General features: G+C 42.1%; 1 protein-coding gene across 2 annotated transcripts; it reads left to right on the top strand.

Annotated features, from left to right (window-relative positions):
- The first annotated feature begins 27,111 nt into the window (after positions 1-27,111).
- On the top strand, positions 27,112-56,984 carry LOC311528654 (uncharacterized protein). 2 transcript variants are annotated; one of them, XM_084643930.1, is made up of 3 exons: positions 27,112-27,304; positions 47,754-48,048; positions 56,753-56,984. In XM_084643930.1, exons 1-3 carry the CDS (start codon positions 27,292-27,294, stop codon positions 56,838-56,840), a joined length of 396 nt encoding a protein of 131 aa, XP_084500056.1. In that variant the 5' UTR covers positions 27,112-27,291; the 3' UTR covers positions 56,841-56,984. The 2 variants fall into 2 exon arrangements, 1 of the variants encoding a protein (XP_084500056.1); XR_014713658.1 differs by lacking the exon at positions 47,754-48,048.
- The last annotated feature ends 15,105 nt before the right edge of the window (positions 56,985-72,089 follow it).

Raw genomic sequence — 72,089 nt, 5'->3', positions numbered from 1 at the left:
GCAAGTCCACGATCACACCAATGGAAAAAGAGGCATTGAGAGAATGCTAACAAATGGCACAAATCTGCACTGTTTTAGAGTTCACATAATATTAATGCCTTACCTTGTACAGCATCATTCACCTTGTGAGATCCCAAATTTCTTTGTCAATGTAACAAACTAAGATCCAGATTCTGATTGCTTCATACAGGGGAGCAGAAGGAAAGAGAAAGCATCGTCCCGCCCCCATCAAAGAGCCAGTCACAAATGTAGTCCTCTTGCTCACTGGTGCAAAAGGTATGTTCAGGGTTTAAGTATACTACAGAGGGGTCTGTGAGGATGAGGAGTATTTGCCTACCAGCTGCCAACCAGGAAGCAAAGTGTATGCTATAAAATAACATAGCATCTGAGCTTCCCCCAGGAATTATGTGAAACACAGAGGACCTCCATACTGCCCTGAACATGGATCAGTGCTTCAGAAGCATGATCGTCTCATGCAATAATCACTTTGTCTTCCTTTGAAAAATGTGTCAGCACACGCTAACGAATAGCCCATGGAGTAAAAAGGGTATCCCATTGAAATGAAGCGAAGCAGAATATAATTCTCTCACTGGGCATTGGGTCAGTGAACTAGGGTGAATTCAGTACCATGATGAAATGTACAGGGGAATCTTTAAACATACCGAGTTCTTGGAATTTACATCTCATCCAAACCATGAGTCTCCACCAGCACAAAGCTCCCCAACACTCACCTGGAGACACAGGCACAATAATAACCAGCGAGAAGAAGGCCACCAAATTAATTGCCACCTAATGAATTAAGATCTACTCATTACTTCTATTCTGACCAAATTATATGTTTTATCAGCAACAGTAGGATTATTTTGGTATTTTCCCATCTTTATTTTTGCTGGACAATGATATACTCTTAGTTTGAGATGGGCACAAATGGTGGCTGCTGTGACCTACAGTAATGTTCAAATGTGATCACCACTTTGCGGCCTTGTTCAAATTGTAATTATGTTTCCCTTTGGCATGTGAGATGTCTGTCAAAGACTGGCCTAATGACTCTAGTACAAAGACAGAGAGGAGAGGAAGGAAGCATACAGTGTGCCTTTAAAACACCACCCATAGGTTTTGAAAATGTTTAATTTGGTGAATTCAGCATTCATGCACTTCTATAACATTCCTGTCTTAACATCCTAGTGAATTTTACAAATGTTAATGAATTAAGCCTCCTAAAGCCCATGTGTGATATGAAGTATTATTATCCTCATTTTAGATATGTGGAGACAGACATAGAAATATGCACATAGGCCCTGATCATCAAAGGTATTTGGGTGCTGTGTCAAGGCACCTCTTTTTCTCTCGCCAGACTTAGTGTTTCCCACTCCGGTAATGGCGGGCCTGGGGTAATCAGCCCCACTCAGGCAGGATTTGTCTTCCCCCTTCTGTGCTCCATTGGTCGTATTTTCAGGGTAGGCCTGAGGGTCGGCCTAAGGGTTGATCCTCCACCAACAAAAGGAAATAGTCTCAAACAAAAACCTAGGGGGGTACCTTTTGTTTTTTCCCTCACTGGGGCAAGGTGTCGTCCAGTTGATTGTCCTGGGGTGTCAGTTCTCCCCCTAGCAGGCACTCAGGTTTGGCTGTTTCCCCTGTGGGAAGGAGCACAGCCTCTCACCCTGGAACAGCCTATTTCCCTGCTGCCATTAGCCTGGCACCAGCTTGCGTTTGCCCTTGCCCTTGTCTCTCTCTCTTCTCCTTTGCTCTTCCCAGAGGAGGGGTTTTTAAAGGTCTCAGGCAGCCCTTAATTGGATTCAGGTGTCCCTAACTGACCTGAGGCAACCCCTTCTCAGCTTTTAGGAAAACGGGGCTTTAACATTCTAGGGCTAATGTATCCGCCTTCCTGACCCTCTTGAAGCTATCTGGTCTAACTTTGTCACAGTACGTGATCTTTGAGGATCAAGGTGACTTGTCCAATGATACTCAGGAAAGGTTTCCTGGCTACCAGTCCTATGTTTGGAAACCTCTGGCTCTTCTGTAGCTGTGTCTGACTGTCCTTGAAAGAAGGCACAGTGCAGCAAAATATCATTCAACACTTTCCACACCTGCATTGTATCTCAACTCTGACCTGCAACATACTTGCTATCCCAGCCCATAAACATAGACTTCAGCTTATGCTGTATTTTGTAAGGATGGTGCATTTTGGATGGATATCCACCAGGGAATATGATGGCAGCAGCTGTCTTATTTTTGTTACTAAAGCAGGTTTTCAGTCCAACAACTCAGAGCTGGAGAATGCATCATACCACCTTTCTTTCCCTCCCCCCGCCCCTTTTCTTCTTCTTTCTCAAAAAACTTCAGAGACTGAGCTGAGGGGAAATATGACTTCCCCCATACATGTAAGTCTTCCAGTGGAACAGTTGTGCATTGACGGGGTAAGGAATAGATGGCAGGTAAAACTTCAAAAGTGTCAAAGTGACTTGGGAGCCTAAGTTGAATTTTCAAATGTGACTTAAAAGTCTAAGTTCCATTGACTCAGCCTTTGTTTGACCAAATATTTGTAGGTCTTTTCTGTTCCTACTGTCTATAATTCCTAGGAACATAAGTCATAAATAAAATCCTTCAGTAAACTTAATGAATCTTCAGCTGATTCTGAAAATATGAGAGTGAGATTCTGAGAACCTGAGAAATATGATAATATAAAGCAAACTACAAAGGGACAGTGGAGGATTTCAGAAGCTTCTTATAAATCAAAGGTCTGGCTCTTTTGAACGGATGCCGATGACTGCTTTTTCTACAAGACTTTACAATCAATAAGTGAGTGTATTAAGATCAAACAAGGAAAACACTTCGCTCCATGTGTATCATCGCTTTCTCTGCATGCTGTGCTATCAGCTTTGCACTGTAGAGGAAAAAAAGCTGCGGATATGTACCTGAAACAGAGACCAGTTCTTAGATCACATTACTGCCTCACTATGCTACAAACCAAGAATGACATTTCTTTGCTTTGAATTATTCAGCTAATCACTACTTTTAAAGACATTTTTACCATGAAAGAGTGAAACTGGTGAAATCGTAACAAATGCGTGGAGGAAAAAATATGTGCCATGGACATTTATTTGTGGAAAATCACACAAAAGTGTGAGTGTTTCTTTTCCCTGAATGTTTTTCTTTAAACAAAAATCATAAAATTGTAGTAGGTGTGCTAGAGGAGCAACCTCAATGGATTCTAGTCCTCAGTTACAAGAGTTAAACAGCCTCAGTATCATCCAGGTGGGACCATCACCTCTGCTGGTTCTTTTATGCAATCAATCTTCTTTGGAGGGAGATTCCTGCTAGAGGAAGAAAACTCACTAGTCAGTATATTGCTGCCTCTGTTGCAAGAAATGAACGGCTCCTGCATTTCTGGGGTAGATTTACCATTGAATGATAATGCCTTATCTCAGTTCTAGAAAACCTCATCCTGGACATCATCAGTTGTATTGTTCCATAGCAGCCCTGTCTGTGCAGTGTGAAGAGAAAGGCAGTCCTTAGAATTAACAGACAGTAGCCCATCAAGAGCTTTGTGTCCTTCAGTGCTTTTGAAAGTGGTTCCCTAGCTTAATTTGATTAATTTTTGATATATATCCCTGTAATACTGAAATGGAGAAAAGCTTGCCCCGCGTTATATGTTTGCTGAGGGGCAAAGGAGAACCTCTTCTTTCTGTAGTGCACGGATTCAGCAGTGGGCAATATTCCAGCCTAGCTCCCTCTTCAATGCTAGGTTAGAGGAATGGCTAATATACCCACTGGATTAGCACAGATGCAATAAAATGAGGTCAGGCCCCTATTCCCTTCTGGGAGAGAGCTCCCACTGCCAATATTTTAAAGTACCAGTGACATATGCTATAAGCATGATCTTTCCAGAACCAGTGAACTGTGCACTTAGCCAGGACTGCCCTTTGACAATTTCCCATTGGCATGCCTTTGGTGAGCTGGAGCAGGATATTGACCTTGGTTTTACCTCTGGAGTTCCTAATTGATTGAGCTCATAACCACATTGCAAACTTTCTAGAATAATATTGTGTTCTTTTTATATTAGACCATATATCTAAGATATAGGCTATTATGAATGTACTTTATGTATATAATATTGTAAAGTGGATCTGCAATGTTGTAAACCAAAATTATAGCCCATAAAGGGAAAAAAAAAGTGTTTTAAAACCATGTCTGGTTTTGATTTGACTGAATTATCCTCATATCCATTGAAAGCCTCTTTAAAATAACCCAGTGTCTATGTGACTAATGGTGAAGTCAGATGATCAAGAGCAGTCTCCTCTGTTGCTAAACTTAACCAACAAGACATAATATATGTCTAGTCAGGGTTTCTAACTTTTATGCTGGTAGCATCATGAATTAATTTGTGTCCCTTTAGAGGAGCAGATAACATTATAGCTGAGATTTGTAAATCTCTTTCCTGCTCATCCCTCAGGGCAATTTGCTCTCATGTGACTAAGGGTGTCTAGATCCTTCAGAGCACAGAGTGCAGCTGGTTGAACATTAGTCAGCTAATGTCACTCCTGGCTCTGTGCACTGTGTTTTAGCTTGAAATAAGTGTGAAAAAAGTAGACAGTGTGTGCTAACTTATACTTATCAGAGCTGGTAAGAGGAATGTCTGTCGAAGGAGGATATGGACATTTAGTATGCAGATAAGACAAAAGATTTATTAAATTCCCAGGGTTACATAGCCAGTGATGTCTCTCTTTCCCTGACAGTTTCCCATTTGTTGTTCTGCTTGTTGCCCTTTTGATAGTAATTTTTTGCTTTATATCAGTCATTCTCAGGGCCTCTGCTGACAGCCTCTGCTGACAGCTGTGCAGAATATTTTGGTGAGCATTTTCAAACTCATAGGCACTTTCTAGTGAGAAAGTATCTTACAATTAGGAGAATGCAGCCTTGGTCTTTATTTTTGCCGAAAGTTGCTCTTGGGGGGGAAAAAAAACAACCGTGATTTTTTATTAATCTCCCTCTGTAAACCCCATCTCTCTCTTTCACACACACACACACACACACGGCCTGCAGGGTTCAGGCTGAGTTGAAGAACAAACAGTTCTAATGACTGTTATTTTGATCAATCTTGCCAAATTGATTTAGAGTGCTGGTGCTGTCTGGGAATTTTTCTCATTAGCACTGAGCTTCATGGGAGAGAACCATAGAGTCGCAAGCTCATTATTATCATCTTGTCTATATCTGAAGGCATCTATGGTGACAGGATGACACAGGTGACAAGAGACAGAGTCTATGGAACCACATTTAAAAATATCCCTCCTAGCACCATTCTAATATATTAATTTTACTAACAGAGTTCTTATAATCAGGTATGTTGAATTAATAGAAGAATGAGGTGATTTCAAGATATTTCCCTCAAAATAAATGTTTTTGCTGCTTTTGTGCTGAGCAGAACAAACACTGCAACATTTCCCGTATATCAATCATGCCTATTTGCTCTGAAAACAAGAACAATGCTGGATGTATTTTAGCAAGGGAAACCTCACAATTCTTTGATTTTATTTAAGAGAAAGGTATCAGATTTCCTGGTGATCATTTCCTGTCATAAATTTGTGTTCTGAATAAAATACTACTACTTAGAATAAAATGAATTGCTGAGAATAGGGAGGTTGGTGGGATGGTTGGATTAAATATAGGAACATAGGAGCTACTATATCACATCAGACAAGTGGCCTGTCTAGTCCAGAATCCTTGTTTCGGAAGTAGCCAGAACTACTTGCAGCAGTAAGGAACCACTTACGGATAATTATGAAATAACTTGCTGATAGGGAAAGTTTCTTCCCATCCCTTATGAGTAAGTGGTTGGCTTATGTCTTGAGGCATGAGGGTGTATATCCCTTCTAAAAATATATTACACTGTCTAATGTAATGGTGGTAGTTCTCATGATCCATATAAATGTCCAATCTTTTAAAATCCTACTAAACTCTTGGCCTCTTGTGGCAATGAGTTCTGTAGGTTAATTATGTGCTGTATAAAAAGTATTGTCTGTAATAGATTTTAAATCCATTATCTCTTTTCCTTGTTCTTGTATTAGGAGCAAATGTAAACAGGAGTGCTAGTCTGTAATATTCAGATGTTTTCATGGAGCTATCTATAATGAAAACCAGGTCTATTTTCTGAGAAGCTGTAGTAAATGTAGAAACTCGTGCTGGGTATAGGCAATTCAAATGATTTCTTCCAATGTAAATTGTCTGTGTTTGTCAAAGTTGAAGTTAAGGTGCCATCTTGCTGCCCATTCACCTAGCTTAGTTTGGTTCCTCTAAAATTCCTCACAGTCTTGTCTAATTTTGACTAAATCTGCATAATTCTGTGTCATCTGCAAGTTCTGTCACCTTAACATTGACCAGCTTTTTCCAGATATTCAGTGTATGAAAAGATGGTCCTAGTGCTCCATGCTGGGCAGTTCACTGTTAACTCTTTCCTGTGCTGAAAATTGACCATTTATTCCTGTTCTCTCTTTTCTCTACCTTTCTGGGTTCTAATTCATGGCAGTTCTTTGGCTCCCACCCATGATTACTTTGTTTCCATACCAGCCTCTTGAAAGAGACCTTGTCAAAGACTTTTTGAATCTCCAAATGATTGGTATGAATTAGCTTTCCTTTACCTACTCTTTCACTGACATGCTGGAGGAGTTCTAATGGATTAGAGAGGCTTGACTTCCCTTTATAGAGCCATGCTGGTTTCTTCTTATCACATTATGTTGATCTAGATGTTTTATCATTCTACTTTTGGTTATCATTTCCATCCATTTTCTGTGCTCGCAGGGCTCTTATTCCAAGGATCACCCTTCAGACTTTTTCTAAAGTTAGGTACAACATTTGCTACCCTCCATACTCACCTCAGCCACATCACAACTTCCTTTAGAACTCTTAGATGAATAATATCTGCTCCAGGTGACTTAGTCCTGTTAGCTTTATTAATTTGTGTTGGCACTTTTTCATTTGACACATCAGTCTCTGACAGTATTTCAACTAAATTACTTAAAAAGCGGAGGTGCATTCTGCATGAGATATCTCCCCGGTTTTGTCTCTGGAGAAGACTGATGCCAAGAAATCTTTTATTTATCCCTTCACTCCCTGGTGAATTTAGCAATTCTCTTGCAGGTTTCCTGTTTCTGATATACCTAAATAGTTTATTATTTGTTCTTCATGCTCCCTCTTAGTCTTCCTAATTCTCACTTTACATTTGATCTGCGGTAGCTTATGTGACTTTCTATTCGTATTACTTAAGTTGGATTTTCTTTCCCAAAGGACACCAGTTTGGCTCAGATATCTTTTCTGTGTCTTGCCATTGAACTACTTTAGTTTTTTTCTCTTCTCTTTTTTATTTGAGGTATGTGCACCTTCTGTGACTCTGTTATGATAGCATACATAGCCTGCATGTTGAGTTTAAAGGCGTTAATATCCTCATTCTGCTCTCAGGTCTTTTTGAAGAATTTCCTACTTTTTTAAAAAATAATCCTCTTGTCTAAAGCTCAGTGTCCCAGTGCTAACATTCAGTATAATTCCTCACCAGAAGATGCTAAATTAATTTCACCCTGAAATTAAATTGATTCAGTGCAGAGGTGGACAATACTGAATCTTCTACCAGCCACAGATTTAAGGTCCAATATCTAATGATGTGTTAGGGCCAAAAGTGGGAGTTTTAAAAAAAGGCAACATTTTCAGAAGTCTAGTGAGAAAATCTTAGAGCTCTCAAGTCATCTGGACTGTCAGAACATCGGTATGAGGTCAGCAAGTATTATTATTCTCATTAAGCAAATGAGCAACAAAGCTATTCATTGACTTACTTAAAGTGCCTCAATGAGACTGTGTCCCGTGCAGGAAAAGGACTGAGGTCTGACTCCCCAATACTCATCTTCCTTACTGAACCTCATGGGGGTAGGTGTATCTAAATGAATATATTAAACAGTAAAAAGAAAAGGAGTACTTGTGGCACCTTAGAGACTAACCAATTTATTTGAGTATAAGCTTTCGTGAGCTACAGCTCACTGCATCTGATGAAGTGAGCTGTAGCTCACAAAAGCTTATGCTCAAATAAATTGGTTAGTCTCTAAGGTGCCACAAGTACTCCTTTTCTTTTTGCGAATACAGACTAACACAGCTGCTACTCTGAAACCTGTCATATTTAATAGTGATATAGAAAAACAATTAATATTTCAAAAGTGCTCAGAGAGTAAATTGAGTACTGGCAAAAAAAGTGAACAGTGATGGACTAATTTCCATAGAAAAGGGCTCAGTACCCCACTAGTTCCTGGAAATGTCTGAGGCCAGTTTTGTGCCAACAGGGCCCTGCAGGTAAATCTTCCGCCTGTCTGCAGTAAAAGGGAAACAAACAATTTCATCTTTACCTTTTATATTCTTTTTTTTAAAGCATAACTTAAAATGAAGAAAAAGACTTTCAAAAACTTGACTTTAACATTTTCTGAATGGTGCTCCTGATCTTGAAGCTTGTTGCACATGGTGCAGAATCCTTCACCCACATTCAGACTTACTGAGTTCAAGCGACTCCCCCCCGTGGACAGCAAGTTGCATGATCAGGCCCATTCAGTCAATAAGAATGATATTTGTGGGTCTGTGGCTATCATAAACACCTGGCAACTAAGCCCTGGTCTACACTAGGACTTTAGGTCGAATTTAGCAGCGTTAAATCAATGTAAACCTGCACCCGTCCACACGATGAAGCCCTTTATTTCGACTTAAAGGGCTGTTAAAATCGATTTCCTTACTCCACCCCTGACAAGTGGATTAGCACTTAAATCGGCCTTGCCGGGTCGAATTTGGGGTACTGTGGACACAATTCAACGGTATTGGCCTCCGGGAGCTATACCAGAGTGCTCCATTGTGACTGCTCTGGACAGCACTCTCAACTCAGATGCACTGGCCAGGTAGACAGGAAAAGAACCGCGAACTTTTGAATCTCATTTCCGGTTTGGCCAGCGTGGCAAGCTGCAGGTGACCATGCAGAGCCCATCAGCAGAGGTGACCATAATGGAGTCCCAGAATCGCAAAAGAGCTCCAGCATGGACCGAACGGGAGGTATGGGATCTGATTGCTGTATGGGGAGAGGAATCCGTGCTATCAGAACTCCGTTCCAGTTTTTGAAATGCCAAAACCTTTGTCAAAATCTCCCAGGGCATGAAGGACAGAGGCCATAATGGACCCGAAGCAGTGCCGCGTGAAACTGAAGGAGCTGAGGCAAGCCTACCAGAAAACCAGAGAGGCGAATGGCCGCTCCGGGTCAGAGCCCCAAACATGCCACTTCTATGATGAGCTGCATGCCATTTTAGGGGGTTCAGCCACCACTACCCCAGCCGTGTTGTTTGACTCCTTCAATGGAGATGGAGGTAACACAGAAGCAGGTTTTGGGGACGAAGAAGTTGATGATGATGATGATGAGGTTGTAGATAGCTCACAGCAAGCAAGCAGAGAAAACGGTTTTCCCGAAAGCCAGGAACTGTTTCTCACCCTGGACCTGGAGCCAGTACCCCCCAAACCCACCCAAGGCTGCTTCCTGGACCCGGCAGGCGAAGAAGGGACCTCCGGTGAGCGTACCTTTTAAAATACTATACATGGTTTAAAAGCAAGCATGTGAAAGTATTAATTTGCCCTGGCATTTGCAGCTCTCCTGGATGTACTCCCAAAGCCTTTGCAAAAGGTTTCTGGGGAGGGCAGCCTTATTGCATCCTCCATGGTAGGACACTTTACCACTCCAGGCCAGTAACACGTACTCGGGAATCATTGTACAACAAAGCATTGCAGTGTATGTTTGCTGGCGTTCAAACAACATCCGTTCTTTATCTCTCTGTGTTATCCTCAGGAGAGTGAGATATCATTCATGGTCACCTGGTTGAAATAGGGTGCTTTTCTTCAGGGGACAGTCAGAGGTGCCCGTTCCTGCTGGGCTGTTTGCCTGTGGCTGAACTGAAATGTTCCCTGCTGTTAGCCACGGGGAGGGGGAAGGGTTGAGGGGGTAGCCACGCAGTGGGCGGAGGCAAAATGCGACCTTGTAACAAAAGCACATGTGCTATATATGTAATGTTAACAGCAAGGTTTACCCTGAAAGAGTGTAGCCACTGTTTTATAAAATGTGTCTTTTTAAATACCGCTGTCCCTTTTTTTTTTCTCCACCAGCTGCATGTGTTTCAATGATCACAGGATCTTCTCCTTCCCAGAGGCTAGTGAAGCTTAGAAAGAAAAAAAAACGCACTCGCGATGAAATGTTCTCCGAGCTTATGCTGTCCTCCCACACTGACAGAGCACAGACGAATGCATGGAGGCAAATAATGTCAGAGTGCAGGAAAGCACAAAATGACCAGGAGGAGAGGTGGCGGGCTGAAGACAGGGCTGAAGCTCAAATGTGGCAGCAGCGTGATGAGAGGAGGCAGGATTCAATGCTGAGGCTGCTGGAGGACCAAACCAGTATGCTCCAGTGTATGGTTGAGCTGCAGCAAAGGCAGCTGGAGCACAGACTGCCACTACAGTCCCTGTGTAACCAACCGCCCTCCTCCCCAAGTTCCATAGCCTCCACACCCAGACGCCCAAGAACGCGGTGGGGGGGCCTCCGGCCAACCAGCCACTCCACCACAGAGGATTGCCCCCCAAAAAAGAAGGCTGGCATTCAATAAATTTTAAAGTTGTAAACTTTTAAAGTGCTGTGTGGCATTTTCCTTCCCTCCTCCACCACCCCTCCTGGGCTACCTTGGTAGTCATCCCCCTATTTGTGTGGTGAATGAATAAAGAATGCATGAATGTGAAGCAACAATGACTTTATTGCCTCTGTAAGCGGTGATTGAAGGGAGGAGGGGAGGGTGGTTAGCTTACAGGGAAGTAGAGTGAACTAAGGGGCGGGGGATTTCATCAAGGAGAAACAAACAGAACTTTCACACCGTAGCCTGACCAGTCATGAAACTGGTTTTCAAAGCTTCTCTGATGTGTACCACGCCCTCCTGTGCTCTTCTAACCGCCCTGGTGTCTGGCTGTGCGTAACCAGCAGCCAGACAATTAGCCTCAACCTCCCACCCCCCATAAACATCTCCCCCTTACTCTCACAGATATTGTGGAGCACACAGCAAGCAGTAATAACAGTGGGAATATTGGTTTCGCTGAGCTCTAAGCAAGTCAGTAAACTGCGCCAGCGTGCCTTTAAACGTCCAAATGCACATTCTACCACCATTCTGCACTTGCTCAGCCTGTAGTTGAACAGCTCCTGACTACTGTCCAGGCTGCCTGTGTATGGCTTCATGAGCCATGGCATTAAGGGGTAGGCTGGGTCCCCAAGGATAACTATAGGCATTTCAACATCCCCAACAGTTATTTTCTGGTCTGGGAATAAAGTCCCTTCCTGCAGCTTTTGAAACAGACCAGAGTTCCTGAAGATGCGAGCGTCATGTACCTTTCCCGGTCATCCCACGTTGATGTTGGTGAAACATCCCTTGTGATCCACCAGAGCTTGCAGCACTACTGAAAAGTACCCCTTGCGGTTTATGTACTCGCTGGCTTGGTGCTCCGGTGCCAAGATAGGGATATGGGTTCCGTCTATGGCCCCACCACAGTTAGGGAATCCCATTGCAGCAAAGCCATCCACTATGACCTGCACATTTCCCAGGGTCACTACCCTTGATATCAGCAGATCTTTGATTGGGTGGGCTACTTGCATCACAGCAGCCCCCACAGTAGATTTGCCCACTCCAAATTGATTCCCAACTGACCGGTAGCTGTCTGGTGTTGCAAGCTTCCACAGGGCTATCGCCACTTGCTTCTCAACTGTGAGGGCTGCTCTCATCTTGGTATTCATGCGCTTCAGGGCAGGGGAAAGCAAGTCACAAAGTTCCATGAAAGTGCCCTTACGCATGCGAAAGTTTTGCAGCTACTGGGAATCGTCCCAGACCTGCAACACTATGAGGTCCCACCAGTCTGTGCTTGTTTCCCGAGCCCAGAATCGGCATTCCACTGCATGAACCTGCCCCATTAGCACCATGATGCATGCATTGGCAGGGCCCAAGCTTTCAGAGAAATCTGTGTCCATGTCCTGATCACTCACGTGACCGCGCTGACGTCGCCTCCTCGCCCGGTATTGCTCTGCCAGGTTCTGGTGCTGCATATACTGCTGGATAATGCGTGTGGTGTTTAATGTGCTCCTGATTGCCAAAGTGAGCTGAGCGGCCTCCATGCTGCCTTGGTATGGCGTCCGCATAGAAAAAAGTCGCGGAACGATTGTCTGCCGTTGCTCTGATGAAGGGAGGGGCGACTGACGACATGGCTTACAGGGTTGGCTTACAGGGAATTAAAATCAACAAAGGGGGTGGCTTTAATCAAGGAGTATTTCAGGCAGGACTTCACGGAGGGTTCCAATAAGAAATGGTGCACCTAAGTAATTGTTCTTATTGGAACAAGCAGGTTGGTCTGGCCTCTGATTGATACATGGCTAGATTTACCTCGCTGCACCTTCTCTGTGAGTGACTGCAGTGTGACCTAGAGGAATGAGTCCCCTAGACAGGGGAGGAGGCAAATGAGTACAAAACAAATCTGGTCTATTTCTTGTTTTGATCCACTCCATTTATCTTTTACATCTTTGGCTGGCGGCAGACGGTGCAGAAGGACTGCAAGCCATCCACATCTCATGGCTGCTCGGCAGAAGATGGTACAATAGGACTGCTAGCCATCCTCATCTCTTGCCTGCCCGGCAGAAGATGGTACAATAGGACTGCTAGCAATCCGTATCCCCTGCCTGCTCACCATAAGATGGTTCAATAGGACTGACTGCAGGACTAAAGAGAATGACCTGGTCAAGTCACTTCTAATGTAGTCCCTGCACCCATGTCTGCCCAGGCGCTCCTGGCCGACGTGGCCAGGAGCACCTCGGACATGACGATGACGGCTACCCGTCTTATTGTATCGTCTGCTGCCACAAGGCAATGGGTTGCTACTGCTGTGTAGCAACGCAGTACCACGTCTGCCAACACCCAGGAGACATACAGTGACGGTTACCTGAGCGGGCTCCATGCTTGCCGTGGTATGGCGTCTGCACAGGTACCTCAAGAAAAAAGGCACGAAATGATTGTCTGCTGCTGCTTTCACGGAGGGAGGGAGGGAACGGGGGCCTGACGATATGTACCCAGAACCACCCACGATAATGTTTTAGCCCCATCGGCATTGGGATCTCAACCCAGAATTCCAATGGGCAGCGGAGACTGCAGGAACTGTGGGATAGCTACCCACAGTGCAACACTCCGGAAGTCGACACTTGCCTCGGTACTGTGGAAGCACTCTGCCGAGTTAATGCACTTAACACACTTAGAGCATTTTTTGTGGGGACACACACACTCGAATATATAAAACCAATTTCTAAAAAACCGACTTCTATAAATTCGACCTAATTTCATAGTGTAGACATACCCTAAGAAACTCTGGTTATAAAGTGCAGAAATCTGCTTCCCTTGATTTTAGAAATGACCGAGCTAGCTAGGACCGACCGAGCTAGGAAGAAGACGACGCTTCCTGTCTGTCAGAATTTACCCAGGTACATTTTTTGGGAGAGGGGCATGAGGGCCAAAAAAGTTCAGTTCATTTTGCTTTACATTTCCATAAAGCTCAGTACTTCCTGGATCTGGTTCTGACCCCAACTCCAATACCTCAGATAAAACACGAAAGGTAATCCTCAAAGTATTTCCATCCTTACCAGAAAAGCAGAAAAGCACTGACAATAATACTGTTCCTTTCTGCTGAGATTTCCAGCTAAGTTTAATAAACCAAAGAGGCACAAATATTTGGATCAGCACTCAGAGTTGTGACTGTTTATCCAAATTGGAACAAAACGCTGTTGGTTCCCTTTGCCAATACTTAATATTATGTTGATAGAGAGAAATAAAATACTGTGATGCATTTAGCTATGCAACTTTTATACCTTTGTTTCCTGTGTACTTCACCTTTATCTAAGGATTCTGCAGAGACAGACATTTTTGTGTTCAGTTCTATGCAGAGAACTAGAGGAAACACACACACAGATGCTGCTTTCTCAAGATGACTTTACTTCTGTTCTTTCTTGTTTTGTTCTCATAATCAATTTTTTTTAAAAGAAGCGTTATAACTGAAAACGTCAGTTTGGACTGTGTTTATGAAAAAACAAATATCAAACTTCTTTCATTTCTGCAGGTATTCATCTGCTTCTGGACTCTCCAGAGATAATAAACTGTAATGTAAACTCCTGATCTTTGTGCTACAGGATTATTAGCAGACAAAGTTAGGTCTGACAGCTTAGCTTTCCTGGAAATGTTTAGATAGGCTATTGGCTTGAAGGGTAAACATTCTCATCTCTACTGTTTATTTAGCTAAACTTGTAATAGCGTTAGCCTGTAACCTGTTTTGCTGACATTACATCTAAGGCAGATAAACTACTGATTATTCAGACCTGATACTAATTGTAGCTCAGAAATTTTATATGAATGTGCAACATATTCTCTTGTGCATCACTGATTTCTGCTTCTGAACGTTCATTAATTATTAGAAGGACACATTCAAAATGTTGTTTCTGGGGTTTTATGTTTTCTACTGGTAGTTGTGATTGCATCACAGTCTTGGATATTTCCATTTAAAGCAATTGCCACTACTGGGTAGAGGATATTCAACTCTCAGTGATTGTGTGAGTCTCATTAAAATGGGAAATGTGTAGCATCAGAGAGCTTGGGCTATTGAAATAGTTATGGTATATATAAGTGAAAATTACCTGAAGTGTAAATGATGAATACTAACCATTATACAAAACTCACTACAAATAAATTAAAGTTAAAATCTTTGAGCAAGAGAAGAGATGGAGGTAAATATCACTGTATTTACATGTGGTGTATAATTCTGCCATATTTACAAATGCAGAATTAATTTTTACAAGGAAAAGGTGAGACAACTCTTTGGGGGTTTTCTTTCTTTAATTTTCCCATGTAGGCTCCATGTCGACTAGCCCAGAAGGTCACCATTCCTTTATCAGTTTGTATTGCTATCCCTTCTTGCTGGGACAAGTGAAAGATTAATTCAGGGACTCAAATTCTGGTCATAGAAAGCTTTCAAAAGCATATACATGCTCTACAAGTCATTTGGCATGCCAGGCTCAGCTTCATGAATACTGCTTCCCTCAGCCATCCATCCACTTACATGATCTATACCATAATACCTTAGTGCCATGTTGCCTCGCAGGCTTGGGAGGAGTTCTCTGTAAACATCCTCAAAACCACCTTGTTATCTACCTTCAAATCTCTCCTCAAAACTCTTTGCCTTGATGCCTACAAAAAACTTAAAATCATTATGATGATGTTAACCAGGTAAAACATGACAGGAAGGCTAGCTGAACTTTCAAATCTTATCCTGATTTATGCTCATACACATGATACATGTGTCAGTTTCTTCCAATGAGAAAATACAGTATAAACCCCAATGGACCAAACTGAGATCCCGTTTAAATGAATGCAACTCCAGTGAAGTCAGACTGACTAACAAGAGCTCCTCTTTGTTTCTGAATTCTAGAAACACACAGATCTAGGTATCATTCCGGTGAGTGAAAACGAGAGGTGAGGGGGTAAGTGTGGGTGATTGCCTACTATTTTGTTGGTCTGTTGAAGCAAACAATCTAGCAGGTGCCATCCATGAGTCCCGAAAGGTTTGAAGATCAGCCTTGAACATGTTTGCCATGTCTGAGAGAGGCAAACATGTTCAAGGCTAATCTTCAAACCTTTCGGGACTCACCAAATGCGATTTCTGATGTAATAATAAACATATTTAAATTTGCCCTTAGAATTCACTGTATTGATCAATATGAGATGTATCCTGAAAGCATTTTCTGAGGTAACGCTAGTCCCAGGCCCTCCTAGTCTTTTTACACCAGTGTCTGTAAAACCTAAAAGAAATGAGTATCTGAAAACACCGCCTGCACTTAGAGATGCAACTTGCAGGTCTGGGTTTGAGACCCCCATAAATCTGAGGGTGTTGAGATGTGCAGCCAAATCTTTAGCTGATGTAAATCAGGAAAACTCCATTCACTTTTCTAGAGCCATGCTGAGGATCTGGCCCCTGGGTTTGGAGTGGCCCATTGTAGAGATATAGGAAGCAGGAGTGTCTGTGGTCTGTCACTACCAATATTATGTGTGTTAAAACAAATTGTTACTTGCCTGAAAGCTTTAACAGGTTCTAGGCCCCAGTACCATTTCTGCTAGATTTTGAGACAGATGTTTTCCTCCCCGCAGACAGATTTCTTCTTTATGTTTTATTTTGTATTAGACTTGTTTTGAGAGCATGATCAAAAATTGTCCCATGCTACAATTTTCAGCGATATGCATACCAGTTATGCATACCAGTTATTTATGAGCTGTTAATTGAAGCAGAACAATGTGCAAACCCTTTTTCTCACAAAGTCAAATCAGTAGTTATCCTGTAAACAACAAATCATCTGCACTTAAATCTAATTATGGCATATAGGTTAATAATCAAAGATTTGACCATCTAATTTTATTCCCTGTAATTTTGGACACTTGGTTTCAAATACAACTAAATACAAGAAAAGGTACCAATAATTGGCTGTCAGGCAGAATACAAAGGACTCATTAAACCTGATGTATAGCTAAAGTTATCTCTGCTTAAGAACAGAATGATCAGAATGGATCTCTGGTTTAACGGGAAAAGCTCTTTATTTCTTTATTTTTTCACAGGAACATTGAACCAGGATGGTCTTTTCATTTAACATGTAACATGTAACAGACATTTGTTACATCCAAGTAAATAACAACTAATAATAACAACACTAAATTTAGACTCAGATTATTGTAAGGAACATAGGCCATATTTGGATTCAGGCCTGAGTGACTTTGGTTGGCCAAATGTATAACAAATGTTAGCATTGCTAAGAGATGCTTAAAGCAGTTTTTTGTATGTAGGCAAAGGGTCATCAGGATACAGTCTATCTACTTGTCCTAGCTGCTACCCCACTTTTAGGCTATTTCCCCAGGGTCATAATTAACTCATTGTCATGAAAATGTGTGGAAATGAGCAAATGCACGTGCTTGCATAAGCCATGATGTGTAGTTAAACAACCAAGACATTTGAGTCTGCGATCCAAAGCTGAAGGATTTCCTTATCACATGGCAACTTCTTGCTTCCTGTTGTCAAGAAAAACCTGTTTGCAATTAATAACAAATTGGGTTACAACACATATAACACTCTAAACTGGAACCTTCAATGTAATTCCAAGATGAAGTTGTCAAGTCATTGGTCCCAGATGACCTATACCAACATGCTAGAATCCTTAACTGGGAAAGAGTATCCCTTAGTGAGGAGTAGAGGAATTACGGATCCCTTCAAAAGATGTCAACCATGTGGAAAAATTGGGAGGGTGGGACTATCCTGCAACAACAAGATACCTGAAGCTGTATCCTGCTCCATTCCTCTGGAGTGCCCACCTAGAGAAGAAGTGAAGAATGCAAACACTGAGAAAGCCGCATCTGAGATGTAATGAAGAGAGTGGTAAAGATCAAAGCCCCACTTTGTGCAAAGATGCAGATTATGTCCTTTCATCAACAAAGATATCTAAGCAATGACCAGTCACATGACTTACAGACTTTAAAGAGAAGAAGGTGTGAAGATCCTTCCGTAGAGGAATTTGAGGATGCTCAAATTGCTCCACCAACCACTAGAGTGCATGCGAGGGTGTATCCCTTTGTGTTACTAACTGTTCCCCAGAGTAGACACTACTAACCCCTTATCACTGAAACAGTGAGGTATCCCTGGATTAAACCAGTATTCTTCTAAAGCTGGTAGAAATTTTGAATTTTATAAATCATTTTTTGTTTGTGCCAGAATGTCAGAAAACTATAGGCTTTATTTAAAGTGGGGAGGGAAATGTATTAGACAAACCAAGTTTAATATAATCTTTGTGAACTACAAAGCGTAATGGGAGAGAGGTAATCAAAAGAAAGCTACTAGGAAATCATTCAGAATTTTACTTTCTTAAAATCAATGCAAAGTAACAGCTGTTGCTTTTAGCAGACCTTGAGTTAAATTTATCAAGTTAAAGGAAAAGGGATTCTTCTATCAACCTTTTTGTAAAACTTTAATGATTGTTTTCTTAACTTACTCAGCATGATTTAATTACTAATTGTCATAACTGGCAAGCCAAATAAATTGAACCATTGACTTATTTGTTGTATTTCAGCACATACAGTAGCAATTTGACCATTGTAATATTTTTCTTGTAAATTAAGTCAGGAGAATTAAATTCTCCTAGATAGTAACATTTTTTGCTTCAACTTATATTTGAGTTACAATTGTCTGCTTAGTGTTTTAATAAGTTTATAAAACAAGAACTGGTTTTTTTCCCAACGCAGACAAAGTAGCCTACATATGAGAAAAAGGTAAAATCCTTAACAGTTGTTCCTTAGCCCATTCTATATTTCAATAACTTAAAATATAGCCCTTCGTACATTATGCAAGCATCAAATAGTGCTTCTCCTGAATAAATTATAATATATTGTCTTTGATCAAAAGACTTATCATGGCTTATGCAAGCACGTGCATTTGCTCATTTCCACACATTTTCATGACAATGAGTTAATTATGACCCTGGGGAAATAGCCTAAAAGTGGGGTAGCAGCTAGGACAAGTAGATAGACTGTATCCTGATGACCCTTTGCCTACATACAAAAAACTGCTTTAAGCATCTCTTAGCAATGCTAACATTTGTTATACATTTGGCCAACCAAAGTCACTCAGGCCTGAATCCAAATATGGCCTATGTTCCTTACAATAATCTGAGTCTAAATTTAGTGTTGTTATTATTAGTTGTTATTTACTTGGATGTAACAAATGTCTGTTACATGTTACATGTTAAATGAAAAGACCATCCTGGTTCAATGTTCCTGTGAAAAAATAAAGAAATAAAGAGCTTTTCCCGTTAAACCAGAGATCCATTCTGATCATTCTGTTCTTAATTGCATTTGATTGGAAGATAGAGGAAGGGTCACAAGCAAAACCTGAGTAAAATGGATGAAATGTAGAAAAAATACAGCTGTTTTTAATTACTCTTGAAAGAAAAAGGGAAAATATGTTTTCAGATATGTTTCTATCAACCTAGGTTTGTGAACTCAAATGTTTCAAACAGTTGAAAAAATCTTGACCTCCCTGAAGCTTGACTTGCCATTGTTGCAATGTATTTTTACCACAGGACATATCCAATGAATATTTGACTTACATATTTTTCAACATCGGTAGCTTTGCAAAGACTGGTTTGCAAAGAGCTTTTAATATTTCCATTGCCCCAAAATAAATGTCTAGTAGTGTGTGCAATAGCTGTGCAATCACGTTATTCTCTTCTCCCCACCCCCAAATAATGCTTTGACAGTGGTGGATCTGTGTTCACTTGACAGCTGTACTAAAATTGAAATGATTTGTGATTGCCAGAAAACTTTCAACTGTCTTAAATTGTCAGAAGCAAAGTGGAAAACAGTCTTGAAGTTGTAAGCAATCCAGATAGATATAGTTGGATTTCTACTTAAGATTTAAATCTACTGTCAACTAGGACTCTTGCAGGCTTTGTTGGATAGTCATTCAGAATGCATCAGAGAGGCCTGTTCACAGATTTTTCCCTTAAAGTATTAATGTCATAATAAAAATGTGGACTGCTCTCCTGTATTTAATAGGAATAGCCATGTAAGTCATATTATCAGGCATATAAGTCAAGAGATTTCTCAGGTGTCACTATCTTTGGCTTGAGCATTAACACGTAAAAGCTAAAGAATGAAGCACTTCCACATAGAATGTAGACTGCAATTTAATGGCTGTCTGCATCTTGATAGCCCTTCATGCTGTAATACCCAGATTACCTTGACACTTCACTGCCATGCTGATGAAGTGACTGATTTACATGAAGATATGTTCACATTTGTAAGTTACAGATTGTAAGGACAATTGATGCTATTGTTTGTTTCTTTTCCAAATGAACATTTATTGCTTTGAAGTCTTGGCACCTTAAAAAAAAAAAATCCCAGATGGTTCCTCAGGTCTCTGAAAGTTTATTTCAAGGTACCTGTGTATTTGCTACTCATCTTCTAGTCTCATAGTTATCTGTACTGGGTCAGATCCTCAGCTTGTGTAAATCAGTATTTCTTCTTTTACATCAGCGGAACTAAACCAAATTACATCAGGTGAGGATCTGGAGCATTGCAATTTTCCATCTTTTCCATACTGTGTCTCCATGCTACAAAAAAACAAACCAAACCGAAACAAACGTTTCATGACCCTTCTGGTCCCATGTAGCAATAAAAACCAGGAGGACCATTGTAATTTACATGAAGGTACCCTAGGTTATAATATTTTGTGCTTAGTTCATGCATTTAAAATTTCAACAGTCACTTTCTTCTAATATTATCTTTTATTTTAAAATTTGGTATATTTCCTCAAAAATACAATATAGGTAGAAATATATATTGAGTAAAAAAGAAGGTAAGCTCAATGGCGGCAAAATAAAAAGAAAATATTTGTCAGTTTTCTTTTGTACATTCTGCCAAATCTCTCTGATTTATCATATATTGTAAAGGATTCTGGGACCAGATGCTGGAGCTGTAGGTTCATTTGCTTATCTAGACATTTAAGGATTTTCCCTTGAGCAGGTGAATCTTTAGCTGGTGTAGAGCTGCCATAGCAATTATTATGCTATTTCTCTGCTGGTCACCAGCACAGTGAGCATGTTCTAGAAAAATGGGATTTGGTAATGATTTCCTTACACACCAATGATTTCCAATTGTAGAATGACCCTTATGGCCATGTGAAGCTGAAGTAAAATAGAGTAGATCTGAGGATCCTCTAATTTCTTCAGGGGTCTGTTCTCATGGGCCCAGGACTGGGGAGGAGGGGAATACAAAAATGGCTTAAAGCTGCTTTTGAACACACCCATCTTGAGGTGTGCTGGGCTTATTAATTGTACCATATGATCAGGTGGTGAATCCTGCATCAAAACATGTCACTCTTTAAGTCATTAAGTGAAATTTGAAGTAGTTAGTGCTTTACTCAAATCAGTGCAACTGTAAATGCCACCATTTAAAGAAGTCTTCCAAAAAGGGGGTTATTACACAATTCACACACAAAATATTTTACTTATATAACCATTCCTACAAGCACTTCCTCTTACAAACATTATCTTCCAGCTTTCCTTTGTGCAAAAAAGAATAACATGAACATGGTATCAAGCATACCTCCCAACATGTGAGTTGTCAATCAGTGCCTTTTAAAAGGACATGATAATGTGTCTGCCTATAGATCACAAAGGCATTGGTTTGAGTCATGGTAAAGGACAGAATGCATAAATGAGTCAAAGTCACTAGATGAGGAACTCTGTTAATCAGTTAAGTCCTCTATAGTGTATATATATGACCACCATCTGGCAGATATAACAGGACCTTTTCCTGAAGGTGATATTTCACTTAAAGATGTATCAAGCAGAGAGCATCTTTTAAAATGTTCCAGTCTCCTTAATGGAAATATGAATTCCAGGGGCTGTGCTTGGAGGTCCTTAACTGCTAGGGAATGTCTGTGTAAAAAAATGATCAGAGGGCAGTTCCTCAGCTGATGTAAATGAAGTCAATGGAGCTATGACAATTTACACTAAGCTGAGGATGTAGCCCCATATGTCTCTGAGAAGCTTAAGACTTATGTGTTAAAAAGTTTACTGTCTTCCCATTCCTTGCTCCCTTCCAGATCACACACATACTTTTCTTCATTTATTTGGCCCATCTCCAGCTGAAACTTATCTAGAATTGCAGCTGAACCCAGCCAGTGATAAAACTTGATGAAAATCCATCAGTCAGTGAGCATGGCAGAGATAGTCTACCTACCTGGGCATTATACCGTGAAGGTCTGAGAAGAAGCAGACAACCAATAAATTGCTCTCTCCACTAGAAGTTTAAAATGTTTCCTTTGTTTGACTTTTATATGTTAAAGTTTGATCCAGAACTGCCCAAGCTTAGGACACCTTTTATTGAAAGAGAAAATGAGTGACATGGAGGATCTCAAGAAATTGTCAAGATATATATCTGCTCCATGAATGTATGTTATCCACTCATGAGTCTTTTTTAGTGTGTTTTGTCACAGGCAAGTACAGAAAGGTTTGAGAGCCATCACTTTTTCATATGTATTTTTCTAACAGCCATCTGTGTAAATACCCTAGTTTTCTATGCTGCTGCTTCAAATAGTAATTATGTGAACACGGTAGGAAACATACAGTAATTGTCGAATGTGTCATTAGCCATGAGCATGAGTGCCTTCACTTTAAATGAACTGTTTTGAAAGGACCTGCAATGAACTGAAGGTTGTAATATGGTCCCGTGTCATTTAAAAAAATATTTTAGCCATTGTTTTTCACTTTCAGCCTATGTCAACTAATGCCATTTATTAAATTATGTTATTTTAGCTCATGTTTCATAGTTAGAGCTGACAGAATTTAGAAAACAGCTGCTGTGTGTGTAAGAAGGATTTCTTTCTTCTTTTTGTAGTAAATAATTTCAAATACAAAACTGTATGTATTACATTAATTATTTAATAAAATAAGGTTCTCAAGCTGGAGGCCTCAGGAGCCAAAAGCCATCTTAAAACTGGGAAAGTGGGAGGAAAAATTCCATCAGTGAGAAGCACATCAGATAAAACCAGAGGGTGCTAAATCATAAAAAAATTAAAAAATCTGGCATAAAGGAGGATTGTCAGGTGTTCATAACAGTGTGCTGGCAGTCAGGAAAGACTATGGACACTAGGTCCCCAATCTCAGTTCAGGTCTCTAAGTGCTATTGAAATTAATACAAATAATAAGTCTATGGATGACAAAGTTTCATACAGGAATTTCAGACTTATATATCACACATGAATGAACGGTCAGCTTTGAACTCCTCTGAGATCATTAGGATCACAAAAGCATAATAGAGATAGAAGAACCTTTTAGATTGTTCAACCATCCTTTATACAAGTACAAGATATGCTCCCACTACAGAGGACATCTAAGATATAAGACTCTACACTAGAAGGCTATGGAGAGTTGCTTGTTTGGTTATTCCTTACAGGAGGTGCCATATAGAATTCAATAGTGATGTAATCAATAGGATTCTCAAATTTAAACCAGTCTACAGAATTTAATAAAAAATTATAGCCATGCTGTAGTTTAGATAAAAAAAATTCAGATAGACTTTCAAGAGCCATCTTCCCATCCTCATCACAATCACACAGACAGACAGACAGAGCTAGTGTGTAGGAAAAGTGCTCCAAAACTCAATTCCTGAATGCAGATTATGAGATTCAATTTGCCAGGTAGGTCTTCACTATTGTAATAAAACCTAGCTGATGATAGTTGTGGGTAAAAGGGTGTGGATGGTCATAATAAGTCATAATAAGGATGTACCGCTGTATTTCAGAACTCAGAGCTGCTGGAACTCAAAATGGTGGAAAACCAAAATATTTATGACCATAATTTTATTTCTTTTATCCAGCACTAAGATTGTTACTGTATATAAAGATTATTTTTGTGCTAAAAAGTGACACAAAACTCAAAAAAAGACAAAGAAGGCTGAGAAGTTAGAAGGAAATCCAGCAGTGTTCAAGTGATTAATCAGAGCATGAAAACACTCTGTGTTGTTTGAAGCCTATCATTTTAAGGGACCAAAAGAGAAACAGGTGTTCTCAGGAGAGGAAACAGCATGATCTAGTGAGATATCAGTGGTAACTGGTGAATATCCTGAAGGCAATATTAGGGGTATGATTACTGTTTGCATTTCCATCAGACTCTGCAGGAACACCTGGAGCAATGGTTATGGATGGCCAAGGCCAATGTTAAGGGCATGGGGACACAGATAGATAGACCTCCTGGAAAGGAATAAAGTATCTAGTCTTCAGGAAATTGTGACCATGGGGAATGTTCGAAGAAAAAAAATCATTACTGACACACATGGAAAATGACTGGAGAGAAAACAAATTGCCCTTGATACTTGCAAATTTTGACTCCTTTGACCTAAGGGCAAAATCCTTAGTGTACGTAATGATGTGATTATTAACTGGGACTTAGACTGCTTTGAAATCAACTGTGAAATACCGTGCAATCTGCTTGAGTGAATTAGAGATTGGAGGAATTGAGATTTCAGTAAATAAGTATCAGGTTTTTAATATAAGAACTATGAGATAAAAACACATTAAATCAATTAAAACCTTTCTTTTCCCCTTTCATTTATATGTGATGGGATGTGTAGCTGTAAAATATTCTAATGATGTAATGTCAATGAATCATCTACAAGATGGAAATCCTCCCTTTTTTAATTTTGAAGTTTTACAGTATTCATTCTTCATTTTTCTGGATGTCTAATCATGTCAGTCACCCACTAACAAGAAATGGATTTCCGAGGTAATATATTGATAGGTGGGCATGGTTGCAATTTTGTAAACATATTCAACCAAATGACAGGAGGCTACACAACTGTGCAGTGCATGTGAGAAAAACTGATTTCTGTGTCAGTATAATTCATATTGCTGAATTAATGACCTGCCATTTGTGACTGGAGAATCTAGAGAGGTTCTGACTCTTCCTAACAAGAACTTGAAACATAAGGAGGCTATGATTGATAGGGATATTTTATAAAATTGGAAATAGCGATTTTTATGCAAAGAAATTACCCCTTCCTATTTTGTACCTTTCCTTGTGGATGGGGGATCTGACAATTCAAAACAAGTCAGGTATGCCTGGTCAATGCAAAAATATAATGTTTTTTTTTAATGCAAGTGCAGGTTGGTGGTGATGACTGAAACAGAGGGATCTCTATGAACTTGGTTGCAAAACTACAGGGGTACTGATAAGAGTTGTGGGACGTGGTCATCTGAATAGACATCTAACTTGCTCATCAACTTCTGCATTCCTGGTATTCATGTGCTTCTGATAGCAGTCCATGATTCCAGACTCCGATCAATGATATTTTATAAAAGAAAATTATGCTTTTCTTGAGAATTACTTTCTTGGTGGCAAGTTTCAGAGTGGTAGCCATGTTAGTCTGTATCAGCAAAAAGAATGAGGAGTACTTGTGGCACCTTAGAGACTAACAAATTTATTTAAGCATAAACTTTCGTGGGCTAAAACCGGATGCATGCAGTGGAAAATATAGTAGGAAGATATATATATATATACACAGAGAACAGAAAAAAATGGATGCTGCCATACACACTATAGCGAGAGTGATCACTTAAGGTGAGCTATTATCAGCAGGAGGAAAAAAAAACTTTTGTAGTGATAATCAGGATGGCCCATTTCCAACAATTGACAAGAAGGTGTGAGTAATGGTAGTGGGGGAAAATAATATGGGGAAATAGTTTTACTTTGTGTAATGACCCGTCCACTCCCAGTCTTTATTCAAGCCAAATTTAATGGTGTCCAGTTTACAAATTAATTCCAATTCAGCAGTCTCTAGTTGGAGTTTGGTTTTGAAGTTTTTTTGTTGTAATATTGAGACATTTAGGTCTGTAATCGAGTGACCAGAGAGATTGAAGTGTTCTCCAACTGGTTTTTGAATGTTATAATTCTTGACATCTGATTTGTGTCCATTTATTATTTTATGTAGAGACTGTCCAGTTTGACCAATGTACATGGCAGAGGGGCATTGCTGGCACATGATGGCATATATCACATTGGTAGATGTGCAGGTGAATGAGCCTCTGATAGTGTGGCTGACGTGATTAGGTCCTATGATGGTGTCCCCTGAATACATATGTGGACACAGTTGGCAACTGGATTTGTTGCAAGGTTAGGTTCCTGGGTTAGTGTTTTTGTTGTGTGGTATCTGATTGCTGGAGAGTATTTGCTTCAGGTTGGGGGGCTTTCTGTAAGCAAGGACTGACCTGTCTCCCAAGACATTGTGGATTCCACAGTGAGTATCAGAATTCTGATGCCATTACAGAATTCTGATGCTTTTGTGCCATTTACATGTATAAATCACATGCAACTGCTGAAGGCAATGGAGTTACATTAGCATAAGTGGAATCAGACTCAGGCACCCTTGCTTTTAGAACTACACCTGCATGGAAGGTGTGTGACTGTGCCTATGCACACACAGAAGTGATCCTCACCATGCATAATTGTACAGATATTGTGCCTACAAAGTGCTGAAACTTCCCACTGTATAGGTGCATTTTACTGGGAACGTTTTCCCCAAGATCTTTTAAATATTGTTCCATTCAGATTTCCAAGTTGACGGGACTTGTGAATGTCACTTCCTGTTTTATATTGGACTAAGCATGAAAGCAGTCTTCCCAGATGAATGAAAATACCAGATTCATATCTTAAGTGCATGGATTTTGTGTTATACACCAGGACTCAAACTGTTGTACAGTGATGTGAGATACTATAAGGTGAAATAGGTTTCAACCATCTATCTGCAGAGTAGTGGAAGAACTTAAATTTCTGACAAACATCTTGCCTACCTCACTGTTGCATATGAAAATGTAGGAATATCCAATATGTTCAACATCATATGGAACGTTGTTTTCAGAAGGTACAGACACTCTATACGTCTCAGAAGCATCTGGCTTTGACATACGTTTCACTGAACCTGTTCAGACCCATTGTTTTTAATTTGTCTTTTTCATAATTTTTCTTTGCTTGTCATTTTCCTGCTGGTGAGACACTAATCACATCTTTCATTTTGTACAACGCTTCCGAGCTTGGCCTTCCTGACACGCTGCATTAGGGCTGCATTAGGGCTGCATTAGAGGCATGCCTATCCTATATTTATTGTGCTATTAAGTATGTTAGGTTTCCTGGCGGTAGCGTTTCACAGTGTACATTAACATTTAGTAGTGGCTGTTTGTCAGATCTTGTGTTAACAAAATGCTAGATAAACATTACTAGATCTAAATGTACTCATTACGTTAATGATCAGATAGTCTGTAATGGAATATCTGTATTGGGAGATTATGCAAATATAGAAGGCAAGGTTGTTGATGGTTTGGCAGAGTGTGTGCACATTTCTAATCACTGCCTGTGCCCTTTGTACCTTTACTCTAGGTTAATAATTCCAAGAGCTTGCTAGGAGTATGACAGACTAGAGTTCCCAAAACAATGTTCCCATGGATGGCAACCTATTCATGGACAAAGCTTCTCTGTCGCCAGATGAAAAGCCACAGCACATGCCATTGACGTTGCTGCCCTTAGAAATGAATGGGTGTGATGCCACTCAACAGGAGATCTTTTAGCCAAGATGCAGCTGAGAAATGAATGACCAAGGTAAAGGCATTGAAATTCCTTAAGGACCACGTTAAAGAAAGAGAGGATAATGAGATGTGAATCACCAGGAAGGGAAAAAAAAATCTAGGCATGCACATATACCCTGCTATTTCTCAAGGTGGATTGGCTCAATAAAAAGTGTGACCTTTTTCTCTACCTTATTTTATTTTTCAGTACTAAAAATATTGCCAGTGCCTGAGGTGTAAGTCAGAGTAAACCTCCATTATCACTCCAGAGACTTGGCACTTTGCTCATTAGGCTCCTTAGGATCTGACTGAGTGACCTTGTTTGGTGGGAAGGCACAGATGGAATCTGTCAGTAAATCTTGTTAATGTTACAAGTATTCCTACTGTTAGATGAGTTTTGCACCTGATTTGAGCATTTCTTTCCCTCGTAAACAACCTCCCATTCCCTCCTTCCAGTGTCAGCCTCTTTGCCACATGCCACCCAGGTACTTTGGCATATATTTTTACTGTGAATTATCAAAAAGAATATCTTGCTGTGCAGTTAGGCTGCACTGTATCTTAAAAGCAGCCATGTGGCTGACTTCTGAAGGGACTGCAGTTCACTTTAAAAATGAGAAGGGTTTGCTGGCAAACATAATAATTTTCTTTCGCTGTGAATTTTTCTCATGAGTCTCAAGCCATTGTGGCAATATATGAATGTAAGCTTTTTCCATTCTGTTGAGTGACATAGTTAATATCTTGTAGGAAAGTCAATTAAAGGTGGTGTGTGTGTGGCGGGGAGGTATGGGGGGTTCCTAATTATGGGACCTAACCGGCATTTTGGTAATGAAAGAAGATGAAAGGCAGATTTACATGTGTAGTTCTATTCTGAAAAGTGATAACATAAACATGGCATCTGCTTAACTCAGCTGATCTATTTTCTCTTGATGAAGTTCTCTCCAGTGCAGGGTGTTAACACAGGATTATGCTTCAGTTCAATCCCGCTTCAACCCTTGTGCTGGCTCTCTGCAGCTGGGTGAATTTCATCCTATGAATATTAGGATTGTATCTGCTTAGTGTTAGTCATTCCTGTTAGCACAATAGAATGAAACTACAACAGAGCGAGCTAAGGATTCCATTGGTATTTGTTTGTTTTGCATCATCCATAGAATTGTTTACTAAGTTACTGGAGTCAATGGCCTTGCACAGGAGTCACACAGGACATAATGTGAAAATGATGAGTTTGCATGGTTATAAATAAAGACCTGTTTAGACTTACAGAACCTTTATCATTAGTTATATGCACAAGATGAAAAGAATCCAGCCTGACTCTCAGGGTACATCTACACAGGGATCAGAGTAGCAGCCGCGTTAGTCTGTATCCACAAAAAGAACAGGAGTACTTGTGGCACCTTAGAGACGAACAAATTTATTAGAGCATAAGCTTTCCTGGGCTACAGCCCACTTCATCGGATGCATAGAATGGAACATATAGTAAGAAGATATAGATATAGATATCTATATACATAAAGATAAGTTGGAAGTTGCCATACAAACTGTCAGAGGCTAATTAGTTAAGATGAGCTATTATCAGCAGGAGAAAAAAACTCTTGAAGTGATAATCAAGATGGCCCATTTAGACAGTTGACAAGAAGGTGTGAGGATACTTAACTTAGGGAAATAGATTCAATATTTGTAATGACCCAGCCACTCCCAGTCTCTTTTCAAACCCGAGTTAATGGTAACTAGTTTGCATATTAATTCAAGCTCATGCAGTTTCTCATTTGAGTCTGTTTTTGAAGCTTTTCTGTTGCAAAATTGCCACCCTTAAATCTTTTACTGAGTGGCCAGACAGGTTGAAGTGTTCTCCTACCGGTTTTTGTATGTTTTGATTCCTGATGTCAGATTTGTGTCCATTTATTCTTTGGTGTAGAGACTGTCCAGTTTGGCCAATGTACATGGCAGAGGGGCATTGCTCGCACATGATGGCATATATCACATCGGTAGATGTGCAGGTGAATGAGCCCCTGATGGCGTGGCTGATGCGATTAGGTCCTATGATGGTGTCACTTGAATAAATATGTGGACAGAGTTGTCAACGGGCTTTGTTGCAAGGATAGGTTCCTGGGTTAGTGTTTTTGTTGTGTGGTGTGTAGTTGCTGGTGAGTATTTGCTTCAGGTTGGGGGGCTGTTAGTAAGTGAGGACTGGCCTGTCTCCCAAGATCTGTGAGAGTGAGGCATCATTTTTCAGGATAGGTTGTAGATCCTTGATGATGCGTTGGAGAGGTTTTAGTTGGGGGCTGAAGGTGATGGCTAGTGGCATTCTGTTATTTTCTTTGTTGGGCCTGTCCTGTAGTAGGTGACTTCTGGGTACTCTTCTGGCTCTGTCAATCTGTTTCTTCACTTCATCAGGTGGGTATTGTAGTTTTAAGAATGCATGATAGAGATCTTGTTGGTGTTTGTCTCTGTCTGAGGGATTGGAGCAAATGCGGTTGTCTCTTAGAGCTTGGCTGTAGACAATGGATTGTGTGGTGTGTCCTGGATGGAAGCTGGAGGCATGTAGGTAAGTACAGCGGTCAGTAGGTTTCTGGTATAGGGTGGTGTTTATGCTGGTAGCACATCTTCTTACTATATGTTCCATTCTATGCATCCGATAAAGTGGGCTGTAGCCCACGAAAGCTAATGCTCTAATAAATTTGTTAATCTCTAAGGTGCCACAAGTACTCCCGTTCTTTCTGCACAGGGATAAAAGTTCCGTAGGCATGGCCACAGCTGGCCTGGGTCAATTGGCTCAAGCTTGCTCGGCTTGGGCTGAGGGGCTAAAAATCACTGTCTAGACATTTGGGCTTCGGCTGGAGCCCATGCTCTGGGATTAGAATCATAGAATCATGGAATATCAGAGTTGGAAGGGACCTCTGGAGGCCATCTAGTCCAACCCCCTGCCCAGAGCAGGACCAATCCCAACTAAATCATCCCAGCCAGGGCTTTGTCAAGCTTGACTTTAAAAACTTCTAAGGAAGTGGATTCCACCACCTCCCTAGGTAACGCATTCCAGTGTTTCACCACCCTCATAGTGAAAAAGTTTTCCTAATATCCAACCTAAATCTCCCTCACTGCAACTTGAGACCATTACTCCTTGTTCTGTCATCTGCTATCACTGAGAATAATCTAGATCCATCCTCTTTGGATCCACCTTTCAGGTAGTTGAAAGCAGCTATCAAATCCCCCCTCATTCTTCTCTTCCGTAGACTAAACAATCCCAGTTCCCTCAGCCTCTCCTCATAAGTCATGTGTTCCAGACCCCAATCATTTTTGTTGCCCTTCGCTGGACTCTCTCCAATTTCTCCACATACTTCTTCTAGTGTGGGGCCCAAAACTGGACACAGTACTCCAGATGAGGCCTCACCAATGTCGAATAGAGGGGAACGATCACGTCTCTCGATCTGCTGGCAATGCCCTTACTTATACACCCCAAAATGCCATTGGCAACAAGGGCACACTGTTGACTCATATCCAGCTTCTCGTTCACTGTCACCCCTAGGTCCTTCTCTGCAGAACTGCTGCCTAGCCATTCGGTCCCTAGTCTGTAGCGGTGCATTGGATTCTTCCGTCCTAAGTTCAGGAGTCTGCTCTTGTCCTTGTTGAACCTCATCAGATTTCTTTTGGCCCAATCCTCCAATTTGTCTAGGTCCCTCTGTATCCTATCCCTACCCTCCAGCGTATCTACCACTCCTCCCAGTTTAGTGTCATCCTCAAACTTGCTGAAGGTGCAATCCACACCATCCTCCAGATCATTAATGAAGATATTGAACAAAACCAGCCCCAGGACCGAGCCTTGGGGCACTCCGCTAGATACTGGCTGCCAACTAGACATGGAGCCATTGATCACTACCCTTTGAGCCCGACAATCTAGCCAACTTTCTACCCACCTTGTAGTGCATCCATCCAGCCCATACTTCTTTAACTTGCTGACAAGAATACTGTGGGAGACCGTGTCAAAAGCTTTGCTAAAATCAAGGAATAACATGTCCACTGCTTTCCCTTCATCCATAGAGCCAGTTATCTCATCATAGAAGGCAATTAGATTAGTCAGGCATGACTTTCCCTTGGTGAATCCATGCTGACTGTTCCTGATCACTTTCCTCTCCTCTAAGTGCTTCAGAATTGATTCCTTGAGGACATGCTCGATGATTTTTCCGGGGACTGAGGTGAGGCTGACCAGCCTGTAGTTCCCAGGATCCTCCTTCTTCCCTTTTTTAAAGACTGGCACTACATTAGCCTTTTTCCAGTCTTCCGGGACTTCCCCCGATCGCCATGAGTTTTCAAAGATAATGGCCAATGGCTCTGCAATCACATCCCCCAATTCCTTTAGCACTCTCGGATGCAACGCATCCGGCCCCATGGATTTGTGCATGTCCAGTTGTTCTAAATAGTCCCGAACCACTTCTTCCTTCACAGGTCCCACCCTCACAGGTCCCAGAGCTCAAGCTCCTCCCCAACCCTGAACATTACACATTGTTTTTTCAGCCCCGCGAGCCCAAATAAGATGACCTGGGCCATCTGAGGGTTTTTAATTCCATGTAGACAAGGCCTCAGAGCCCCAGATGATTCACCAGGGCTTGGCAGATAGGAGTGTAATACTTCCCTTTTCATGGTCAGCCGGCTCCAGAAGTGTCTGTTTAGTTCCAAACCTCCTCCCCAGCCTTTCATGGCAAGTAGGAAGAGAAGGCTCTTCATGCCCCTCCCCTGCCCAGACACACACGAATTGAGGGGAAAATGTTTGTAGTATTGTTCTGCCTGGTAGGATTTTTGTTTTTCTTTGTTCTAAAACACTTATATATATTATAAGTATATATATTTGAACTTGTACCTACTTAGTACACCTTCTCCTACTACTTGATCCTACATGGATTACATAAAACATTAACTTTGGGACATCATAATCATTTTCATCAAAAAAGATCATCACAGGCAGAGGGAACCATGTTGGAGGTTCAAATAAAAAAGAAAAACTGAACTGGGAGAGAGAATATGTTCTTATATAAACACTAAAGTCTGAATCATAAAAGGGCCTACATTGTCAACTAGGTATAGACAAGTACTTGACTACACTTATGGTTCAATATTAAAAATATTTGAGAGACCAAATAGCCAAGTTTTGTTAGTGTATTAGTCAAAGATAAAATAGTATAACACAAAAAGGAGACCTATGTACAACCCTTTCCAGGAAGCAGCCTCATAGCATTCACCTTGCATAGGAGGTCTGCTTTAAAAATATGCATTTAAGACTACCTGCATTTATAATAGGCCTGTTTACAAGCTAGTAATCCCCTTACATGTCACCCAGAATTCAAGCTATCAATTCATACAAATTCCTTATCTAGTTTTTCTGTCCTTTCCTGTCCCTTTCTTATTAATAATTATTAATTATTATTATTATTATTATTTGTATACTATATTCCAGGTGTCAATGGGACGTGGAGGCACCTTGTAACTGCACCAAAACATACTATTCATGAATCTTGTTTCTGAGAGGTTTTGTGTTTATCTGTGCCAAGAGCTGAGTTCAACTGTTAGAAAGTGTTATGGCATATACCCTAGTTTAGTGGGAGTGAACAAGAGCGGATAGCATTCTGGGAAAAGCATAATACAATCCACAGTTATACAATTTAGCATCACTCCCTAATCTTCATATATGATATAATGTGTACATTATTAATGTTGTGTGTGTAATACCTATTCGTGTGGCCCAGGTCAAACAGTGGTAACAATAACTTGTCTAAAACGTAACTGCATGCGAAGAGCTCTCACGGTGGTAAGTTGCCATTAGTGGTGATTTTCTTTAAAAGGAAAAATTGCACAGATATTATGAGTGGGCCTAAGCCCTTTAGAAGTCTTGGAAAATCTGGACTGAAAGTCTGGACTTTTCACTTCATTGCAGTGCCTCTGTGTTGAAATGATCAGTATTTTCCAGATGTGCTGTCATACATTACTGTTGTAGGTGAACCACACTTGCAGAGGTGAAATACCAACTCTCTTCTGCAATGATGTATTTTTATAGTTAACTGAGATAACTATGGAAGTAGAGCATAAGATTGCTTCTGCATCACTGCATACGTACTTCCCAGAGCTACATCTGGTTCTTGGAGAACACTGTTCACTTCAACAGAGAACCCCTGCAACAAAGCTTGAGGCAGCAGGAAGAAGTGGAGCCTGAAATTCAGATTGTTCTTATTTTATCAAAGCAGCAGAATTACCTTTCCCCCATAGGTATTTCATATACCTATTACCATTGCTAGATGATTGTAGCTAACTGCTTTTTTAACCTTCAGATTTTGGTGAGGGGTTATAGTCTCTCATTGTATTCAAATGTACCAGAATTTGTCTCTCTATGAGTTATATATCTGTACCACTAAGTTATTTTACTGAGGAGTCAACCTTGCTGCCTTTAAAGATTAAAAGAGAATTGGCTGCAAGTGAGGTTGTACACTCTTTAAGCAGGGACTGTATCTTTCTGTGCATGTGGATACTGTGTAGACTATGTATGTTTTTGGACAGCTTTGGATGAGGAGGGTGAGGTCCTGTCTCTGTTGAAGTCAATGGAAGTTTTGTTAATGACTTTAGTGGTACTAGGATTTCACCTAGAATATTTACTTGTTTTGAAGAAATAGTTTACTTTAAATCTAAATACAAGAACAATACTAATACTATTCACTTATTGTATATGCATTGGGGAGTCAGGGATGCTAGGTTCTACTTCTGAAATGTAGTGTGAACTTGTTTGCGATTGATTCACTCTGAAGTGTTTCTCAGTTTCTTCCATCCATAGGATAGGGATAATAATAATGACCTATCTCACCACACTATTGTGTGACTCAATTAATGTTTATAAAGCATTTCCAAATCTTCACAAAAAAAGCACATTATACACTGTACAGAAAGTGAAAGGGTATTACCATTGGTTCATTATTAGATTTATAATGTGAGTTATTGCTACACACCACCACCACCAGCATGTATGAAACTTTCAGAGCATAATCCATACTACAATACAGATGATGGCCAGATTCCAGTCTCATTTATACTGGCATCTGTGGATTTATACTAGGCCTCCTTGAATTTTTTTTGTCGAAATTGGGTTTTAGCTGAAAATTAGGTTTGACAAAATGATTTTTTTATGAAAAGCATCTGGTTTCCATGGAAAATTCTTTTGGTTTGCGGTTTTTCAGATGAAAACGTTTTGTTAAGTATTTGTCAAAAATGTGAACATTTCCATTGAACATTTCTGCACAGAAAAAAAAAAATTCAGACCAGCTCTATTTTATACTGCTGTAACTGAGGTCAGAATCTGAACCTATGGGTCTGAGATTCAAACCATAACGTATCTGAAAATGACCAAAAACTCAGGTTGCATAAACCTCCTCCTTATTCTCTAAAATATATTTAAAATTGCATATTTCAGATATAGCCAAAGTGAGGCTTATGGTTTGGGCTAACATACAAAGGGACTTTTTAAAACTTTTTTTTTTCTCATTATGAATGTGTGAATTTACAATGAAGTATTAAAGTTTATAAAATCTTGTTACATACGCAAAGATAAACAAAATAATTACACTAGGAATAGGGCGCACAATACTGATTGGCATCAACCCTAATGTCATTGTGGATGTCATAGCAGGGGACGAGTGTGTCAATCAATATAAAGCAATTTCCAGTCAAGGGAAACAATTGCACATTGGTTTATTTTGATCCATTTACAGATAGGATTCTGCAACCTTCTATGGATTTACCGCTGCCACCTGCAGTCTGGGTATATGACCTTTACAGAGAAATGCTCTCTGAATGTTATTGGTACAAAGTGACATTCAGAACAAAGCAAACACCGAGGCCTGAGTGCTTCAGATAGGAAAATGAAAATTTAACTATAAAATATGAAAGGGAAGAGACAACACGAAGACGTGTGTCCATTAGAGCCTTAGAAATACAAGTACAGTTTTTATACTGATGTAAAAAAAACCCCAAACATAAAAACCTATGAATAAACAAGGTGAATAGAATCACCCTTCAATGTAAAAACTTCCTTTATTAAACAAGACAGAACAGAACAAATCAAAACAACTGTGATCTATAGTATATGTAGCAAAATTCCAGTAGGACTTCTTTGTTGTTACAAAACAAGCACCAAGGCTGGCCTTACCATGAGGCAGCTGCCTCAGGTGCAGATTGGGGGAAGGGAGAGCGGGGGCAGGGGGCGCCACTAGGACCCAGAGTGTAGAAAATTGTGTCTGCTCCTGGTGCACATGTATTCTCTCTGCTCTAGATGCACAGAGATGGTGGAGTGCTGTGCTGGAGGAAGGAGGGCACAAGAGACATAAAAGGCAGGTAGGAGAAGAGGTGAGAGGGAATAACAGAAAGCAGCAGGAGCTGCAGGGAGAGAGAGGAGGAGGAGCCTCTTATATACCTCTCTAGTACTCCCAGGAGCCTGAACTGATTAACACCAGCTTCTCAAGGAGCTTCCTGTTTCCTGCTGCTTCCCTGAACCCACTTAAGGAGAACAGGCAGACAAGTGAAGTAGTAGGAGCCAGTTAGGCCCTTAAGAAGCTGATATTTTCCCTCACTCAGGCCCTTCTACCAGCCTGCTTATTTGTCCCCTTCAACTGAGTGGGGAGAGCCACTATAGTTTGCACAGAACAGCAGCCATGAGTGAAAGAAGAAAACACCCCTCTGGGGCAGCATTCAGAAAAAGAAAGAACGCAACGGAAGCTTTTCTATCTAAGCAGGAAGGAGCTCTCCTGAGATACATAGACACAAATGTTCACGGTGAGCCTTCCGGCCCCAATGAGGATGTGAGTGGTGAGAAGATGCCTGATCTTCCAGTTAGTCGGAGTGCAGGTGGCCTGGCAGCTACTGCAGCATCGGTATCTCCATCTCAAATGGATGTAACCACGCACATTCCTGAAGAAAAGTGTAGATCAGAGAAGACTGTGGTGGAGGTGCAAGAAACAGCTGCTATTGAGTTTAGTTCCTTAAGTCTAGATGATCCAGGACTGTGGATCCACTTGAGCAGTAGCCTAAGGGACTTCCTTGTACTGCATGGGCCACAGCAGGTGAAAAACTTCATGTTACCCAAAGACAATGAAAATAGAAGTTCCCATCCAACACATCACTGGCATGAAATCCCCAATGGTGACAAAGTGGAGAGGCCATGGCTTATTTACTCAAAAACCCAGAATGCTGCATACTGTTTTTATTGCAAACTCTTCTAGTCTAATGTTCCAGCCACATTGAGGCCTACAGGAACAAAGGTCTGGAAAAATCTGGCTAGAAATCTGGCATGCCATGAGAAGGCAGCAAATCACCAGAGAGCACTCCATAGGTGGAAAGAGATGAGACTAAGGTTAAAGGCCACCATAGATGATCAGCATCAAGAGAAGATTGCATCAGAGTCTCTTTACTGGCAAAATGTTCTGAAAAGGCTCATTGCCATGTTGAGAATGCTTGCTACCCAAAACCTAGCTCTGCATGGCACTTCAGATCAGCTGTATGTGCCAAACAATGTAAACTTCCTTAAAATTGTGGAGCTGGTGGCTGAGTTTGATGCTGTACTCTGGGAGCATCTAAGAAGAGTCACCACCCAAGAAATGTACACACATCACTACCTTGGAAAAACAATTCAAAATGAGATCATACAGTTACTGGCAACAAAAGTCAAAGAGAAGAGTGTGGCAGATCTGAAGTCAGAAAGTTATTACTCTGTTATTCTGGACTGCACATCTGACATCAGCCATATGGAACAAATGACTTTAATGATGCATTTCATAACAACAACAGAACCTAGTGACAATGTCCCTGCAATGGTGACTGTCAGAGAGCATTTTCTAGAATTTATTGACAGTGATGATACTACAAGAGCTGGTATGACAAATGTGCTTCTTAAAAAGCTGGAAGATACGGGAATTGCGATAGCTGACATGAGAGGTCAGGGCTCTGATAATGGTGCCAACATGAGAGGAAAGAACAGAGGAGTGCAGACACAGATCCGAGAGTTAAACCCTCGAGCTTTTTTTGTCCCATGCAGTTCTCATTCAATGAACTTGGTGATCAGTGATGCAGCATCAGCTTCTAGTGAGACTGCTGAATTTTTTAATGTAATTCAAAGCATCTGTATTTTTCTCTGCATCAACTCATCAATGGCAAATTTTGAAGCAACATCTGGGAACATCCTCTCTGACACTGAAACCACTGAGTGCCACACAATGGGAAAGTCGAGTGGAGGCAATAAAGCCTATCAAACACCAAATTGGGAAGATAGATGATGCCACAGTTGCCATTATGGACGATAATGCTATGACAGGAACTATTCATGGGAGTACAGTGGCAGAGGGAAACGAAATCACCAGAAACATACATAACTTCAAATTTCCGTGTGGCTTAGTGTTGTGGCATGACATACCGTTTGAAATAAATGTTGTAAGCAAGAGACTCCAAGGTGTTGACCTTGATATATCTGGAGCAATGGAACAACTGGACAAAGCAAAGTCATACCTACAGTCTTACTGGTCAGATGAGGGATTTCAAAACGTTTTGTAGAGTGCAAAGAAGTTGGCAGAGGAACTTCACACTGAAGCTATTTTCCTACCCATTCAAGAATACAAGAGTCACCAAAAAAGAAGACATTTTGACTACGAGGCACAGTAGAATCCCATAAGAGACCCAAAACAACAATTCAAAGTTGAATTCTTTAACCAGGTGCTAGATTGTGCAATACAGTCAGTTGAAGAACGTTTCATGCAGCTCAAGGAACACAGCAGTATATTTGGGATGTTGTATGATATTCCCAAACTCCTCACTATACCTGAAGACCTACACCAGCAATGCAGGGCACTAGAGACAGTGTTGACACATGATGACATGCGTGATATTGATGTGAGTGGTTTAGGTGATGAACTGAAATCCCTTTCAAGATACATTTCAGCAGGATCAACTCCAAAGGCTGTTCTGGAATATCTGAGCACAGATAAGATGACCACCCTCTTTCCAAATGCTTTTGTTGCTCTGTGCATACTTCTAACACTTCTTGTAACAGTTGACAGTGGAGAATGCAGCTTCTCCAAGCTGAAGTTCATAAAAACACATCTACGCTCCACAATGACACAGGAGAGGCTGGTCGGCCTTGCAGCCATCTCAATAGAGCATGAGCTGGCCCAGACTGTGGGCCTTCAGCAGGAAGCAGTTCAAATCTTTGCAACCAAGAAGGCTCCGAAAGCACCACTTTGATTATTCAAACAGATAAAAATGCCAGTGTTTACTATGCAGACAAGGAAAGTTAACTTTCAAACGCCTGAACAGCAAATGTAAGTATTACTTAAAATTTTTGAACAAGGCATTTTAAGTTGTTAGGTCTCCTTTATTGGGGTAGGTAGCAGAGCAGTATCCATGAGAAGAATAGAACAGGAAGAAGACAGAACTGAGACCTTTCAAAGTTTTGGCCCAAGTGAGGGGGCGTCATTTGAGCTCCCTGCCTCAGGTGCCAAAATGTTGTGGGCCAGCCCTGAAAAGCACCCATTTTCAAACTCTAGACCCCTAGAAGAGATCAAAGATCATAATGGAGGGAGAGAGGCCCAACTCAATCTTCATGGCACTTAACCTGTGACTTCAGGCATTATATCTACTAGTTGTCATCTTTCCAGTTCACATGGGAAGAGGTTGCTTAGTTTATTGCTATAACCCTCAGTTTCTGTTAATGCATCAGAGAAAAAGTAATAATTAATTAATAGCGCCATATATAGCAGCATTTTAGGAGAGAAAGTGAACAAGATTTTTTTGTCTGTTGAAAGTAGAAGGAAAATATGGGTAGGTCACAGTAATTTCCCAAGTTGAAATTTTCTTTATTACTGGGATTTATACTCCTACCCTTATAAAAAAAAAAAAGCTGCTTTAGTGAACTCATATGCTAGGATATCTGTTTTATGTCTCATTGGGGAGGGGGGAAACATTTATTGAAACAAATGCCAAGTTTGCATATTTATTGTATACTAACTGAAAAGAAAGTTACTGACCCACTACTCATTTCCTACTACATTTTGCAAAACATGGAGAAAAAGTTATATGATAAATTGTGGGGAATATTTTTTTGCCATTCTTCAACAAACTTTTTTTTTAATATTTATTTTTTAGTTTTCTGGCTAGTTTTACTTCTTACAACACCTGAATTTTCCCTAAGGGTTTCATATGTCAGTACTAAGCAGGCCCAATGTTACTGATAAGCATTGGAATACACAGAAAAATATGTTGGATAAAACATCATTAAAAGGTAAGGGAGTCCATGATCACTTCTTTTCTCAAGACTAAGCATGCCCATTTTCTTTCACCTTTCCTTATAGATGAGGTTCACTAAACCTTTTATCATTTTGTTGCTCTCCTCTGGACTTTCTCCAATTTATCCATACCTTTCTTAAAGTGTGGTACCCCAAATTAGACAATTCTCCAACCAAAGCCTCACCAATGTCAAGTAGAGCAGGACATTTACTTCCTGTGTCTTACATACAACACTCCTGTTATTACACCCTTGAATTATATTAGCCGTTTCCACAACTGCATCACATTGCTGACTCTTATTCAATTTGTGATCCACTATAACCCCCAGATCCTTTTCTGCAGTACTCCCACCCAACCAGTTATTCCCCAATTTTTAGTTGTGCATTTGATTTTATCTTCCTAAGTGTAGTACTTTGCAATTGTCTTATCAATTGTCAATTTCATCTTATTGATTTTATACCAATTCTCCAATTTGTCAAGGTTGCTGTGAATTCTAACACTGTCCTCCAAAGTTCTTGTAATTGCTCCCAGCTTAATGTCACCTGCAAATCTGATAAGCATACTCTCCATTCCATTATCCAGATGATTAATTAAAATATTGAATAGTACTGGACCCAGGAAAGACCCCCAGGAGGTGGCGACCAGATACACATTTCCGGTTTGATGGTGAACCATTGATAACTACCCTTTCAACTAGCTGGGCACCCGCCTTATAGTGATTTAATCTAGACCACATTTCTGCTTATGAGGATGTCACATGGAACTACATCTACAGATTCTCCCTATCCACTAGGTCAGTTCCCTGTCAAAGAGGGAAATTAGTTAGTTTGGCACAATTTGTTCTTGGCAGATCCATGCTGACTATTTCTTATAACCCTGTTGTACTATAGGAGCTTACAAGTTGATTGTTCAATAATTTGTTCCAGTATCTTTCTAGGTATCGAAGTTAAGCTTACTGGTCTATCATTCATTGTAGTCTCTTTGTTGCCCTTTTTAAAGATAGGTACAAAGTTTGCTCTTCTTCAGTTCTCTGGGACCTCACCTGTCCTCCATGAGTTCTCCAAGATAATTGCTAGTGGTTCTGAGATTACTTCAGCTAGTTCCTTAAGTACCGTAAAATGAATGTCATTAGTCCCTGCTGACTTGTATACATCTGACTTATATAAATATTCTTTAACTTGTTCTTTCCCTATTTTGGCTTGTGTTCCTTCCCCCTTGTTGTTAATATTAATTGTGTTGAGTATCTCCACGCTATTAACCTATTTAGAAGCAAAATAGGCATTAACACCTCAGCCTTCTTGATATCACCAGTTATTAACTTTCTTTCTCCATTAAATAGAGGATCTATGCTTTTTCTCATAGGACCTTACCTTCCATTTCTTTGAGTTTGTTAAAGTCTGCTTTTCTGAAGTCCATTGTTCATATTCCAGTGCTCTCCCTACTTCCCTTCCTTAGAATCATGAAACCCATCATTTCATGATGTGTGCTTGCTAGTAGCATCCAGTGCAATATAGACTAACAGCTGGAAGCTGTCCCTAACCTATTTTCAGTGGATGGCATGAACATTCAGTGTTGTCCCCATACAGTGCAACTGTCTAGGTTTCAGTAAATCACTGTTTGTCAGCTCTTGATAAAATACCAAAATAGTTTTGTCTCAGAAACCCTCATTGTATACACAGGAACAGAAACTTCAGGTCTATAAAAGCATCTGTTATTTCCCGTTTAACAGGGGAACAAATAAGATACCACAGAATAATGGTGAAGTAATTTGCACTGTGGTCCAAACTCAGACCCAAAGGTCATGCCAATTAGATGTTCTGGGTATCTTTGTTTGGGGTGAAGGCAAGGAATTCCATCCAAGCTGTGAAACTGCTCAGTAAAAGCTACTTCAGCCCCATGGCTAACATAAGCTTTCAATGCCTGCCTTGATATGTCCCCACTGTAATGGAAGGACTAGTCAAAAAAGAAGTATATATTTCTAAGCTCCCCCACCCCCCAAAAATGTCAATGCAGTGAATATCTCAACAGGAATACCATCTGCACCCACTCTTTTGCCTTTTGACATTTGCCTGACAACTTTCCTTAGTTCTCAGATAGTTCTTATCCAGTGTTGAAGCTGACATGGTATTTGAGCAGGTCAGAATCTTATTGAAGAGTTCAGCCCATCTTTTCAGTATTTGTCCAGGACTGATCACTACCAGTGTCTCACCTGCATTCCAGACATGGGTGGTACCATTAAATTGTGTGCTGTGTGCAGAGTTCAACTCGTCCAACACAAAAAGGTTTGGAGTCCTTTTGGTCTGCTGCTGATTGAAGCTGCTCAGCTTTATTTTTCCCTTCTCACCCTGCCTCTGTGCAGGTTTGTGGCTAAAGACCCTCGGCAGCATCCTCTCCCTGTTCCCGTCACTTTTCTCCCATCGCCATAGGACTTTCAAAGAACAGAACAAGTGAAGAGATTGAAAGGTTTAAGGACTGTAGACCTACACAGGGAGATGTTTAAAGTGGTATTAGGCTTTGCATGACTAGTCAAACTCTTTCTTCCTTGTTGAACATTTTATCTGCTGATGCAAAAGGTTGCACAGGTTGGTCTGATAAAAAATAAAAGATGCAGCACTCTGTGAGGTACAGGTGAAACAATGGCGACAATTTCATGCAGAACATACTGAAGGCCAGAGTGACCATAGCCCAACACCTGGGCTGTATAACAGTGCTGAAGCTTGCTTGCTAACACCACTGCTGACTGAAGTAGAATACAGCTTCTCTACTGAAGTCTGTGGGCCATGACTGGCTAGCCATGTCAGGCTGGACCTCCCTGGTTTGAATGTAGAGTATGGCTCCTCCTAGACCACCTGCTGACTGCTTGTTTTGCTGGCTGAGAAGTCTGGTATACCCCAACAATGGACAGCTTTTTTCTTTCTTTTTTTTATCCGTTATTAGTGCAAGGGAGATGGTTTTAATGAGGCCTTTATTGTATAGGAAACTTATTCTTTGTTTGTATTATGGATATAAGTAAATGATGCTTTAAAGAACTACAGCCTTTATCTAGAAAATCTTTGGCATTATCCTTTGTGTGTGTCTTGGAGCAAAGATACAATAAATTGAGAGCATTGATATTTTTTATTCTGAATGATAGCAAGTCATACTATCATAGAGAATCTAACATCAATAGCTCAAAATATAAATCAGTAGTAATGAATGCAGTTAGTCAATTACTATTTAGTGAAATGAAGCTTGAATCTTTTTTAATTTATCTGCATGCACTTTTTGGTTACATTTGATTACTTGTATATTAATTTTATTCATCCCTTTGCAGCTGCATGAGCTTCCCAGATTCTAAAGAATGGATGCATTGCTCCAATCTTTGATACATTTTGTCAATAGCTACTAAATATTTTGTCCAAAACCACTGTAAACTGAGAGAGCATCAGACCCTTATTTTAATGATCGCTCATTTTTAGAGCTGGTGTAAAACTTCCAGCTTTCATTTCATGAGAAGTTTTTGCATATTTTAGTGATGAAAATTGCAAAATTCTACCCTTGGTTAAAATAATGAAGTGTTCTGAGTTTGACTCAGAAGTTCATCATTTCCATGGCAACATTAGCTTTCCACATGAAATAACACTTCTCCCCTGCAAAAACTGCCTTTTTAAAAACTCCTCTGCTTGGATTATTTAGGTTAAGCTTGTGTATTTTAGATGGGCTATACTGTAATCTTTTCCTGATTTTAATGATCTAGGACTTTGGTTCAATGAGAGTGATGATGGATGTCAGTGAGAATTCTGAGTATGAACACAGGGCAAGTTAAGACTCTGATTGTGTGCACTGTTGAAACAGTCTTACATTCAGTTGCTGAATTAATTTCTCCTAACCAGGGCCGGCTCTAGGCACAAGCAAAACAAGCAGGTGCTTGGGGCGGCGCAGACCTAGGGGCGGCATTCTGGTGCCGGCCATGCCGCCCCTAGAAATGTGCCCCCGCTGCCCCAGCTCGCCTCCGCCTGCTCCCCTGAGCGCGCGGGCCGCTGCTCCGCTTCTCCTCACTCCCTCCCAGGCTGGCTGCACGCCAAACACCTGTTTGGTGCGGCCAGCCTGTGGGGGAGGGAGGAGAAGCTGAGTGGTGGTGCGCTCGGGGGAGGCAGCGGTGGTGGAGCGGAGGCGAGCTGGGGCGGGGAGCGGTTCCTCTACCCCCCCATTACTTCCTGAGCTCCCCCCCCTCCCCTCCACTCCGCCTGCTCCCCTGAATGCGCTGCCTCTCCCTCACGTGAGAGGGAGGGGGGAGAAGCCGAGCGGCGGCGTGTTCAGGGGAGCACACAGAGCAGAGGGGAGCTAGAGCGGAGGGTTGCAGTGGGGGGGAGCTGCAGGAAGCAAAGGGGGGGGGGAATTGTGGCACGCTCAGGGGAGGAGGCGGGGCTGGGGATTTGGGGAAGGGTGGGGAAGGGGCGGAGTTGGGGAAGAGCCGGGGTGGGGGGGCACAAAAAAAAGCGAGGGCAGCCAAAAATTTTTTTGCTTGGGGCGGCAAAAATCCTAGAGCCCGCCCTGCTCCTAACTACCTCTCCCACAGTTTTATTAAATACTACAGTATAGACATCAGTCTGTTTCCTGAGAATACATTTTTGACACCACATGTGCTTGTCCTTTTATAGTTGTTTCTGTAGGACAAATATTTTGATCATAACAGGAATATCTAAGAAAGTAAATAATTTCTGAAGCCACATTTTTCCTAGGATAGCCAAGGGGGCTTGCAGGTAATGGGCGAAGCAAACATGACTGGTTTAAATAAATCCCAGGTAGTAGTAGTGTTCTTGCATTTCAGGAAAGTCTTCTCTTTAAAAAAATTAATAAAATGGCAAAATAGAGATCCAAAATTGCAGGTGTAGATACCACTGACATTGCTATCTCATCAGCTTATAGCACATAAGCCAAATGTGCACTATAGTCAGTGTTAAAGGGGTGAATATATTTCCCCTTAACTCCATCAGTATATATAAGTGATGTGATGGTATTCTGCCAACCCCACTCCCCCTCAAAAAAAAAGCCACCAGGGTTTGAAAAATGACCAACCTGATGTTTCATTATCACTTGCCATTTGGTTACCTTCAGACATTTTGTTGCTCAATAGTCTCATTTGAGGTTAGGGATCTTGCCTCTTACCTTGAGTTTGTCAATTCTGAATTACACTGACTGTTAGATTTTCATGATATTTACTAAGGAGTCTTTTTAAAGCAGTTTAATATTTATATAAATTGCAGTACCTTCCCACTGAAGGGAAATTCCTTCTAGCCAGATTTTCCTTCACCTCATTTTCTTAAACAGAAAAAGTTTCCTTATCATAGGGCTTTTGTGTCTCACAAAACAACCCCAAGCATGAAAATCTCTATGTAGGGTGATAGCTTATGTCCCCAGCCCAGAAAGGATTAAACACCATGCCCAGAGACCCTTCCTTCAGAGCACCCTTTATTAGTAACACCAATAATCTTCAGTAAAGTAAAACAGTTCAACATAAATTCAACAGCTAATTTTTCCTGAGCTAGGTCTTCCCCAGTCCTCCAACTGACCATCTGCCTGGGAGTCCCACTGCTCTAGGGCTTGCCACAGAACCCAGTCCACTTCCTATAGCTCTCCCTCTGAGACTGAGACCTTTCAGCCTTATAGAGAGCAGATGCTCATCAGGCAGTCACCTGACCCCTTCCCAGCTGGGTCTGCTAATCCCCTCTACTAGGCTCAAATACCTTTTCTTAAAGTGACTCTGCCTCAGAACAGGGATGGATGACCCCAGGCCACCTGGCCCTGAACGGAGCAGACCATTTTGTTACACTCTCCTGTGTCAAAATTGGGACGCGTATGGTTAGACAGAAATGGGAGAGGTATTAAATTTATTGTCTAGAGAATAATCATGTACTGGAAGGAAGTTAGACAGGCTGGTCTAATATTGTAGGGTCTGTTACCCGTCTAATTTCTAGGCTAGATGGTGTAATGATGTTTGGGCTCATATAGGACCAGATTCAGCAAACTTCAGTATGTGCTTAATTTCAAGCATGTAAGTAAACTTGTCCTTAATCAGCAAACTATATGCTTGAATCCTAGTGATGTTAAATTTTATTAGGTGCTTAAGTGTTTCCTGAATTGGGGCCATGATAAGGCACCCAGGATATTCTTGAGAGCTTTCTCTAGGCCAGTTTTAAATGACTCAAACAATTTGACTTTCACTGTTTCCCTTGAGAGACTATTTAATAGTCACTGACATGATTTCCCCCCACCCCCCGGTATTCAGCTTCTTTTGGTTAATTATATTGAGTTGCTTGTGGCTCCTCCCCCGTCCCCCAACCCTTCTCAGGCCTGGTCTACATTACAGAGTTAGGTCGAAGGAAGCCACCTTAAGTCGACCTGTTAATGTATGTATCTACACTACTGGGTCCTTTATGTCGACCTAAATCACCTCTGATGTCGCTTCTGTAATCCACCTCTGCGAGAAGCGTAGCACTTAGTTCGATTTTCATGGGCTGACTGCGAGGTAGTGCAGATGCAGCATTGTGTAATTCAACTTAATTGGCCTCCAGGTGGTGTCCCACAATGCTCATCTGTGACCACTCTGGAGATCATTTTTAACTCTGCTGCACTGCAGCCAGGTACACAGGAAACAGCCCCTCCCCTGCTAAAGCCCCGGAAAATTTTGATTTTCCATTTCCTGTTTGATCAGCATTGGGAGTGTGCCAGCTTGACCACAGCTGATCATGGAGACTACACGCCCCAAATGCGCTCCAGCCTGGTCTGCACGGGAGGTGGTGGATCGCATCGCTGTGTGGGGAGAAGAGTCTGTTCAGGCATAGCTCCGATCCAGCAGAAGAAAGGCTGACATCTATGCAAAGATCGCTCATGGAACGGGGGAGAAGGGCTACACGAGGGACACACAGCAGTGCCATGTGAAAATAAAAGAATTTCGCCAAGCGTACCAAAAGGCAAGGGAGGCGAACAGTCATTCTGGACCTGAACCCCACACATGCCGGTTATACAACGAGCTGCATGCGATTCTCGGGGGTGACTCTACCAGCACCTCCACACGCAATGTGGACACACCACAGGTGTGTGAGTCTAGGGACAATGAGGACGACAATATGGTGGATGAGGAAGATGATGAGGAGGGTAATGGGAGACAGGCGAGCGGTAGATCCATTCTCCCCAAGAGCCAGGAAATATTTTGAACCCTGGAGCCCTGTGGGTCGCAGGACATCATGGTCGCTCAAATCAAAGTTAAACTTTAGCATGCACACACATTCGGTGGGATTGCATGTTTACTGTGAAGAAAAAGCGAGGTGCTGTGGTTTTCTGCTTACAAGAGGCCACTCCAGCTATGCAGAGGGTGGCCTCTGGAAAAGACTGTTATGTGGACTGGGATAGCCCAGGAATCCTCCATGGATATCTCTAGGAAACTTTCATGGAGGTACTCTGCAATCCTTTGCAGAAGGTTTCTGGGCAGGGCATCCTTATTTCTTCCACCATGGTAAGACACTTTCCCACGCAACTCCTGAATTAATTCTGCTGGCATTGTGGTACACAGCATAGTAGCATACGGATTGAGTCTATACCCAGACGGTTGCAGCATCTCCTTCTTTTCTGCTTCTGTTACCCTCAGGAGACTGATATCACATATGGTCGCCTAGGGGAAACGGGGAAGTTCTCATTAAAAGTGCTCTTACATGGGAAAAAAAGGGCATGTAGACCCACCCCAGCCCCCCACATTCCACATCGCCAAAGAACGCGGCCACTAATGTGCCTTTACCGTGCTCAGCATGGGTCGGCAAGAAGTTTAAAGTGGCTGATAGGGGACTGGGGCCCCACATGAGAGATTCCGCAATTTGGGAGTGAAAACATTCCCTCCCCCGCCCCGTTTGTAAACAGTTTCCCATGGTGCTATGGGGAAGGGCCATTGTTTGACTAGCTACCTCTGCTCCCGACATGAGCCTCCCATAAACGTCATTAAAAGTGTGGTCACCCATGACCCTGGGGGGAGGGAGGGCATACTCACCATGGCTGGGACAGCAAAATGGCACAGTGAATGGTTGTGGATTCTGATTACATTATGGCTTGCACCTAATGTAATAGTTTTTGTTTTTTTTAAATGAAAATGGCCTTGCTATGGAAACATTTCATTCATGTACAATGGCTCCTTTATTTTTCCCCATGACTGACAGCTGGGAATGTGTCCTTCGGCGTGTCGTCAACACCTGAAAGCAGACTTTCGCTGATTAGAAGGAGGAGAAAGAGAACGCGGGAGGACATGTTCACTGAGATAATGAATGCCTCCAGGACAGCTGACGCAGAGCGGAGAGCATGGAGGATTTCACTGTTTGAGAAGTTAGACATGGACATGGAGAGCAGGAAAGCTTCCAATGAGCAAGAGCGTGCAGTGCAGGATGAGATGCTTCAGATTATGAGGGACCAATCAGACATGTTGAGGCGTCTGGTTGAACTGCAGAACAGAAGCAGGTGGGTAGAGTCCCTCTGCAGACCCTGGTGGACAGCCAGCCAGCATTGCCTGGCCCAGAATCACCCTCCCCTAAGTGTTCCATGAGGCATGGGCATAAAGTCCATTATCCATTTCACTTAACTCAGGGGGTGGGTACAAGGAACAGAAGGTGCCCATTCACAGACCTTTGATGTTCTGGAATGCGGTGTTATGTTACACAGCTGAAAATGTTTCTCCTGTTCCAATTTTACAACCCCTTTTCCCCAAGGTTACATTTTATTTCTGTTCTCCCTCTTTACTTATGTTTGTCAAATAAAGTAAATGGATTTGAGAAATAAATGTTCTGTATTGAGTAGAAGCAGTGGGCTTGGGGGAGGGATTGGCTTTACAGGGACAGTGATACAAGCCAGGTGAAGGTTTGGGAAAGCACAATGCAGACAAGCAGCTCGCATTACGGTGACTCATTATTGAAACAGCTTTTCAAAGCCTCACAGATACACAGCGCCCCTTGCTGTGCTCTTCTTATTGCCCTGGTGTCTGGCTGCTCAAAAATGGCTGCCATGAGATCTGTCTCAACTGCCCACCCCCGCGGAATATTTCCCCCCTTTTTTCCACAGATATTACGGAGCACACAGCAGACAGCTATAATCATGGGGATGTTCTCCTCACAAAGGTCCAACCTTGTTAGTAGACCTCACCAGCGCCTTCTCAAATGATCAAAGGCACATTCAAGCACCATTCTGCACTTGCTGAGCCTATAGTTGAACCGTTCCTTACTGCTGTCCAGATGGCCGGTGTGTGGCTTCATGGCTGGGTCCCCCAGGAGAACTATAGACATCTCAATGTGTCAATGTTAGTTTTGTGGTCTGGGAAGAAAGTCCCAGATTGCAGCTTTTTGAACAAACCCGAGTTCCTAAAGATACATGTGTCATAAACCTTTCCTGACCATCCTACGCTGATGTCGGTGAAATGCCCCCTGTGATCCACCAGCACTTGTAAGACCATTGAAAAGTATCCCTTGAGGTTTATGTACTCTTTGGCAAGGTGGTCTGGTGCCAAGATGGGGATATGCATGTCATCTATCGCCCCACCACAATTAGGGAACTCCATTGCAACAAAACCATCCGCAATGTCCTGCACATTTCCCAGACTCACTACCCTTCGTAGCATTAGTCAATTAATGACCTTGCACACTTGGAGCACAGCAGCTCCCACAGTTGATTTACCTACTCCAAATTAATTCCCCGCTGACTGGTAACTGTCTGGCATTGCAAGCTTCCAAATAGCGATCGCCACTCACTTCTCCACTGTCAGAGCAGCTCTCATTTTTGTGTTGCTGAACTGCAGGGCAGGCGAAAGCTTTGCACAAAGTTTCTGGAAGGTGGCCTTCCTCATTCGAAAGTTCTGCAGCCACTGCTCACCATCCCATACCTGCAAAATGATACGGTCCCACCCATCACTGCTTGTTTCATGGGACCAGAAATGGCACTCAGGAGAGTGCAGCTGCTCTGTGACTGCCAGCAGCAACTGTGAATTGTTTTTTTTCAATGGCTTGCAGCACGGCTACTTGCAGGACATCACTATATTCCATGCGGCAGACCCTACTTTGGCTCTGGAAATACTGCAGAAGAAGGTGCGAGGTGTTTGAGAGGCTCACAGCAAGAGTGCACAACTGAGCAGGCGCCATGCTTTTGGGGTTATGGTGTACACATGGTGGTTTTAAGGTGCGAAAACCTGGGTTGTTTGCCGTTGATGTGAGGGAGGGAGCACAGTGCATCATGGGATGCCAATGCAATGTTCCCATTCTCCCCTGCATCAATTTTTGTTCCCATGAGGGATTGCACAAACTTCCCAAAACAACTGCGGCAAGTTGCACTTTGGGATAGCTACCCACGATGCACTGTTTTGTCCATCATGCAGGCACTGCTAGTGAGGACGCACTCCATTGAGATAATGAGCATGGTGTGGCCACGCACAATCAACCTCATTAATTTGGGGGCTCGAGGTCACATTAGATAAAGTTGACTTTATTTTGTAGTGTAGACAAGCCCTTAGACTACTCTAAGTACACTGTAGCCCTTCTGGGTCATTCATCCTTCAAATGCCTAAGGACAATTGTATCCTCCTGCATTTATTATTTACCTAAGTGATGCATATATTAATGTTTACTCAGAAATCAATCCCTCCAGATTCTTCTGGGAGTTTTGTAGGTAGAGTAATGTAGGGAAAGCAGGTGTATCTCTGCAGCAGATTCTGTGTCCAGCAGATCCTATGTTCCTCTTTTATGGAATCAATATTACATAATAATATTTGGAGTAAAGGTTTATTTTACTTTTTTAAGATATCACACATAAACACACACACAGAAAAAAAATCTGTGTAATATTTATGTTTGCCTGAGTTTGTGATCAACATAAGAAGCAAACTGGCATTAAACTCTCAAAACTGACAACTCAATCAAACACACTTTCACAAATGAAACATTATTTCTCAGCACCACTGGGATTCAAATAACATTCTAATCGTCTCTGCACATAATATGATATGACACCCTCTGTGGTATAGAATATTACTAGTCAGTCAGTCTGCAGAAGAAATACAGATAGGACTAGTATGATCTACTACAGAAATTAGACAAAAATGTGACATCTTTCTTTCTAGATCTGAACCCATAGGATCTGAATGCCTCACCAGCATTTAAAAATAGAAATGCAATTTCTCTCTCCTTTTTTTCTGAGCCTGTAAGTGAAACAGCTTGATTAGTGTGTAGGTGTGGGGGGTTGTTTCTTTGATAACTGTGTGTGTGGGTGAGAGAAAGACTGGGTGTGGTTTTGAGTGTACAGGTGTGTGAAGAAATTACTGAGAGAAAGCTAAATTGAAGAAATAAGGCTTGCCAGCAGTTCCAAGGGTCATTCTTGTCTCTGTCAGAGTGAGCTCAAAGTTTAGGTCCAGCCCCTCTGGGTACTTCTACACTGTGATAAAAATCTCACAGCACTGAGTCTCAGTGCCTGGGTCAGCTGACTCGGGTTTGTGAGGCTTGGGCTGTAGGTCTAAAACTTGCAGTGTAGACATTTGGGCAGGACTCAGGCTCTGAAACCCTCCTCCCTTGCTGAGTCTCAGATGCCAAGGTCCAGCCTAAGCACGAACATCTGCACTGCAGTTTTATAGCCCTGAGCCCTGTGAGCCCAAGTCAGCTGACCCCCAACTTTCTAATCGCACAAAACTGAACAGCCTTGCCACGCCCCTTCTCCAAGGCTCCACTCTGCTCACTCCATCCCCCCTCTCTCTTCGTCATGCGCTGTCCCCCACTCTCCCCCACTCGCTCATTTGCACCGGGCTGGGGAGGGTCCCTTTTCGACCGGGCGTTCTGGTTGAAAACCGGACACCCGGCAACCCTAGACCTGGGCCACGCAGGTCTTTTAGTGTAGGCATACCTTGTGAGAGTTCTGTCATCTGTACTCACAAGCCTCTTCCTTTTGGTCACTAGTGGTACACCTCAGTCCCTTCTGTTCTCTGCCGGTGGCAGGCAATAGTTTTGTGTCCCTGAGGGCTATACTACTTTGGTCTAACTCTGGTGTTGAGCTTGGTGTGGAAGTGGCTGGGTAGTGTGTAGTGACCGGTGATATACAGGAGGTCAGACTAGAGGATTTGGTGGTACCTTCTGGCATTAAACTCTAAGCTGCATGGTTGTCATGGGATGTTGTGATCACCGAAGAAGGGGTGACTACACAAGTAGCAAGGAACAGCATCAGGGAGGCAGTTGAACATCTGGACACATACACACTTTGGACTGGACACTGTATTCAGTGGGGCACCAGTGCAGAGAGTGGACCACTAACATGAAGTGTTCATGGCAACCTGCATTGTTAAGCAGACAGGCTGCTGTATTTTGTGTCAGTTGGAGCTTTGATGGGGCGAGTGGTTACATTCCTAGATATAAGGAATTACAATAACCAAGCCTGGTGTATTATGCAATCACCATTGTCACAGCATCTCTTTCAAATAAATAAAAATTCTTGAGAGTAGAAAATGTTAATCAGAGCCCCTTTGTGCAAGAGCAATCTGGAGGGGATTTTCAAAAGCACTCAGAATTGGCCTCCCTCTGTTCCCATTTAAGTAAAGGAGTTTTACCATTGATTTCAATGAGAGCAAATTTAGGTCAGCTCAGAGTGCTGTTGAAAATCCCACCCCTTGTTTCCACTGTTAGATATGTGTCCTTCCTGATTCATAAATGCGGTCAGATTTAGGGAACAAATGAGAGGAGGTTTATGAACTGCACCTGAACAAACAGAGCAAATTGCTGATTGCTTATGTACAGGAGGAAGAGGGTGCGGTTTCCTCCTCACCCAGCACTGTAGCACAGAAGCCAGGCATTGTTTTAGTCTATCGTTCTTGAGTGTTAATATGAATAAATAACTAAGACCCTGATCCAGCAAAGCATTTACCCATATCTTGCTTTACGTACATGAGTAGTTCCCTCCATTCAACAGGACAACTCAGATGCTTCAGTGCATTTGCTGGATTGAGTCCTAACACACCTAGTGGCATATTGTGGCCTGATTTCCTATTTTGGGGCTTTGGTTATTCCCTTAATCCTTTGTGCATATGTTCTCCCAAGGGGAGCATATAGTGCTCCTTCTAATGGAGCAGTAAGTTGCACAACAACATGAATTCCTCCACTTCCCATTAACCATCCACAAACCAATTACTCAGGGTAATTTTGCAGAGCAAGTCCAGCTCCTTCCCCTGTTGTGTTGCTCAGTATGTTAAGGGCAGGATTTTTTGAGAATTTTTGAGAATTTCCTTTTTTTCTCTCACATAGAAATTCTTGCAGAAACAAGACAAGGCTTATTTTTCAATAAAATATTATATTAGCTGCTGTAGGCATTAGAAAAGGTCACACAGAGCTGATTAACAGAATAATTTCAATTCTATGTTGTAGTTTAATCCATTGTTCCTAGCACAGTTGTGTAACTCCAGTTGTTAAGGCTGCCACTTCTCATCCTTTTCCCTGACTGGCACATAGTTCCCTACTTTCAGACTATAAGAATATAAATGACTCTCCTTTCTACCAGGATAGGATTTTCTTATTAATGGAGAAAGGTGCTTCTTAATAACCTGAATACTGAATTTTCAATAAACTAGAGCCTGCCAATCAATTGGCTGGAAGACCAGCAGATCAGCCAGCCTCATTGTCATGTCTCTGGGTGCCATAAAAGCAGTTTTCTTCATCTCAGTTAATGAGGACTAGACACACAATTCACCACTTTCATAGGACGTTAATGCTTTCCGATTGACCTCATCTCTCCGAGACTCCATTTTTAAAATGCATCTATTATGCAGCTCTCAACCTTCCTTTAGGAGGAACAAAAAAAAAAAAAAAAAGAGAGAGAGAGAGAGAGAGAAAGAAACGGATTAGTGTTCATTGTCAAAAAGTAAACACAGGAAGTTCTTCAAGATGATACAGCACAAAGAAACAGAGGGGATCATGATAATGGCAATCATAATTGGTGCAGAAGGAAACACATTATAGCATGGTAGCTGCATAACTGTAGCTATGGAACTGCACATCGATAGTAAGATTTCAAAATGAGTTGTTCTTTTATCTCTTTGTGTGGATTCAGTTTGCTCATATTCCAGGAGGCTAAGACTACACTGGATACAGAATATTTTCTCTTCTTTTGGTCAATTCAAATTTGTCCATGATGAGTGTACTATGTTTTATCTGGGACTACACTGACGTGACCTTCCTTTGATTCCACCCAATGGCAGTCTTTGGCCCTATAGTAGCTGACATCCTGATCCTGACCCCATTACAAATATACATTAACAGTCATACTCTGGACATTAAAATCCTTAATTGTAACATTTAAACAAAGAATGAATGTGTGAAATCAGGAGTATAAAGATAGTCACAATATCTTTGAGTTATTTTTACTGAAGGTAGAAGATTAAACGACAACAACAAGTTGTTCACATGGTTTTGTCATCAGCAAGGTAAAGTACCATTTAATCAGACTATTAAACTAAAACTCTGTAGAGTGAAGGATACATTCAGGGCCAGGTTCTCCTCTTACTTACTCAGTGGAATTACTCCTTATTCCCAAATGAGAATAGGGCCCTAGGTTCTTTACAGTTTAGGAAATAATGATAAACTCTTCCTATCTTTTAAATAATACCATTTATGTAACAGTTCATGCATAGACTAACCATATCCAGTATTCAGAGTAACAGCCGTGTTAGTCTGTATTCGCAAAAAGAAAAGGAGTACTTGTGGCACCTTAGAGACTTAAGGTGCCACAAGTACTCCTTTTCTTTTTGCATATCCAGTATGTTTACCCTGTATGAACAATGCCCTCATATGTCCCACTTACACTACTCTTATGGTTAAACATATTCATTTGACTTGGTAGAGAGTCCAACCATTTCAAACTGCTGTTGGCCCTCCCTCTGACCTTGCCTACACTAGCCTTTCTGGGGGGAATCCCTCACCATTGTGCTACTACTGATGCATCTCCACAATAGGGGTAGCACTAGAATAGGCAGGGCACAGATGTTTTCACCACTGTGTCATCTAGACATTTCTGATAGAGTCAGACAACATGGTGACAAAAACACCTGTGCTGTATCTCCTCTAGGGCTCCCCCTAGTGGAGCTACACTGATGGTACTGGCATAGTGAATCATAGAATATCAGGGTTGGAAGGGACCTCAGGAGATCATCTAGTCCAACCCCCTGCTCAAAGCAGGACCAATCCCCAATTTTTGCCCCAGATCCCTAAATGGCCCCCTCAAGGATTGAACTCACAACCCTGGGTTTAGCAGGCCAATGCTCAAACCACTGAGCTATCCCTCCCCCCCATAATTTTAAGCCCCAATTTTTGCCCCAGATCCTTAAATGGCCCCCTCAAGGATTGAACTCACAACGCTGGGTTTAGATTTCTCAAAAAAAAATGCCACTGTAGGCATGGCCTGTGAGCTGGGAGTGAAACACAATTATAACTGGGTTACAAAACCCTGTTTGCCACAGTCCTGGGGGCTGATTCTGCTCCCATTACAGTCAGTGGGAACTTTGAATTGACTTCAATGGGAGCATAAAGCTGCAGGTCATCAGCTCTGGTGGATAACTCTGTCTGAACATAGTTATCTTAATAGTTATCTTAAAAAGCCTTTGGACTCATCTTGGCTACTGCTTTCTGGCCATCATGTACAAGAGCCTCATTTAATTAATTCATTAAATAATTTAAGCCAACTGACTTCCCATCTTTTAATCAGACCGCTGATTCCCAGAAAGTCATCTTCCTTTGTATTTGTCCCCACAGACTGCTTTCTTGTTTTCTATTGTCTTTCATGCTTCACAGAGGGACGGTTTTGAATATAGCCATTAACCCACAGGCTTCACTCAAAATTGGTGTTCCTCTGTGAAGCATGAAGAGCAGCAGGGAAAAGCAGAGCACCTACGGTACCTGGGGAAAACCTGGCAGCTGGAGAGCAGCCAAATCCCACTGAAAACTATTGTTAAATATCGGAGTCAGCGCTAAAGACAGATAGAGACTGAAAAGGAAGGGAAGGGGAGAGGGAACACTGTGTGGGACTGAAGGGTTGAGGGTGGTTGTAAAAAAAAAAGATAAAGGATAGAGTTTGCTTTTAAGTGGCTAAAATACCCCACATTTAAGAAGAGAGAGGAGGCTAAAGCGACATATTGCTACAGCCAGTCGGCAGTCAGACCTCATGGGTGGAGCTAGAGTCAAAAGCCAGGAACAATTGTCAGAGCCAGAGTCCAAAGCCAGGAACTAAAGCAAGGCAAAGAGGCAGGGGCCATCACAGCAGCTGCTTGGGGATCCACCTAATTGCATAGTCAACTTCTCTAGGCTATAATATTGCTCCTCGACCAACCAGGGACTCTGGAAGCGCTTCCAGTAAGGCCGTCTGTGAGTTGCACATCCTGGGTTGCTTGGCCCCGCAAGGCTCACAGCCTGTCAATTGCTTCTCTGTCGGATGCAGCAGTTGCTCAGGGATTAGCACACATCTGTGGATCCTCGTATCTAGCTATTCTAAGGCTATGTCTTCACTGTAACAAAAGGTGTATTTCTACATTGGGGTAGCTAACTCAAGATGGCTAGTGAAATAAGCCACTGTAGTTTTTACCTCAATGTATCTAGTTGAGGAAAACCCCAGACAGGAGATACTGGGTTGGCTTTGACTAACTACATCAAGGTAAAAGTTTCCTGTACCTTGTCTCCACTACAATTTTACATTTAGACAGCTATTTCAATCAACAGAACGCATCTTTTTTGCAACAAAGACAAAGCGTCTAACTGCAAAAACATGTTGCCTAGGGCTAGATACTGAGTGATGCCTTTTTCTAAAGTCCATGACTCAGATGCACGTTGGAGATAAGTCAAATTGTTCTGGAAATGTTCAGGTGGCATGAGGCTCAGGGACTATGCCCTGCTGTGCCCTTACACTTGTAAATACATTGCGGAGAGCCACTAGTACCTCCCCAAGCTGCTGGCAGACTGTGGGTCTGGAAGCTTGGGTTACATTACTGACACAGCTGAATGTGCCCATGGGGATAAAGGAGCTTGAGATTATTCTCACATTCCTATTCAGACTGGTTTTAGTCTAAATTTTTTCATGTTCTGATTTCTTTTTCCTTTCCTTGTTTTGTGTTCTACCCTGTAGCTGAGCTAATGGCTTCCTTTTCTCTAATGTTTCCCTCTAGGATTTTCAAGATGGTTCTGGGCTTCTCCATGAAGCCAAGTCAATTCCAGCATCTCACCTCTCCAAACCTAATGCAGTGGGACCCATGAGAAATGTATCCCACCTCACGAGGGGATGAAAAGGGAAGGTGTGGGAAAGTGAATGGCAACTGACTAGTAAAAGGAATTCATCAAGACTGCTGTGGACTCCCCAATAAAATGAGCACATCCTGTGTGTGTGTGTCTCCATAGAGAGCTAATTGATTAATAATTTATTTTTCTTGGTGTTTTGCAAATGAATCCCAATGTAATTATGCCACTTGTGAATTTTGGCCCTTTCTGTCTTGCAGAGAGCAGCCATTAGTAATGACAGAAGTTAGTACCTGTCAAGGTTCCTCCCCCACTCTGAACTCTAGGGTACAGATGTGGGGACCTGCATGAAAAACCTCCTAAGCTTATCTTTACCAGCTTAGGTCAAAACTTCCCCAAGGTAACAAATATTACCCCCGTTATCCTTGGAATGGCCGCTACCACCACCAAACTAATACTGGTTACTGGGGAAGAGCTGTTTGGACGCGTCCTTCCCCCCAAAATACTTCCCAAAACCTTGCACCCCACTTCCTGGACAAGGTTTGGTAAAAAGCCTCACCAATTTGCATAGGTGACCACAGACCCAAACCCTTGGATCTGAGAACAATGAAAAAGCATTCAGTGTTTTACAAGAAGACTTTTAATAAAAAATAGAAGTAAATAGAAATAAAGAAATCCCCCCTGTAAAATCAGGATGGTATATATCTTACAGGGTAATTAGATTCAAAAACATAGAGAACCCCTCTAGGCAAAACCTTAAGTTACAAAAAAGATACACAGACAGAAATAGTTATTCTATTCAGCACAATTCTTTTCTCAGCCATTTAAAGAAATCATAATCTAACACATACCTAGCTAGATTACTTACTAAAAGTTCTAAGACTCCATTCCTGTTCTGTCCCCGGCCAAGACGACTACAGACAGACACACAAACCCTTTGTTTCTCTCCCTCCTCCCAGCTTTTGAAAGTATCTTGTCTCCTCATTGGTCATTTTGGTCAGGTGCCAGCGAGGTTACCTTTAGCTTCTTAACCCTTTACAGGTGAGAGGAGCTTTCCCCTGGCCAGGAGGGATTTCAAAGGGTTTACCCTTCCCTTTATATTTATGACACGCCCCCCAAATCTCAGCTAGGGTGAAACACTGGCTGGGATTTCTTCCTGGAGCTCTAGGAAAACAGAGTTAATAAGACACATGCATCTCTAAATATACTACCAAGTACATAAAGACTAACAATATTTTCCACATCTCAAGGACGATTTTAACCAGTTGATTCTGGGAAATTTTCACGGGAGAGTGCATCAGCTACTTTATTAGAAGCTCCTGAGATGTGTTGGATGTCGAAATCAAAATCTTGGAGAGCTAAACTCCACCGAAGAAGTTTTCTGTTAGTTTCTTTGACGGTGTGAAGCCACTTTAGTGCAGCATGGTCGGTTTGCAGGTGGAAACGCCGTCCCCAAACATATGGGCGTAGCTTTTCCAGAGCGTAGACAATGGCATAACATTCTTTTTCAGTGACTGACCAGTTGCTTTCCCTCTCAGACAGTTTTTTGCTGAGAAACACTACAGGGTGGAATTCTTGATCAGGTCCTTTCTGCATTAAAACTGCTCCCACACCACGCTCGGATGCATCTGTGGTTACTAGGAACGGTTTGTCAAAGTCTGGGGCCCTTAGTACAGGGTCAGACATGAGTGTCGCTTTAAGCTTGTTAAAGGCCTTCTGACACTTTCCGGTCCACTGAACAGCATTTGGCTGTTTCTTTTTGGTTAGGTCTGTCAGTGGGGCAGCGATTTGGCTGTAGTGCGGTACAAATCGTCTGTAATAACCGGCCAAGCCTAAGAAGGATTGAACCTGTTTCTTTGACTTTGGGACAGGCCACTTTTGGATAGCATCCACTTTGGCCTGTAGGGGGCTGATAGTTCCTTGACCCACCTGGTGTCCAAGGTAAGTCACTCTGTTTAGGCCTATTTGACACTTCTTAGCCTTAACAGTTAGTCCTGCCTCCCTTATGCGCTCAAGGACTTTTTGTAGATGTTCCAGGTGGTCTGCCCAGGAATCCGAAAATATGGCCACATCGTCAAGGTAGGCGACTGCATATTCTCCTAATCCCGCTAGGAGACCATCTACAAGTCTTTGGAAAGTGGCGGGTGCATTTCGCAGCCCGAAAGGGAGTACATTAAATTCATACAGCCCGAGATGTGCGATGAAGGCTGACCTTTCCTTGGCAGATTCATCTAGCGGTACCTGCCAGTACCCCTTGGTTAAGTCCAAGGTAGAGATGAACTGGGCCCTTCCCAGTTTCTCTAATAGTTCATCTGTGCGTGGCATGGGATAGTTGTCTGGGCGAGTTACAGCATTTAGCTTACGGTAGTCCATGCAAAAACGTATTTCCCCATCTGGTTTGGGAACTAGAACCACTGGAGATGCCCATGCACTTTCAGAGGGGCGGATTACACCCATCTGTAACATATCCTGGATCTCCCGTTCTATAGTAGTTTTAGCTTGAGGAGACACCCGGTAAGGTTGGACCCTAATTGGGTGAGCATTACCTGTGTCAATGGAGTGGTATGCCCGTTCAGTCAGTCCTGGGGTGGCTGAGAACGTTGGCGCGTAGCTAGTGCACAGCTCCTGGATCTGCTGTCGCTGCATACGCCCAAGGGTCATGGAGAGGTTCACCTCTTCCACACCACCAGCACATTTCCCTTCGTAGTAGACACCTTCAGGCCACTCAGCGTCGTCTCCTCCCTGGGCTGTAAACTGACAAACCTTTAATTCTCTGGAATAAAAGGGCTTTAGAGAATTAATATGATACACCTTAGGCTTTCGGTTGGAGGTGGGGAATGCTATGAGATAATTAACAGCTCCCAGGCGCTCCTGGACCACGAATGGCCCTTCCCACGATGCTTCCATTTTATGGGCCTGGAGCGCCTTTAAGACCATGACCTGGTCTCCTACTTTGAAGGAACGCTCTCTGGCATGTTTATCATACCAGGCTTTTTGCTCTTTTTGAGCATCCTGTAAGTTTTCTCTAGCAAGGGCTAAAGAGGTTCGGAGGGTGTTTTGTAGGTTGGTTACAAAGTCCAGAATGTTAGTTCCTGGAGAAGGTGTAAATCCCTCCCATTGCTGCTTTACCAACTGCAATGGCCCCTTAACCTCACGGCCATATACAAGTTCAAATGGAGAAAACCCTAAACTGGGATGTGGTACAGCTCTGTAGGCAAAGAGCAACTGCTGCAATACTAGGTCCCAATCATTGGAGTGCTCATTTACGAATTTACGTATCATGGCCCCCAAAGTTCCATTAAACTTCTCCACCATGCCATTTGTTTGATGATGGTAAGGAGTGGCAACCAAGTGATTTACCCCATGAGCTTCCCAAAGGTTTTTCATAGTTCCTGCCAGGAAACTAGTCCCTGCATCTGTGAGGATGTCGGAGGGCCAACCTACCCTGGCAAAAATGTCTGCTAGTGCCTGGCACACACTTTTAGCCCTGGTGTTGCTTAGAGTTACTGCTTCTGGCCATCGGGTGGCAAAATCCATGAAAGTCAGTATGTACTGCTTTCCTCTGGGTGTCTTTTTCGGAAAAGGACCCAGAATATCCACAGCTACTCGCTGAAATGGAACTTTAATGATGGGGAGTGGCTGGAGAGGAGCTTTGACCTGGTCTTGGGGTTTTCCCACTCTTTGGCACACCTCACAAGACTGGACATAGGTAGAAACATCCTTGCCCATTCCCTCCCAGTGGAATGACCCCCCCAAACGGTCTTTGGTCCTGTTCACCCCAGCATGGCCACTAGGGTGATCATGGGCTAAGCTCAAGAGCTTGGCCCGGTATTTAGTTGGAACTACCAACTGTCTCTGAGGATGCCAGTCTTCCTGGTGTCCCCCAGAAAGAGTTTCCTTGTATAAAAGTCCTCTTTCTACAACAAACCTGGATCTATTAGAAGAGCTGAGAGGCGGTGGGTTGCTCCGTGCCGCCGTCCAAGCTCTCTGGAGGCTTTCATCTGCTTCCTGTTCGGTCTGGAACTGTTCCCTTGATGCTGGAGACATCAGTTCCTCATGGGATTGTGGACCTAGGCTTGGTCCCTCTGGAAGCGATATAGGGGATGGAGCTGTTTCTGTTGACTGTGAACCGCTCTCCGCTGGTGCACTATGTTGGGATTCAGGCTCCGGCTGAGCCTCTTGTGTAGGGTTATCGGCTGCTGCCAGTTCAGGTTCGGTGGGGCCCTCTGGTGTTGAGGTTGCAAGTACTGGATTCAGTGCTGACACGGGGTCTGGTGTTGGTTGTTTGGCTGGTTCCGGTTCTGGGACTGGTTCCGTCTGGGTCTCTGGGACTGGATCCACTACTGCTGTTGCAGACATTGGCCTGGGATCCAGGTCCATCACCTCTGACTGGGTCCTGATAGAAGTTTCCGGAACAGAGCTAGGCCTCACGGCTTGTTTAGCCTGGTTGCGGGTGACCATTCCCACCCTCTTGGCCTGCTTCACATGATTGGCCAAGTCTTCCCCCAACAGCATGGGGATGGGATAATCATCATAGACTGCAAAAGTCCACATTCCTGACCAGCCCTTGTACTGGACAGGCAACTTGGCTGTAGGCAAATTGAAAGAGTTGGACTTGAAGGGTTGAATCGTCACTTGGATCTCTGGGTTGATTAAATTGGGGTCCACTAAGGAAGCATGGATAGCTGACACTTGTGCTCCGGTGTCCCTCCACGCGGTGACCTTCTTCCCACCCACACTCACAGTTTCCCTCCGCTCCAAGGGTATCTGGGAGGTATCTGGGCCTGTGGACCTCTGGTGTGATTCCGGTGCAATGAACTGTAACCTGTTGGGGTTCTTGGGGCAGTTGGCCTTTACATGCCCCAGCTCGTTACATTTAAAACATCGTCCAGCTGACGGGTCACCGGGGCGAGGTGGGTTGCTGGAGAACGGGGTGGTGGGACGATAAGGGGTCTGGAGGGTTCTTTGGGAGGTAGGTGGGGCTTTGGGTGGCCCCCGGTAATAGGGTGTGGTCTGGGGTGGTCCCTTCTGGTCTCCGCTCCAACTGCGACCAGTTTTCTTCTTCTCTGCCACCTCCACCCATCTGGCTCCAATCTCTCCTGCCTCAATTACAGTTTTGGGTTTCCCATCTCGGATGTATCTTTCTATTTCCTCAGGAACACCCTCTAAGAATTGTTCCATTTGCATTAGGAAGGGCAAATTTACTGGAGATTCAACACTTGCTCCTGATATCCAGGCATCCCAATGTTTCACAATGTGGTAGGCATGTCGGGTAAATGACATGTCTGGTTTCCACCTTAGGGCTCTGAACCTCCGACGAGACTGCTCGGGTGTTATCCCCATTCTGACTCTCGCCTTGGATTTAAACAGTTCATACTTGTTCATGTGTTCTTTAGGCATTTCAGCTGCCACCTCAGCTAAGGGTCCACTGAGCTGCGGCCTCAGCTCTACCATGTATTGGTCAGTAGAGATGTTGTACCCAAGGCAGGCCCTTTCGAAGTTTTCTAAGAAGGCCTCAGTATCATCACCTGCCTTGTAGGTGGGGAACTTTCTGGGATGGGAAGTGGTACCTGGAGAAGGATTGCTAGGGTTTGTTGGTATATTCTGCTGGGCCTTTATCCTCTCCATCTCCTCCACATGCTTCCTTGCCTCCATTTCCCTCTTGTGGGCAGCCTCCTGTACCTCCTTCTCCAGCCGCATGAGTTCTATCTGTCTTTCATGTTCCCTTTGTTTTTCCTCAGCCTGAAATTTGGCTAATTCCAGCTGTAGTCGAGCTGAGGATTTGGCCATTCTAACCTCTCTGTTTTTAACTAACTTTACACCCGAGGTTTAGAAATAAACAAACAAAACTTGGCTGTAAACTTTTGCTGTGCTGGAATAGAGTACCTATTCTCTGATAGTGATTGTCAGCCTACAGAAAAAGACAATTCCCTTGTCTCTGCTCTGGGCCCAAATTAAAGCAAAAAACCTCCAACTACTTGGAAAACTGCTTACCCAGCCCAAAGAAAAAAAAAATTTCTTTTCAAACCTGTGCTCCTTGTAAAACAAAAAAAAAAAAAAAAATCAAAATCCTAAAAAAAAACCCTGCCACTTTTGTCTCCAGGCAAATGGGTAGAGCACACACCCCCTATTTACTTTTAGGAAGAAAAGAAAAAAAAAAAACCTCTGGGTTGGAAGACTGTGAATTTCCCTGCAGGAGTTAAGTACCCTGCCTCCAGGCAAGAAAACCTGCAATTCACAAGATAATCCCCTTTTGTCTCTGCTTGGCCACAAAGCAGAGAGAAACCAAGCTGCTTTCAGTTTCAAAGCTGCCTTCTGGACTTCCTAAAAATTCCTTTTTAAAATCTGTATTTCTAGTTCAAAAAATCTCAACTGGATCTCAAAATGATTTCAGGTTAATCCCACCACTGTGCCACCATGTCAAGGTTCCTCCCCCACTCTGAACTCTAGGGTACAGATGTGGGGACCTGCATGAAAAACCTCCTAAGCTTATCTTTACCAGCTTAGGTCAAAACTTCCCCAAGGTAACAAATATTACCCCCGTTATCCTTGGAATGGCCGCTACCACCACCAAACTAATACTGGTTACTGGGGAAGAGCTGTTTGGACGCGTCCTTCCCCCCAAAATACTTCCCAAAACCTTGCACCCCACTTCCTGGACAAGGTTTGGTAAAAAGCCTCACCAATTTGCATAGGTGACCACAGACCCAAACCCTTGGATCTGAGAACAATGAAAAAGCATTCAGTGTTTTACAAGAAGACTTTTAATAAAAAATAGAAGTAAATAGAAATAAAGAAATCCCCCCTGTAAAATCAGGATGGTATATATCTTACAGGGTAATTAGATTCAAAAACATAGAGAACCCCTCTAGGCAAAACCTTAAGTTACAAAAAAGATACACAGACAGAAATAGTTATTCTATTCAGCACAATTCTTTTCTCAGCCATTTAAAGAAATCATAATCTAACACATACCTAGCTAGATTACTTACTAAAAGTTCTAAGACTCCATTCCTGTTCTGTCCCCGGCCAAGACGACTACAGACAGACACACAAACCCTTTGTTTCTCTCCCTCCTCCCAGCTTTTGAAAGTATCTTGTGTCCTCATTGGTCATTTTGGTCAGGTGCCAGCGAGGTTACCTTTAGCTTCTTAACCCTTTACAGGTGAGAGGAGCTTTCCCCTGGCCAGGAGGGATTTCAAAGGGTTTACCCTTCCCTTTATATTTATGACAGTACCGGTTACAGCTGTGGGGCCACATGTTTCAATGAGTTGCTTAGTAGTAGTACTGCTGACTTCCCGGGGGGGATTGTGAGCAAGTAAAACAGCAAAATCGTCCATGGTGCATTATGGGGCTGGAGGGGGGACTGTGATGTATCATGGTAGAAGAAGGCTGACCAGTGATCCTAGCCGATAGAGGAGTACGAGGCAACTGGGTTGCAACTCCACTGAGGCACCACAGTGGTATTTCTAAATCAAAATATTTACATTTTCAATTTTTAGTGGAAAACTTGATTTTTTCCAGGGGAAAAATGTCCTTTTTTAAAAAAAAAAAACAAGCTTTACAACCAAACCACAGCAAAACAGCATTAGCAACAAGCCTATGTAAGAAGACACAATTAATATACATAACAATTCTCATCAAAACCAGACAATTCATTAACAGAGAGGGATCAGGAAAAAGATACTTATGGCTGACACATCCCTTATTCAGTATTAAGCAGAGGTAGTAGCAACCTAAGGAAAGAAATGCTAAGGGAGCGGGAGCACAAGAGAGACGGTTCACAGGCAATGACCATCCAGAAGACTGATATAATACTCATTCACAGCCAGCAGCCACCCACGAGATATGAAGAAAGCTCTGTTCATCCAAATGAAGCGGTTCTGAGAACATTTTGATCGTAAGTATTTTATTTCTGAGGCGGTCTTAGTAGTGTCTTATTATCTGAAGGGTTTAGGGCCGTATCACACCCTTTGAGTAAAAATACACAGAAGGGGAAAAATATGAAAACCCAGTTTCTGCTTGTGGAAATAGGATGTATAAATTGCTTCTGGGAATGGATTAGTAGTGTTGCAGAAGGGTGTGTGAGGGTGAACATTCATAATCATGCAGAGCCTGAGGACTGAAAGAAAAGCCAGAGCCAATCACACAGGTGCAGTATTACCTGTCCCCGCTAGGTCCCTTCGGTCTGTATTGTGGCTTGGTGGTCTGAAGTTCTGCTAGTGGAAGCAAATGGTCACACTCCCAAGTGCACAGGAGGAACTATGAGTACCCTTAAGGGGGTGCAGTAAGTGATAGGGGAGGGGACAGGGTTATAACTCTTCCCCGTCCCAACCTGCCTCTGAGGTCGCTTTTGCCCCATAGGGTGCTACAGTATTAGAGAGTAGTCCCTGTGTGCTTAGGGGATTGTGACTAAACATTTCACAGTGGACAAAGGGATAGGTAAACTTTCTTGTATCTTGTAAATTCACACATGGGTCAGCAACAATCTGTTCTTCATTAGCAAACCGGTGTGGTTTGTGTGATGTTCATTTTTCTCCCCTACTATTTTCATTCCAATTCACCAAACCCCAAGACTTTTCATTTTCCTCTTTAAGATGTTTACCACATCTCCTGTACACTGTTACTCCCATCCCATACTCTCCTTTCCCTTTTCCAAAGGTTTTCTTAGCACAGAGTATTTACTAATCTGAAGTATTTTTTTCTGTTTTAAAATACAATCACAAACTACCAAACTCTGATCTCCATCCCACCCATTTCACTGCTCAGATTTCTTGGCTTGCTTTGTGGATGGGCCCTGGAGTCTTGTTTTCTGTGATTTTTTCCTCTTTTTTTAACAATACTCCCCCTCTCTGTAATAGGAGGGCAACCATGTTGTGTATCAAAGTTCCTTTCTACCCTGCCAATGCCCAAACCAAATAAAGCATTTAATGGGATGAATTTTGTCAATTTCTTTTTTTGAAATTTCTTGTGTTATATCATTGTCACAGTTTGTAGGCTAACTGCCTCTGAACCCTCCTGGTCTTTTCAAGCACAGCCATTCTCAGGTGCCAGATGTTGGGTCATCATCTGTCTTGAGGTGGAATCACATGCAAAATCAGGGTTTAACATGCTTCTTCTTCCTGTTACTATAACTGAGTTTATTTGGACAATATTTGGGCACAACTTTTTAAATGAGAATATTTTATTCTCTGCTCTGTAGTGAGGCTCCTAAATATTAGCACATCCAGACTGTGAAAGTCTAAAGTATTGGAGTAATTTCCACCATTCCTTTCAGAAATCACTAGAGGAAGGAAGTTTATTCACACTGTGTACAGCTTAGAAAAAAACAGGAAGGTCACTTCCTGTAGGAAAATCACTGTCTGAGAACAGATGTGTGAACTTCTGTAGCTCCCTCAGTTTAGCTATAATTTAGTTCATTACTGTCATTACATTATATATGGTATATTGATGATGTGGCTAAAGGAAAGATAATCCTCTTACTAACTTACCTTGGTAACCAAGTGTATGTTGTAGCCCTTACCTTCCTAATAGAATAATCCTTTGGCCCCACGGTAATGCCCTTGTTCTCATTCTGGGGACCTACAAATGCAAAGTAGTAATCCCCACCTTTTATTTTTGAATAAAGGAAGTTTCTAGCTCTTTGTGCTGTAGAGATAGACTGGAAAATAGAAACTCATCATTAGGGTTGAGAGTTCATCACTGAGATTTTCCCCCCAACAGATTACAAGCTATTCATGATTTAGCATATAGTCAAAGCCTTTGTGGACTTCTGAGACACATGGCCATGAATTCCTCAGGCGTTTGGTGGAACTCAGTCTGATAGTTGTAGGGATGGTGCTGCTTATGCCACTCCCAGCTGGCTACCTTCAGAAGAGCTGGTTCCTCTACTAAGTGGCCATTGTTGCCTCTACATACAAGGGGTGCAACAATTAGTATAGCATGGTCTAAACAAACAGAGCATGACACTGAAAGCAAAATACTCCTGTATTCTATTCCTGGCTTTTTCACCCACCCTCTGTGGCCATAGGAAATCACAAGGGATTAACCAGAAGTTACAAACTTGGTTGCATAACTCTAGGCACTTTAGACCATATTTAATCAAATGAAGATACACAAAGCTGTAGGTGCTCAGCACCTCTGAAAATCAGGCCACTTGCTTAAGTGCATGAATATGGAATTAAGTGTCTCTCTCTCTGGTCACCCAACCTTGGAAATATTGGTCTAAATCCTATGGATTTTTCCCCTCTATCTCTAAAATGTTGCCAATATTCACCTACCTCTTAGAGCCGTTTGAGGATTATTTGTTTAATGTTTGTGAAGTGCTAGAATTCACCCGAGTACACACAGGACAATGCAATTCCTCCAGATCTTTGGCTTATTTTTTGGTAAAGGTTAGCATTTATACATGGACCCCAGTAGAAGCAAATTGGCTCCATTTCATCTGCAAGAGGAGGCAGGGAGTGGCTCAAAACCATGCCTCTCCTCTCTACATAAAATGATTCTGTAATGTTCGGGGACATCTCAAATGATCAGCTCAGAACCATACAGCAATCCTGCAAATACTAGTAGGAACACTGTGAGATGGTCACTTCGGATGGGGGAAGGGTCTACCTGAAATGCTAGTTAAAAAAAATGCTAAGCCTGACTTAGCACCAGTGACTGCTTCTGATTGTGAAACTTTCAATAGCAGGGGGCTCTCGGTGGGGATGAGCGCTTGACGGGAAACTTGTGTGACTTTTCTCCTCCTACAGACCACATATAGAGTGTGTGACAAAGCTGTGCCTCAGGGAAACTGGAGAGACCCACCTAATGCCTGAACACCTTGCATTTTGTTAGGAGTGTCTCTTCTCTGCTTTTACTGCTGCTTCTATGGTTGGAGCCAGTCTAAAGCAGTTAACCACCGCTGCCACTGCCCCAGCTGGCATCTGCCCTCCGTCACTACCACCTAAAGCCTGGATAGGATGCTGCCCATTCCTCCAGACTGTAGGCTGCTTCAAGGACCCTCAGACACTGCCCGTTAGAATACTGGTGTGTCTTTGCTTCACGCATCAGCCTGGTTGCCTCCCCTGCCTTATCACTGGAACTGAATAACATGGAGGACATAAATTAAATGGGTCTTTGAGGGGCTGAGGATGTGCTTGAACCTTCCTGCACCCTCCCTCTGCCTTCTGCCCCTACCTCCTCCCTCCATCTCTAACAGCAGCTTTCTTCCAAGTAAAAAGGCAAGCAAACAGCTCTTGATGCTGTCAAAGCTCCCTTTATGAATCAGTGAGCAGCAGATGTTGAAAGCTCTGTGCATCTAAATGCAACACCTGCTGCTGAACCTGGATTTCTAAGCTATGGCATTACATACACATATAATAGGATCAACTGAGTAGGTAAGTAGCATCAACAGCCACTCTCAGGGTGAAGTCAAAGGCATGGTATTGGCAGGTAACGGTATTACCGCAATCTGGCTAAAAGCTCCTCAGTCACAACAAAATTTAAAGTTGCCCAAATGAACCAGCAGTTATACAAATAGTAAAATGGTACCGGTTCTTTTCTTCTTTTCCCCTGAATCTATTATACACACACTCTGGAGAATAACCTACCTTTCCAGCATGCCAAGAACTAGAAAGTAACACGTGGGTAGTGTAGCTCCAGATCACAAATAAAAAATGCTGACTCAATGGAATGTATTTTATTAAAGTGCTTTATTCCCTGCTTTGTACTGAGGCTTCTAACCACTTTCCCTGTTGGTAGAGTAATGAGCCCTCCTGGCATATAGCCTGGGTGGATTTTCAGGATGTTTTTATGTCTATTTTCACAAGTTTTTGTTGCATTTGTTTTAATCAGTGTTGAAATCTAATCTGCCCAGTCCAGTGAACAACCAATATCTGCTGAATAGAAAGTATTTCATATTAACCAATACAATGTGTCACTACAGCTCTGGAAACAGTGTTGGCTCAAACAAATGATACTGTTAATCCTTAGAAAAAATAATCCCTCTTAATCAAAGTGGAGGACAATACAGGAAAAATCTGTTCAGTGTCTCAGTATTGTCGTTAGCTCAGTACCACTTTTTTTCCTCGACATACTCTTGTATTTCTTTTAATCCTTAAAGTTTCTGAACCAAGATCCATTCCTAATCCATGCTTTGATCTGAATTTCTGAGATAGGGACCACTGAGTTTCCTTTAAGTTCATGTACCCTTGGAGGAGGATCTCTGTTATAGATCATCGGCCCTTAGAGACTATCATTACAGGCATATTGGGTTGCTGATAAGTCAAGGCTTTCATTGTCCAGGGTTATCAGTTTTTCATTATTGTGAAGTAAATACACTCAACTGTAAAATAAAGTTAAGAATGAAAAAAAAAAAAGACAGACGCTTTGAAACAGAAAAGAGGCTGCTCTGTTTGATTCTGAACAGCTGTTGCAGAATGTTAAAGTGATATTTGTGTATTATAGGAACATAAGACCAAATCATCAGCTGATGTAAACTGATGTAGCTCCACTGAAGATAAGTAGACATAAGCCACCCTCCTCTTCCTACCAACCCGTGCTTACCCTCAAAAGTAATGGGAGTAATTACTAGTGACAAGATGTGATTAAATTATACATCATGAACAATATATACTGACTGAATTTAGCCCTTATTTCCTGGCCCCATTGAAGTTAAAGGCAAAATTCCCATCGACTCCCATTGATTTCACCCACTGACTTTATATGAATCTATGTCGCAATCTAGCAAATCACATTATCTGAGGGCTTGTCTACACTTGCATGCTAAATTGGCATTGCTGCGATCGATGCAGCAGCGTCGATTTAGCAGGTCAGGTGAAGATACATAAAGTCAATGGCAGACTGTTTTCCTGGTGACTTCAGTACTCCACCTCCCCAAGAGGTGGAAGGAAGGCATGTTGGCGGGAGAGCGTCTCCCGCTGACATAGCGCGGTGTGCACACCATATTAGGTCAAGTTCAGCTACGTCGCTCATGAGTGTGATTTTTTCACACCTCTGAGCAACGTAACTTACACCAACTTAAGCAGCAGTATAGCCCAGGCCTGAGTAACACTCAGCACATAAGTAGTCTCACTGTAGTGGTACAGAGGCAACTGCTACTTAAATTATGTCGAGACACCAAGCAGACTTTGCTGGGTCAAGACACTGTCCCCCATCGAAATCAAAAGGACTACTCAGAGGCTTAAGTTACTCGTAAATTCTTTCATGGATTAAATCTTTATCAATTATTTAAAACTGTTCAATGGATACTTAGTGGAAACATGTTTAATCCTTTGAATGGCAAATTTGAATGTTCAGGTAAATGAGTACAGCAAAATATCAAACTATTTAACTGGTCACCTAAATCACATATGTGAAATCCTGAAATTTCTCATGACACGTTTCAGCCTAAGGTAGGGTTTTTCTAAGAAGTTTAGCAAAAATCAGAAAAGAATTATTAAAGCTCTAGGGCAGTGGTGGGCAACATGCAGCCATCAGGGTAATCTGATTGCAGGCCTTGAGACATTTTGCTGATGTTGACTGTCCGCAGGCATGGTCCCCCACAGCTCCCAGTGGCCATGGTTCACCGTTCCCGGCCAATGGGAGCTGTGGGAAGTGGCGGCCAGCACATCCCTATGGCCTGCTGCTTCCCGCAGCTCCCATTGGCCGGGAACGGAGAACCACAGCCACTGGGAGCTGCGGGGTGCTGTACATCTGGACAGTCAACATCAGCAAAATATCTCGCAACCCGCAATCAGATTACCCTGATGGCCACAGGTTGCCCACCACTGCTCTAGGGCCTGATTTTCCACTGAATTGTGTAGTCATTTGGACTTGTGAAATGTAAGTGCTGAATGCATCAAACTCAGAATCATCTGCCTACACTAGTGATAGCATTGCAGAACCATTATTTTCAGTAACTAAACTCTGGAACAATCTACCAAGGGTTGTGGTGGATTCTCCATCAGTGACAATTTTAAAATCTAGATTAGATGTTTTTTCGAAAAGCTCTGCTCTAAGAATTATTTTGGGGAAGTTCTATGGCCTGTGCTATACAAGAGGTGAGACTAGATGATCACAATGATCCCTTCTAGCCTTAGAATCTATGGATCTTCATCACATTTATGAAGTATCTATCTATATCTATCTAAAGCATGTGTGTGGGGTATGTATATATATGTGTGTGTGTGTGTGTGTGAATACAACTACATACATGAATATAATAGGCCAAAAATTTTTGCCTGCATTAAAAGCTCAGGGGCAGATCCTCAGCTACTGTAAACTGGTGTAGCAAAATTAAGCAGAATGTATAGAATTTAGAACATTTTGTCTTGTTTACTCTGTTTTGCACACTGGGAAAAACATAAAACGTATCATGTTTGTCTCTTGAGTGGTGTATTTCAGCTTTTATGGTCACACTTAATGCAGAAACATACCAATAATTTCAGAATATCAGCACCTATCTTTGTACGGTCGAATACAGTGGTTCTCAACCAGGGGTACGTGTATCCCTGGGGCTGCACAGCAGTTTTCCAGGGGAGTACATTCAACTCATCCAGATATTTTCCTACTTTTACAACAGGCTATATAAAAAGCACTGGTGGAGTCAATACAAACTAAAATTTCATACAGACAATGACTTGTTTTGTACAGGTCTATATACTATACACCGAAATGTAAATACAATATTTATATTCCAATTTATTTATTTTATAATATGGTAAAAATGAGAAAGTAAGCAATTTTTCAGTAATTGTGTTCTGTGAAACTTTTGTATTTTTATGGCTGATTTTGTAAGCAAGTAGTTTTTAAGTGAGGTGAAACTTGGGGGTACGCAAGACAAGTAAGGGTACAGTAATCTGGAAAGGTTGAGAGCCACTGAGCTAATATATCTTCAAATCTGTCATAATAAATAACAGAATGAGCTTCTCCTGCAGGTGTTCCCAACACAGAGTAAAGCTTTCCCTAGAGGTCTGCTTGGTAAGCTAAGCAAGTCAGTCATGTCACTTTTGTTCTTCTGATACAAGAGATCAGACATAACAGGGTATGTTTTTCAGCCAGATGTCTTTCATATAGCAGGTCCAATTTGTACCCCTCCAAACATGTGCCTGCATTTTTGGACTCATCATTCAATTGTGGCTTCAAATCAAGTAATTATGGGGGCAACTTTGTGGCTCGAGTTACACTGCAACTCAAATATTCCCTTCTATGTGGGAATGTACTCTGAATTCTGAGTGCATTCCAATGATTTTCTTCAGTTTGATTTACTGATTCCATTAGAGGCAG

This window comes from Lepidochelys olivacea (assembly GCF_965140295.1).
Source record: "Lepidochelys olivacea isolate rLepOli2 genome assembly, chromosome: 11".
Classification (NCBI taxonomy): domain Eukaryota; kingdom Metazoa; phylum Chordata; order Testudines; family Cheloniidae; genus Lepidochelys; species Lepidochelys olivacea.
Note: the sequence above shows the minus strand (reverse complement) of the source record. Positions and strands in the feature narration are given on the sequence as shown.

Bases quoted from the DNA above. Each gene is read 5' to 3' on its own strand.
- LOC311528654 (XM_084643930.1), top strand. The intron at 48,049-56,752 runs GTGGGTAGAGTC...GTTTCCCTCTAG, and splicing joins GAACTGCAGAACAGAAGCAG to GATTTTCAAGATGGTTCTGG.